This window comes from Bufo bufo, chromosome 10, assembly GCF_905171765.1.
Source record: "Bufo bufo chromosome 10, aBufBuf1.1, whole genome shotgun sequence".
NCBI classification, from domain to species: Eukaryota; Metazoa; Chordata; class Amphibia; order Anura; family Bufonidae; genus Bufo; species Bufo bufo.
The window spans coordinates 144,289,659-144,357,570 of NC_053398.1; the positions used below are offsets into that span (position 1 = coordinate 144,289,659).

At 49.5% G+C, this 67,912-nt stretch overlaps 2 protein-coding genes across 3 annotated transcripts; one reads left to right on the top strand and one right to left on the bottom strand.

The window, feature by feature from the left end:
• The first annotated feature begins 2,288 nt into the window (after positions 1 to 2,288).
• Positions 2,289 to 26,560, top strand: LOC120980675 (blastomere cadherin-like). Of its 2 annotated transcripts, none has more exons than XM_040409918.1 (11): positions 2,289 to 2,412; positions 2,532 to 2,640; positions 6,449 to 6,654; positions 9,579 to 9,683; positions 9,770 to 9,925; positions 10,011 to 10,155; positions 17,505 to 17,680; positions 19,365 to 19,466; positions 23,341 to 23,477; positions 25,525 to 25,660; positions 26,336 to 26,560. In XM_040409918.1, the coding sequence occupies exons 1-11, from the start codon at positions 2,377 to 2,379 to the stop codon at positions 26,423 to 26,425; spliced, it is 1,398 nt and encodes a 465-aa protein (XP_040265852.1). In that variant the 5' UTR covers positions 2,289 to 2,376; the 3' UTR covers positions 26,426 to 26,560. The 2 variants fall into 2 exon arrangements, with proteins under 2 accessions (XP_040265852.1, XP_040265851.1); XM_040409917.1 differs by having other exon boundaries at positions 2,301 to 2,418.
• A 129-nt stretch (positions 26,561 to 26,689) lies between these two features.
• On the bottom strand, positions 26,690 to 55,033 carry GAS8 (growth arrest specific 8). The gene is made up of 11 exons (XM_040409916.1): positions 54,795 to 55,033; positions 51,769 to 51,870; positions 51,131 to 51,328; positions 47,220 to 47,426; positions 43,928 to 43,982; positions 41,678 to 41,883; positions 35,394 to 35,561; positions 32,005 to 32,091; positions 27,995 to 28,204; positions 27,840 to 27,905; positions 26,690 to 27,175 (listed from the first exon to the last, which is right to left on the bottom strand). The coding sequence occupies exons 1-11, from the start codon at positions 54,795 to 54,797 to the stop codon at positions 27,026 to 27,028; spliced, it is 1,452 nt and encodes a 483-aa protein (XP_040265850.1). The 5' UTR covers positions 54,798 to 55,033; the 3' UTR covers positions 26,690 to 27,025.
• Positions 55,034 to 67,912: the final 12,879 nt, after the last annotated feature.

Below are 67,912 nucleotides of genomic sequence, written 5' to 3' on the forward strand. Positions count from 1 at the left end.
TCGCTGCACGTCATATCTGATCCGACGCATCCGATTCCTTGTGTCTCAGGTAGCACTATATCAAATGTACGATCTGGACTGTGATCCCGACCAGCAATGACCCCTAAACTCCATATTGTTTATTTTTTCCCCATAATTTGGTTGTGTTCAGTCCTTCTAAAAGCATAAAAAATCCGATCACCGCGGCCCCATCACTCACCGCCATCAAACACGCCGGCCAGCGATGCGATCTGCGGTGACAGTTGGCCGGGACGTTCCACTCTGCACACGACAAATGGTACAAGCCAGAAAGTAGAAGAGTCCACCACAGCCAATCATATTCTAGATCACGGTGGAGAGTGGGATCTGATTGGCTAACCTCCAGCTGCGGTGAAACCACGGCTCCCATTTATTTCAATGGAGCTGTGAGAATAGCCAAGCAAGTGTGCATCTTGGGAGTTGTAGTTTGACCACAGCTGGAGTTTAGCAATCACGGCGCTACAGTACCGCGTGACCCGCAAGTTCCCGTTGGCAGTATTGCGAAAAAACACAACTGGCCCCCCATCCTAATGGAGCCCCTTAATACTGACCCAAACAATCTGACCCCCCCCCCCCCCCACATTGTACCCAGGTCAGCAGTGCCCCATGGGTTGTGTATGTTATAGAAAGGTGGGGGGGGGGCACAATCGCCACGTTTGCAGCTGTCACCCCCTACAGGATACGGCCAGGGTGACAAGGCTACACCAGGGGGCAGCACATCCCCCCTCCCCCAAGTGCTCGCCATCATTTACTTAAAGGGGTTGTCCCAAGATTTAAACGCATTCCCTATCCCTGGTGTCTGGTCAGTGGGACCCCCGAGAATAGGGGTCCTGTATCCCCCCATATAAATGGAGCAGCAGGTGAAGCTTGGAAGCCACGTGCCGTATTTTACTATATCCAGCCATTGTCGTTCCATTCATATGGAGGGCAGTCAGACGCCTATCACCTATGCTCCGGCGCCATCTTGGGACAACCCCTTTAAAAAGTCACACCCGCCCTGGGCCAGTGTTGAATCCGGTGTAGACGGCCTTCTCTGGGTTTGTAGACACTTGAGCTCCTCATGAAGTAACCCTTCTGGAGGATCATTTCTTCGAGGTCTGTGTCGTGCTGTGATTATTCCTGCTACAATGTATCAGTGCAGGTAAAATGTATCCACCTGGAGACCAGACCATTCAGATCGCACAGGATTGTCTCAACTGTGGCAAACCTTCAGCTGTGGGAAGCGTTGGATCTGTTCGTCTTTCTTGGCCTCTGCATGTAAGCTATAACGTTCCCATTCACTGACTGCAATCAGAGATCTTGAAAATGGCGAGGAGTCGAAACATAAGGGGGAGATTTATCAAAACTGGTGCAAAGTATAACTCGAGCAATCAACACACTTCATTTTTTTTGGAGCTTCCTTGGAAAATGAAAGGATCCATCCGGTCGGCTGCTACGGGCAAATCATTTAATTTCCTTTTGCACCAGTTTTGATAAGGCCTCGTCCACATTTCCGTTATTCACTGACGCGCGCCGTCTGCATTTTCCACGGACAACACGCGTACCCATTGATTTGAGATATGCACTGCTTTGATCCCTTATGCAAACCAAACATGCCCATTAAAGTGTATGGATCCTAACCCATCTGTGTGGCGTCCGTGGTGCGTCCGTTTTTCACTGAAAACTAATAGGAGATGCTCTGGAAATGAATTTTCAGCTGAGCAACGTCCATTGACACAACGGACAAACGGACCAAACACGGATCCTTCACGAATGAAACAAAGACACTTTTTTCACAGACTTTAAAATAACACGGAAATGTGGATGAGGCCTAAATCTACCCCCAATATCCCCCCCCCCCCCCCCCCCCACACACACAATGTAGGTAGAAACGTTCCTGAACTTTTCATTCTTTAATGACTGGGAATGGATTTCGCTGCCAGGAATTCCGCACACGTTGTTTTTGCCCCAAAAAAATTGCCATTTTTTATTTTATTTTTTTCAGAAAAAATTGTGAATCTGGATGTTAACAAAATGAAGAACACACACTTTTTTTGGTATAATTTTGTAGCATTTTTAGCATTTTGTAGCAATAGGGTTTTTTTCCTAACCTTTTTCTATAGGGAATAAAAATGCCAAAAAAAAAACCCCCACACATCAGGATGTGCAAAGACAAAAACACCACTGGAAAAAAAATTGCATAAAAACCATAAAAAAGCCCCTAAAAGCAAAAACTGCTGTCTCAGCGGCACATCTGTAGAGGCTTAGACCGCTGGAGGGGACGGCGACCGCACCCTGAGGAGGAGGAGGGACGCACTGGACTTTCTCTCACTCCTTCCCAAAAACTGCAAAGAGCTCAGCCCGGAAAGCTCTGGAACAATGAGGCTCGCCTGCCTGGCACTGCTCGCACTCCTGGTGACGGTAAATGTGCGGGCATAGTCCGTCTCACACTGGTGTGCACTACTAGTTCCAGCATGCCTGCAACTCCAGCCCAGCATAGTTATAAATGACAGTTTTCTATCTCGATTTTGTAGGGGTCCCTGGTGGTCTCAGAGGAGCAGTGCAAACCCGGCTTCAGCGAGCAGCGCTACGCCTTCACTGTGACCCGTAAATTCCTGGAGAGAAACCGAATCATCGGCAAAGGTAAGAAATTCTGCAGCTCCATCACAGATTGTCTGAAAACGAGTCCCTCACCCTACAGGCACTGGCATATCACACCAGTGGTAGTGCCATTTAAAAGGGTGGCACAGGTTGGACAGCGCTTTGTTATATTCTGGGCACCCAGTAACCCCTGATCAGATGCCTTCCACAAGGTGGCGATAGTGAGACGGTTCTCTTTCCCTGGGGAATACCTCTTTGCATATTGTTTTCCCATGGAACAAGTCTCCATACCATGGGGCAATTCCAGTACTTCTCCATACAAGGCAGGTCTCTTTAAAGGGGTATTCCCATCACAGACAATGGGGGCATATCGCTAGGATATGCCCCCCTTGTCTGATAGGTGCGGGTCCCACCGCTGGGACCCGCACCTACAACGAGAACGAAGCGGGGACCACTGTGGGTGGATTACCTGGGGTCCGTCCACCACCAAGCGCTGCTCCCATAGAAGTGAACGGGAGCGCCCTGCGCATGCGCGGCCCATGCTCCCATTCATTTCTATAGGGCAGACGATATGCCCCCATTGTCTGAGATGGGAAAGCCCCTTTAAGCTCCTGATCAGCTTATAGCTGTGAGAAATGTCCCCTGCAGTAACACGGCGCTCTATTTTATTAATTTTTTTATTTTATTTAAAGGGGTATTCCCATCACATACAATGGGGGGCATATCGCTAGAATATGCCCCCCATTGTCTGATAGGTGCGGATTCCCACCTCTGGGACCTGCACCTACAAGGAGAATGGAGCCGGGGAGCGCTGTGGCTGGAAGACCCCGGGTTTCCCAGGGTCTGTACACCACCAAGCGCTAATCCCACCGCTCCGTTCTCGTTGTAGGTGCGGGTCCCATAGGCGGGAATCCGCACCTATCAGACAATGGGGGGCATATCCTAGCGATATGCCCCCATTGTACATGATGCTCCATCCCTTTAAATGCTATCTTTAAAGGATAGACTCCATTATGCTTAGTGCAGGGCCTCAGGTTCTTTGCACGACTCGGGTCCGGTGTCCGGTGTAATACTTGCCAGGTATCGGCTGGGTAATATGGCACAGCCACAACCATATGTGTGGAGCTGCGCCTCCTGGCGGTCGGAGGTCCTGGGAACTGGACTCCTTATTGGGGCTCATGCACACAAATGTATTTTTTGTCCGTGTCTGTTCTGTTTTTTTTTTTTTTTTTTTTCGCGGCCCGTATCCGGAACCATTCATTTCAATTTGACCGCAAAAAATAAATAAGGAAATGGCTCAGTGCTCATTCCATATCAGTATGTCCGTTCCGTAGCCCCGCAAAAAAAATATAACGTCCTATTCTTGTCCGTTTAGGCATTTGTTACAATGGATCCACCCAAAAAAACGGATGGCATATGGATGTCATCTGTTTTTTTTCCCGCGGATCCACAATTTGCGCACTGCTAAACAAATACAGTCATGTGCATGTAGCTTTATAGAAAAGGCCATTGTTACAATGGATCCGCAAAAAAACCTGGATGTAACACGGACATCACACGGATGTCATCTGTTTTTTCTTTCTTTGCGGATCTGTGTTTTGCAAACTGCAAAATAGATACGGTCGTGTGCATGAGCCCCAAAGGACCCAGAAATCCTGCAACTCAGGTGTCGCATATCTTCGGTGCGGAGATCCTCCGGGATCATAATCATACGCACAGTGTATGTCACTTGATATCGGCAGCTCTAGTTATAAACTTCCATTTAGTCCATCTTAGGCCCCTTTCACACGGGCGAGTATTCCACGCGGATGCGATGCGTGAGTTGAACGCATTGCACCTGCACTGAATCCGGACCCATTCATTTCTATGGGGCTGTGCACACGAGCGGTAATTTTCACGCATCACTTGTGCGTTGCGTGAAAATCGCAGCATGCTCCTCTTTGTGCGTTTTCCAAGCCATGCAGGCCCTATAGAAGTGAATGGGGCTGCGTGAAAATCGCAAGCAAGTGCGGATGCGGTGCGATTTTCACGCACGGTTGCTAGGAGACGATCGGGATGGGGACCCGATCATTATTATTTTCCCTTATAACATGGTTATAAGGAAAAATAATAGCATTCTGAATACAGAATGCATAGTACAATAGCGCTGGAGGGGTTAAAAAATAAATAAATCATAATTTAACTCACCTTATCCACTTGATCGAGGAGCCGGCATCTCTTCTGTCGTCTTCTTTGCTGTCTGCAGGAAAAGGACCTGTGGTGACATCACTCCGGTCATCACATGATCCATCACCATGGTAAACGATCATGTGACGTACCATGTGATGACCGGAGTGACGTCACCACAGGTCCTTTTCCTGCAGACAGCAAAGAAGACGACAGAAGAGATGCCGGCTCTGCGATCAAGTGGATCAAGGTGAGTTTAATTATTTTTTATTTATTTTTAACCCCTCCAGCGCTATTGTTCTATGCATTCTGTATTCAGACCATGTTATAAGGGAAAATAATACAATCTACAGAACACCGATCCCAAGCCCCAACTTCTGTGAAGAAGTTCGGGTTCGGGTTTGGGTACCAAACATGCCGATTTTTCTCACGCGCGTGCAAAACGCATTATAATGTTTTGCACTCGCGTGGAAAAATCGCGCCTGTTTCCGCAACGCACCCGCACCTTTTCCCGCAACGCCCGTGTGAAAGAGGCCTTAAAGGGGTAGTCCCATCTTGTAAAGTGCTGGTATATCACTAGGATGTCTGAGACCCCCGTGGATGTAGGACATGGTTTAGTGATGCATCCCCTTGTAACTTTTCCCTGCACAGCATCGCTCCCGACCACCGGACTTTAATGCAGTTCGCCTGCCGCGCCTCTGGGTGGTGGGGCACAGCTGTTACAGAAAAACTAGTGACGGCATCAGAGTTGGGGCCCCTTCGTTCTCTGTGTCCTCAAGGTTGGATCCTCAACAGCCTGAAAGTGATTGCATATCTTGCCCATCCCTTTTATAAGATGGGAATACCCCTTTAAGTGCAGCACATCTGGACTCCTCTGTAATAAATTCCAAAGAAACCTCAAAAGGAATTCAGTCTCACATTCCAGGCTTTTCTGGGGCTGGATAGAAAACATCTCAGGAAATGTTGAGGCGTGATAGTCTGCGGCGGCTGGCCCTGGGGCGGGAGTAATAACATGGGACAGTAAATCGGTTCCTAAAGACCCCTGGACGGTCAATTATAAATTGGGTTAACTGGACAGCAACTGGGAAGACTGGCTGCACACAGATGTCACCAGGACCGTGGCTCAACTGTTACGTGGCATCTTGCAGGTATCCCACACATTGGAGAATAGCAAGAGCGATGATGGGATGAGGTGATGTCATCATGTGCAGTCCATGGCCTGGGTACACCTCTGCGAGGGCCCGGTGGTCTCCATCTCTAGCGGTGTGGACTGTCATCATAGAAGGGTGATCCATCGGTCCGAAAATTCTTCTTATCCTTGAAGTCCCATTCACATGTTGTGGTTAGGCTCGGGCTAGATGGCGACTTTGCCCCCAGCACACGTTGCAATGAAAGTGAATGCGGTCACATGGCTGGAAATCTGCGGATCGCAACTAAACTCAATTCACTTTCATTAGTTGCGATGCAATCTTGGCCTTGCGCCATATATTGCGCCAGTCGCCATGTAGCCGGACCCTTAGTGCACCCTTGTCTGCTCTCTTTTCTGGGGCGAGATTTTGTAGTACAGAATGAATGTCGCAACGACGAAATGCGTGAATAGAGTCGGATCACAAAACTGAATTACGTGTTACGAAAAATAGTGGTAAATAAGACGTGACCGCCGTCTTTTCTCCTTCTGTTTCAGTGAGTTTTACATCCTGCTCCGCTAACAACCGGGCCCTCTACTCCCCTGATGACACCCGCTTCCGGGTGTTCCCTGATGGCAAAGTGACAGTGAAGCGGCAGCTCACCCTCCACGACGGATCCGTCAGTTTTGTGTTGAATGCATGGGATGCCAACGGAATGCGCCACTCTGTGCCCATATTTGTGTGGAATGAAAGAGAAGAACAGGTATTGTGAATTCTTACCAATCCCGTCCCATTAGATCTGGACTGTTATCATCCACTGACTGCAAACAGAGTTGTTGAAAACGATGAACTTAAACTCAAAACCATCTAATTTCTGTAAATCTGTACTTCGATGATCAGATATTATCAAGGGTTAGAGCTGTGTCTCTGTTAGGCTACATGCACACGACCGTATGCGTTTTGCGGTCCGCAAATTACAGATCCGCCCAAAAAACGGATGACGTTCCGTATGGCATCCGTTTTTTTTTTTGCGGATCCATTGTAGTAATGCCTATCCTTGTCCACAAACTAGAAAAAAATAGGACATGTTCTATTTTTTTTGCAGGGCAACGGAACGGACATACTGATGCGGACAGCACACGCGTTTTTTGCGGACCCATTGAAATGAATGGGTCCGCATCCTATCCGCAAAGAAAAAAAACGGAACGGGCACGGAAACAAACAATGTTTGTGTGCATGTAGCCAACAGAGGTCCAAATCCCTGTGCCTTTCACACAGCCATAGAGTAATAAGATTGTGCTGCCTGCGGCCACCAGTAGAGGGAGCTCCCTGCAGACAGAGCTATTATTGAGGTCAGTGCGCTCCGTATAGATATAGACGCACTGAGCGCTCCCTGCAGGCAGCTAGAATTTAATGTGTGCATGCTAGCGACCATTTATTTTCTAATAGGGTTTGCAAGATTTCTAGATTTATGGACTAGAATGAAAACAAAATGTATAACGTCCCTTTTTTTTTTTTTTTTTCTTTATCTTTTCCTTCTAAATTACTAGGCAGCGGATCGGATTTTTGGAAGGTCTTAAAGCGTCCTCCTCTTTCTTTTGTCATTGCTGCTCCTGTTTTATTTGGATGAATAAATAAATGTTCAGATACAGCAGAGTGTGACATTTCTTTATTTTTCCATCACTCCATGATCCGTGATCGGAGGCTGTAGTTGTGCATCAGCTAGAGATGAAAACAAACGTATAGTCTTTGTGGTCCACCGATCCGCAAAATACAAATGTGGTCCGTGTTTTGGACACATTGATTTAATCCGTGTACTTTCCGCATCCGTATGTCCGATACGCAAATTAATAGAACTTGGCCGCAAAATCCGGACTGAGGACCCATTGAAGTCAATGGGTCCACAAAAGATACAGATGGTATCCTTATTGTGTGGACCCCAGAAGACATGTGGTCGTGTGCGTGAGGCCTACGGCTCATGGCGGACAGGAATGTGCTTTCCTATAAAAAAGAAGGCCACTGCTAGGTATATGTTCTTTTACATAGATGCCCCAAGCCTCGGTTTAGAAGGCATCATGGTGATAGTTCTTAAAGGGAACCTGTCACCTGGATTTTGGGTATAGAGCTGGGTTGCTAGATGGCCGCTAGCACATCCGTAATATCCAGTCCCCATAGCTCTGTGTGCTTTTATTGTGTAAAAAAACCCGATTTGATACATATGCAAATTACCCTGAGATGAGTCCTGTACAGGACTCATCTCGGGGACAGGACTCATCTCGGGGACAGGACTCATCTCGGGGACAGGACTCATCTCGGGGACAGGACTCATCTCGGGGACAGGACTCATCTCGGGGACAGGACTCATCTCGGGGACAGGACTCATCTCGGGGACAGGACTCATCTCGGGGACAGGACTCATCTCGGGGACAGGACTCATCTCGGGGACAGGACTCATCTCGGGGACAGGACTCATCTCAGGTTAATTTGCATATGTATCAAATTGTTTTTTTTACACAATAAAAGCACACAGAGCTATGGGGACTGGGTATTGTGGATGTGCTAGCGGCCATCTAGAAACCCATGTCCTCAGCTCTATACCCAAAATCCAGGTGACAGGTTCCCTTTAAAGGGGTTGTCCGATTATGAGAGCTTTTTGTCTATCCAGTGTCTGATCGATGGGGGCCCAACCACTGGGACCCCTGCCAGTCATGAAAATGGGGGTCTGTGCTCCCCTCTTCAATTGGAGCAGCAGTTGTGCATGTGCTCTGCCGCCCCATTGAGCTCTATGGGAGATAGCTTGTACTTGGTTATCTCCAGCAGTCCCATAGAGCTCAGTGCAGCTGCGGACACACATGCATGTCTGCCGCCCCATTGAGCTCTATGGGAGATAGCTTGTACTTGGTTATCTCCAGCAGTCCCATAGAGCTCAGTGCAGCTGAGGACACACATGCATGTCTGCCGCCCCATATAAGTGGGATGCACAGGCCGCCGTTCTCGGAATCGGCAGAAGTCCCCCACTGACATCTTGTGGATAAGGGGATAAGTTGTCGTAATGGGACAACCCCATTAATTTGCAAGACTTCAATCTTAAACAGATGTTCCACTTGACAATATTTTAAGGAGGTTTCCTGACTCCTCCTCTGGATCGGTCATCAGTATCTGATTGGAGGGGGTCTGACATCCAGGAACCTCGCCAGTCAGCTTTCATCACGGCACTTTCAAAAATAACGTGCGTGTTTCATTCCACCAGATGCCACGTTTCCGTCCTCTCAATGGAACCTTTTTCAAGCAATAACAGCAATGGTGCATAATACATATATAAATACCACCCACATGGTGACGAGACAATTAAGATAATAAACTAATAAAGTGCAATAGTGCTCAAAACATTGTATGATACGTTCATGTAGCAAATAAACACTAATCTTACAATAATACAGTGAATTCATCCATAAATGACGTTATAAATATGTTAAAAATATCGAAAATATGTCAAAATAGATAAGGACACATAATAAAATGCAAACATTTGTGACATTCCATATGTGCTAGATTAAAAACATAATGAATGGAGGAGGAAGGGATCACACCTGGAGACGCTGTATACAATCCTACGGAATGTACGGAGAAAGCGATAGCGGGACATAATCAAATCACACAATTTCTCAGTGCGTTTGGTCTTTCCAGTCTGAACACGGCCACCACCACAGAAGACACAAGAGAGACTGGGTGATCCCTCCGATCAACATACCTGAAAACCAGAGGGGTCCATTTCCCAAAACTGTTATTCAGGTAGGGTGCAGAGACTTATCTACAGAAGGAATATATGGACGTGGCTGCGGCCGGGCCCTCCAGAGCCTCATTCTCTTCTATTGTAGATTAAATCTAGCAGAGCCGACGAGATGAAGGTATACTACAGCATCACAGGGCAGGGGGCCGACACTCCACCCGTGGGACTCTTCACCATAGAGAAATCCACCGGTTGGTTATACATCACCAAGCCCCTGGACAGAGAAGAGATACCGAGCTACAAGGTAAGTTCGCCGCCTGACCTAACCTGGAGACCTCCCTGTGACGTGGTCATGGCCTGCCATATCTGAGGAGTATCTGTATTTCCAGATTCTTTTTCATGCCGTATCGGCAAGTGGAGCGGCCGTGGAAAATCCGATAGAAATAATTATCACGGTCACGGATCAGAACGATAACCGCCCGTACTTTACCCAGCCAGTCTTTGAAGGCACAGTGGCTGAAGGTTCCAAGCCAGGTAAGTGATATCAATGTCTCCGCAATCTAAGACCCCAAAGGTAAGGCTAGGCGACCATTGTACCGCAGCCCAGTGGTGTAGCGTGGGTTGCCAGCACCCGGGGCTAGCCAAGTATTCCCCCCCCCCAACCTGTGGCCACACCTCTTTTTACAGATAATGTAGTAGATGTCACCTGCAGTCCTATGTAACACCACATATAACACAGTGATAACTCTCTGAGTACAGATGATATAGTAGATGTCACCTGCAGTCCTATGTAACACCACAGATAACACAGTGATAGCTCTCTGAGTACAGATAATGTAGTAGATGTCACCTGCAGTCCTGTGTAACACCACAGATAACACAGTGATAACTCTCTGAGTACAGATGATGTAGTAGATGTCACCTGCAGTCCTACGTAACACCACAGATAACACAGTGATAACTCTCTGAGTACAGATGATGTAGTAGATGTCACCTGCAGTCCTATGTAACACCACAGATAACACAGTGATAACTCTCTGAGTACAGATAATGTAGTAGATGTCACCTGCAGTCCTGTGTAACACCACATATAACACAGTGATAACTCTGATGTAGTAGATGGGTGTGAGGCCCCAGAATTCAGAACACGCACCCCCCCCCCCCCCCAACCCTACCGTGAAACAGATATGTGTGTAGTGTACGGGAACTGTAATACCCGTCACTACCAAAGTGTCACTTGGTGTGCTGTCGTCCCCCCTTACTTATGGGAAGTTGGTGCATGTCAGTTTTATAAAATGTCATGTAATGTGTGTATTTCCCTGTTACTGAAACTTGCATGTACAGGCCTACTAGGGGTGTCATTCCTACTTCTAGTCCATAGAGGGAGCTAGGGAGCCCTAGTTTATATAAGGCCCAGTCAGGGAAGTAGAAAGCAGACGGAGTCTAGTGTCTGTAATCTACAGTTGGAGATTAGACAATGTCTGAGACAAGTCCAGGCCTGAAGCCTGCTGTCCAGGAGAAGATTCCCTCCTGAATTCCCATATGCAGAAACAGGAATATCTTAGCTAAAGAGCCTGAGGAAGCTGAGAGGGACCGAGGCAAAGATCAGGAAAGCAAGAGGTACTAAGAAATAACAGAGGAGGCACTTTTATAAAGCTACAGCCAAGGATATAAAGCCAGAACTAGGTTATTGGGCCTTGGTGAAGATATGCTATATTCCAGGATCAGACAGAAATAGAGTGCAAGCTCCTGTACTGCAAGTCCTGTGTCTAACACTCTGTAATCACCTTGCTAAAACTGTAATTGCCTGCATCAACCGTATTGCAAGATCGACTGTATGCAAAGGAACTGCGATTCCACTAATGTCCCTGTATTGATGATGACTACTAAAGTTGGAGTTTGGATTTAATACCACGTGTTCCTCAATTTATTCCTGCTATCCGCAAACGGCGTGCCACCGTCTAATTGGCACTGGCGTCACGAACAATTTATACCATCACCTGCCCTTGCAGAGAGTCAGCCGTACCAGGTTAGTGTATATTGCACTACATCACCCAGAAACACCTATTACACACAACTTGAGTACGCTGCACCTCTCTTTTGGCGTCACGAACAGGATTCGCACGCTTTCCAGTGCAAGAAGCGTGAACTTTGTGCCTTATACCGTTGCCCTGTGACCAAAGTGACAATTTGCCTGTTTATTGCAAGTGGACTTTGTGGACTGAAAATCCTACCCAAAGTGTACTCAAAACCTCTAAAAAGCGCTGTGCAGTATTGCGCTATCCAGAGGAAGAAAATCGCCGCATTGGAGTGTGGTTTTGTGGACTTTTAACAATCCTGCTTGCTGTCAGTGAATAGACAGCGTTTATACCCAAAGATGGCTGCTGGGCTTGCTGAATTTACTGCTGCGTCACCTTCATCCCGAAAAGGCGGGAAAAATTGGCGCCTTTCTGAGGAAAAAGCGGGAAGAAGGTCAAGGTCAGGCACCACTGCTTATCTGGACATTTGCATGTCTGCCAGCATGGACACCGCCTTCCATATACTGGAATACCTGGGGGGCGGCTCCCCAGTGCAGTGGGAGGAGCTGGCTACTCTAATTGACGCGACCCTATCGCTCTCCTCAGAAGGATCGAGCATGTTGGATAGTGAGCAGAGTGTTGCTGCAGCGTCCGCACCTGAAATTGCAAAGATGACTGATATCGGTGTAGAGCCAGAAGAGGCTCCACCGGCCTACTCTCCGGGACCGGAGCAACCCGCCTGCCGCCCAAGGGAGAAAGAACCCGAGCCCTGCTATGGCTCGTGGAGGGACTTTTTCCAACCATCTTTCAAATGGTCCTCCCTAATGGCGGAGATCCGAGAGGCCGCTATAAAGCGGAATACAAAGACCAAAATCATCTATGTGGAACTAACTAAGACAATACATGAGAAGCATACGCACACCCAACCCCGCCTGGAAAGGAGAAAGGGAGTGGTGCTGTCATTTGACAAATCCCGTGGCTACGGGTTTATCCAGGACTATCTGACTGGCAGAGACCTCTATGTGAATCGAAGGTCTGTCAAAAGAGACTACCTCCCTTCGTACCAGCACAGCCTCCGCGAGGGAGAGGAAGTGGAGTTCACCCCTGCCGAGAGCCTGCGAGGCCCTTATGCGACTGCTGTGACCCGTCCCAAGCGAGCTCCTGAGGACTGGGAGGCAGAAGAAGGAGAAGACTACTCTGGCTGCGAGCGGGAACCTGAACGCTCTCCAGAGCCGGCCCATCACGCCTTCCAGGAGCGGAGCTCCTTCATTGGGCCAAACGTCTTCTGGCAGCCAACCGTGTTGGAGAAATGGGTGAGCCCCTATCCTTCCCCCGAGCTGCCTCGTCGGGAGAAGACCATATCTGAGCTGGAGCAGTTAAAAGGACTTAGTGCTACCTTTGAGAACATCCGGATGGGACGGAGACCAGACGCATCGCCTGAACCTGCAGAGGCCGAGTCCGCGCCATCGGTGACTGTACCTGCGCCGGCGGCGTCAGCAGAGGACAGCGACTCCGATCCAGAGAGCATCGGTGAGCAGATCGTCCGGCTGGAGGAGAAGTTGCGGGAGTTACGCAAGATACACACCGCCAGGATCCGGACACCGCCAGGGAAGGACGAGGTAAGGGTGCCTGTCACCACCTGTAGACCACCTTCTGTTGCCACCGCTCCGTCAGTGCCCCGGACCGGACCCGCGATTGCCGTAAACTGCTGCACCCAGAGCACCGGACCGCTTGCTGCGGCGGTGCCAAGCACGTTACACCCTGCAGTGATCATGTCAGGACCGGCAAGGTCCACCAGAGGGTTCACCCCTAGGCCTATGGGGCCAATACCTATTAGGGGCCCCTTTACCCTACAGCTGCCCCCTGACACTGTTATGTGGGCACACCCGCCTGTAGAAGAGTACTACAGACGATACCTGCCAGCGGAGCCAAGTGGTTATGATATGCCACTGTAATCAGCCTGCTAGGCCTTTGGTTTATTGCACCAAAGAAATCTGGTGTTTATCGTCCAGGACAGGAGTCCTACATTTCTGGTCCTTTGTTGCGGCTGCCAGTTTGTCCACGGCTCAGTGGTAGGTGTTGACCACTGAAATCACAAAGTCAGCAAGGCCACGTTTGTTTCCAGGATCTCCTGCCTGCTTTTGTACCCCACACCAAGTTGTGCCTGTTCCTTTAGTTGCACCTTTTACCCTTCACCCCCTTTTCAGGTTGATCAGGGGTTTTACAGCACTTGTCTTTGCTGTCCTTTTATTGTGCAACTTGATACTAAGGAACCGTGCCCGGAGACAGACTCAAAAGAACCTGAGCCTCTGAGATTTTTGCTCTTTTAAAAAGTAATGTGCCCAGAGATGGACTCCACCGCATGAGAGCCTCTGTGATTAATAAGAAATAACCTGGGTACGGACTCATGTTTGTTCTTTGAGCCTCCAAGAACTTTTATACTGTTTTATCCATTTTGCTGTTCTATCATGGACTTATTCATTGTCATGGACTATCCTGGTTATAATGTTACGCTGTGCCAGGTCAGCGCCCCCGTTCCATTCATTATCCTGAGAGAAGAGAACGACGACCCTTGTCACCACCCTTCATCTTTGCCAATTGGACCTGATATGAATGTAAATGTAGATGAATTACATGTATGTATGCCTGCATGTCTCTTTTTTCTGTTTCAGGTAGAGATTCCAGTTGGGCGACCCATGATGGAGTACGAGGTCGTACTCAGCTTAAAGCAGTGGGGTATGTAGTGTACGGGAACTGCAATACCCGTCACTACCAAAGTGTCACTTGGTGTGCTGTCGTCCCTCCTTAGTTATGGAGAAGTTGGTATATGTCAGTTTTATAAATTGTCATGTAATATAATGCTATGTGTTTCCCTGTTGCTGTGACACTTGCAAGTACAGGCCTGCTAGGGGTGTCATTCCAGCTTCTAGTCAATAGAGGGAGCTAGGGAGCCCTAGTTTATATAAGGCCCAGTCAGGGAAGTAGAAGGGGGACGGAGTCTAGTGTCTGTAATCTACAGTTGGAGATTAGACAATGTCTGAGACCAGTCCAGGCCTGAAGCCTGCTGTCCAGGAGAAGATTCCCTCCTGAATTCCCATATGCAGAAACAGGAATATCTTAGCTAAAGAGTCTAAGAAAGCTGAGAGGGACCGAGGCAAAGATCAGGAAAGCAAGAGGTACTAAGAATAACAGAGGAGGCACTTTTATAAAGCTACAACCAAGGATATAAAGCCAGAACTAGGTTATTGGGCCTTGGTGAAGATATGCTATATTCCAGGATCAGACAGAAATAGAGTGCAAGCTCCTGTACTGCAAGTCCTGTGTCTAACACTCTGTAATCACCTTGCTAAAACTGTAATTGCCTGCATCAACCGTATTGCAAGATCGACTGTATGCAAAGGAACTGCGATTCCATTAATGTCCCTGTATTGATGATGACTACTAAAGTTGGAGTTTGGTTTTAATACCACGCGTTCCTCAATTTATTCCTGCTATCCGCAAACGGCGTGCCACCGTCTAATTGGCACTGGCGTCACAAACAATTTATACCATCACCTGCCCTTGCAGAGAGTCAGCCGTACCAGGTTAGTGTATATTGCACTACATCACCCAGAAACACCTATTACACACAACTTGAGTACGCTGCATGTGGATGGACATTATTATATACGGTAGAATACAGCAGCACACGCCTCTTACATCCAGTGACGTCTCCCGTCATGTAGACTTTCCTCAATGTCTTCATTCGGAGATCAGACCGCCATGACACCTTCTCTCAGCCGCGTCTCTACATTCCTCACTTTACTCTCATGCTCCACCTCCTGGTGCCTCAACACTGTCATCCTGCTGCTACCCCAATACTGTGCTAGTACCATACAGATAGTCCCCCATAAAAACATGCTCCCAAACTGTCCTCAGTGGTAATGGCGTCCCCTACAGCAGGGGCCCTCGCCTCCAGTCCTCAGGGCCCACCTGACCGTCATGTTTTCAGGATTTCCTTAGTACTGAGCAGATGATACAAGTGTCAGTGCTTCAAGACTTACCTCAGATATCAGGGGCGGACTGGGAACTTAAAGTGGCCTTGGAAAAAATACTGAAAGTGGCCCTGTTTTGTAGTCGGGTCCAAATTGATGGAAGGCAGGGCCAGCAATGCCATATTGTGGCACATTATACCCCCCAACAGAGCCAAATACCACATCCATCACAAAATACTTCCCCAAGAACTTCCATTGGCCGGCCATGAGGAGGCCTCGGCCCACCGGGAAATTTCCATGTAAAGTCTATGGCCAATCCGCCCCTGACAGAAATTCATTCTGTGTCAGATTCTCAAATCATGACCAGCAGGTGGGCCCTGGGGACACTGCCCCACAGTACCTCCAATAGTATCCCTCATTAATATGTGCTCAATAATATTGCCCCCATTAGTAACAGGGCCCCTCTATAAGATACCCCTATAAGAGCATGCAGCAGTAATAAAGACCCGCTGCAGTGCCCCATGTAGTTACAATGACCCTCTGTTGTGCCACTAGATAAAAGACCCCCCCCCCTGCAGTGCCCAAATGTATAATGCCCTCTGTATTATTACAATATATAATGGCTGCCTGTGTATTATTATTGTGATAATTATGGCCCCCTCTGTAGAATAATTGTAATAATAATGGCCCCCATTCTTTCAATATATAATTGCCTCCTTTGTATAATGTCCCCCATAGTGCCCCCAGTCCATGGCCTGCCTATAAAAAAAAAAAAAATACTCACCTCTTCACTCCGTCATTGTTTGTGGCCTGTCTTGAAGCGTCCCGGCCCAGGCGGTCACAAACACATCACCGTGCCCTCGCGCGCCACGTCATCTCGCGAGACCCGGCGCAGGAGGTCATGATGAGGTAATCGCGATCTCCTGCGCCGCTCTACTGCTTCATAGGCTTCAGGTCACTATGGCCCACATTAAAATTCCTGCTGCCTGGCGCCCCCTGCAATTTTGCGCCCATCCTCCGTGTACTCGCTCTTCCTGGGCTTCCTGCATTTGATTCACAGGACCCTTCCTACCCTCATCCAGAATCAGTGGCTCGGCTATCTTCCCTTCTCATTTCCTGAGGTTTGAGTAGGCCTCACACTGCACAGGCCACATGCAGCCCCTCACTCCAGGCCCAGGCTCCCCCCCTCAGGGCACCATAAACTAAATACCATTTTTAGCTCTTGGAATAATATTAAAGCACATAAAATATATTTTCCTGAATAGTAAATGTTGGCCCTTTTTGCAGTGATCCTCTGGGGCACTGCACTAACAACATTTAGGTCCTGGACAACCCCTCTAAGTCATTGCTTATTGGCCTAAAGGGATTATCCAACTCCTATAATGCCGCCCAAAATGCCGGGGCCCCTTATACAGTTTATACTTGCCCCGCTCCCTGGCACCCGCGTCACTTCTGATGCCCGCACGGCCGCTGCTGCATCTCCCCGTTGCGCGGATCCAAACATCCGACAATGGGGGGGGTCAACCAATAGCGGGCCGCGACGGGAACGAGCCTCCCTAGCATTGTGGGTGACGTTAGGGAGGCTCGTCTAGGGAGATGCAGCGGCGGCCGTGCGGGCATCAAAAGTGACACGGTGAGTGGGGTAAGAATGACCAGTATGAGGGGCCCGGGGCATTTTGGGGGGGCATTATAACCCCTTTAACACACAATACTTCCCTACAGATCTATTTAGCTCACAAACTGGATCCAACTGTAACAAACTCTCAGCTGTAAGAGTGTAAAACGAGAACGCTTCCATTCACTGACAACAAGCAGAAGTTGAGCTTTGTTATGTAGAAAACCCCAGTAGACCAGGAGGTGTGCTGCCGCAGTGATTGTATTGCTGTTGAAGGTGCGTGCGTGATGACCGTGTCAGCGATTGATGCAGACGACACTGTGTACAGCGATAACGGGGTGATCCGATATTCCATTACTGCCCAGACACCCCAAGAGCCCGACAAGGAAATGTTTCGTATCGATCCCACAAGTGGAGCGATCAGCGTCGGCAAGAGTGGACTAAGCTATGAGGTGTGTGATACCTTCTCGCCCTAAATGACTTCTCCAGGCAGGACTCCTATATCTGCATTTAAAGGGATTGTCCCTTTGGAACAGTTTTAGGATTTTCGATAGCCAGACCCTCTTATTACCAGAAATCAGCCCATTACTAAAGGAAGACTATCCCTTTCCAAATTGCCCATAGAACATATGGGCAACGTTTGGGCCTCCCGCTATCAGCTAGGAAAGCTCTGGCCGACTTGATCCTTCCATAGAGTACATAGCAATATACATAAGGCCTCGTGCACAGGACCGTATCCGTTTTGTGGTCCGCAAATCGCAGGATAGAATGTGGATCCAGGGATTTATTCCAATTGCCAGATTTGGTGTCGGGAAGGAATTTGGGTGATATACTGGACTAGACGGACCCGTGTCTTTCAGCCTGATCACCTATATAATAGCAGCCTCACGCCCCATGCACAAGCCAGTATGTATTTTTAGTTTTTTTGCGGACCGGTTGACTTCAATCCTCATTTTGCAGCCATGAATAGGACATGTTCTATCCTTTTGCGGAATGGACATATACAGATACAGATCATCTGTGTGCCTTCCGCATCCGTACATCCGTCCCGCAAAAAGATAGCTGTCCTATACTTGGCCTTAACGTACAGATCACAGACCCCTTGAAGTCAATGGGTCCGCAAAAAAAAAGGGCCTACGATATAACCCAGGTGTAGGAATTGCCGAGTGATATGTTGCAGCCTAAAATGTCTTATTGCGTGTCTCGGTGCTCCTACCTGGATACCGCTGGACCCCAGGCTTTGGCTCCGAAGCAATAAATAGGGGGAATAATTGAGGTATAAAAGAATAACTTGAGTCCAGACCTTGAGATGAAGTTCTATGGCAGCTTTACTTTGCATAAACGTTCTCCAAAACGGTTTACAGGCTTTGTCTTGGTTCCAGCAGGTTTTAGCATGAAACTGGCAGGCAAACTCCACTCTGCTATATCTGTTTCTCTCTGACTCTGGCTGTATAACTCAGCTTCTTCTTTATGCCGCACTTCACTTTGTTGTCTGACTCTAGGGTATGCCAGGGAACTTTCCTCCTGGCTTCTGAGGCTTCAAGCTTTGGCCTCCATGGCCAGCAGAGCTTAGGGTGCTATGGCTGGTGTGGGCACGTCCAGTAGAGACATGCCCCTGCACACCCTTCCCCTTGCTGGGGGTAAACTAGACTGACTAGAACTTCTGCCCCACCCTTCCTGCAGGAAGTAGGACAAGCCCACTCCCCTACAGAGGGGGGTTAGAATGGAATGGTAAGTTCCATTCTCTCTAAGTACAGCTCTGCCACCTGCTGGTGAACCAGGCACATTACATGAACATAACAGTTGCAAACAGATTAGGAATGCACGGTGTGGACGACCTGGACAAAATACATAGGTGGCATTGGTGTTAGCCCAATAAAGAGAGTAGCAGGGTGCAGGAGTGGTAACATCACTCTGGGGTGTTACACATACGTCATGTGCATGAGGCTTTACAAGGTTTCCAGGACACCAGGGAACTTTTCTTCCAAGACACTTTATATTACTCTCCTTCCATGCTTTATTAATGGGGGGTAATCTAGATGCAGCAGCATGACTGGTTAGGTACGGTCTGAGGGGCAGGAATGATCACCGTTATTGTTCTCTTTTCTTGATCACGATGTTCTGTGTTCTTTCCAGCAAAGCAAAAAATATGTCCTGACTGTCAGTGCTACCGATCAAGATGGACGGGGATATAGTAGTACCGCCACAGCTGTCATCACTGTGCTGCAGGCCGACGGAGTGAGTCACATGTCGTGTATATGTCTTTTATGTCCTGGGGGCTATAGAAAATATTACATTGAGGCTTCATGGGTGACCCTGGGATCACTCCAGAATAATCCAAAACTATACGGTGACAGGGGCGGACTGGGAACTAAAAGTGATCCTGTGTTGTAGGTGGGTCCAAATTGACAGAAGGCAAAACAAGTAGGCGGGGCCAACAATACCGGAGTGCAGCACAAAATACCGCCCCTGCAGAACCAAATACCACAGTGCAGCACAATATACTGCCCCTGCAGAACCAGATACCACAGTGCAGCACAAAATACCGCCCCAGCAGAACCAAATACCACAGTGCAGCACAATATACCACCCCAGCAGAACTATATACCACAGTGCAGCACAATATACCGCCCCAGCAGAACCAGATACCACAGTGCAGCACAATATACCGCCCCAGCAGAACCAGATACCACAGTGCAGCACAAAATACTGCCCCAGCAGAACCAGATACCAAAGTGCAGCACAATATACCGCCCCAGCAGAACCAGTTACCACAGTGCAGCACAATATACTGCCCCTGCAAAACCAAATACCACAGTGCAGCACAAAATACCGCCCCTGCAAAACCAAATACCACAGTGCAGCACAATATACCGCCCCTGCAGAACCAAATACCAGAGTGCAGCACAATATACCACCCCTACAGAACCAGATACCACAGTGCAGCACAAAATACCGCCCCAGCAGAACCAAATACCACAGTGCAGCACAATATACTGCCCCAGCAGAACCAAATACCACAGTGCAGCACAATATACCGCCCCAGCAGAACCAAATACCACAGTGCAGCACAATATACCGCCCCAGCAGAACCAGATACCACAGTGCAGCACAATATACCGCCCCAGGAGAACCAAATACCACAGTGCAGCACAAAATACCGCCCCTGCAGAACCAAATACCACAGTGCAGCACAATATACTGCCCCAGCAGAACCAGATACCGCAGTGCAGCACAATATACTGCCCCAGCAGAACCAGATACCACAGTGCAGCACAATATACTGCCCCAGGAGAACCAAATACCACAGTGCAGCACAATATTCCGCCCCAGCAGAACCAGATACCACAGTGCAGCACAATATACCGCCCCAGGAGAACCAAATACCACAGTGCAGCACAAAATACCGCCCCTGCAGAACCAAATACCACAGTGCAGCACAATATACCGCCCCAGCAGAACCAGATACCACAGTGCAGCACAATATACCGCCCCAGCAGAACCAAATACCACAGTGCAGCACGAAATACTGCTCTATCTCCATACTGAAGACAGTGATGGGGTCGAGTTCAGGGGGGCACCTGCAGCTGCTGTATAAATTAATGCTGAGGCAGCGGCTGTGAGGAGGTCTTGAGCAGCTGCCTGGACACAGGCTCACCAGAAAATTACCCTGTAGGGTATATGGCCAATGCGACCTTGGGGCTGTCCACATAGGTGTGGCCCTAAACACAGCCGGCAGCTATTCCTTCCAATACTTGTCCATACACATGCATGCTCAGTGTGGCTAAGCATGCATGTGTTTTCAGCCGGGAGAGGGGACGCTTCCAGACGCTTCCGGTGGTGGCTTATCTCCTGCCAGAACAAAAAGATCGGGCGTTGAAATTCATCTTGGCTGATTCTTCTTTTTCTCTGTTGAGGGAGATTGTCACCCATCAGGCTTCTGACGTGAAGGAGGGCACATATTATTAGCGCACCACTAGCTATGGCGCCGGGGTTTATATAACCTGAAATGAGCATTTCTTGAAGGTTTTGTAGGCATTCCTGGACTGTACGGAGAGGGGTCTTAAAGTTTCTGGAATGGGGGTTCCAAAATTTAAAGATACATCATATTCCAGATTTAAATGCATTATATGGCGGGCAAATATAAATAGTTTCCAGGTATTTCAATTTTTTAATACTGGGGTACTGTGAAGCTGCCGTATGCAACCAATGTTCTTTAAAAAAGGGAAGGGCGCGAGGTCTCTACACTACACTGCTGTAACAATAGATGGTAATGATCCTGCCTACGATATGCCATCATGGCTGAGCAGCCTGACAGGAACGCTCACCAATGTGTAGAATATGGAAATGCTAGAGCGCAGTGTGTAGTGTGGTCCCGCACCCTCAGCCACCCAGTCCTGCTCACATCTAGGACAGGGTGCTGGGGGACATTTTAAATCATTCCCGGAGAACCCCTTTAAGGCCTCTTTCACGTGAGCGATACGGATTGGCTCAGGATGCGTTCAAGTTGAGTCAGTTTTGTCTGCAATTGCGTTCAGTGTTTTTTCGCGCGGGTGCAATCCGTTTTGATGTGTGAAAAAAAAACAAAGACTTACAAACCTCTCCTAGCAACCGTCAGTGAAAAACGCATCCAGGTTTACATCCGGATGCAATACGTTTTTCACTGAAACCCCATTCACTTCTATGGCCCCTTATACACGAGCGAGTTTCCCGCGCGGGTGCAATGCGTGACGTGAACGCACTGCACCCGCACTGAATCCTGACCCATTCATTTCAGTGGGTCTGTGTACTTGAGCGTTTTTTTTTTCACTCATCAGTTCTGTGTTGCGTGAAAAACGCTGCATGTTCTATATTCTGCGTTTTTCACGCAGCCCGGGCCCCATAGAAGTTAATGGGGCTTCAGTGAAAAACGCATTACATCCGGAAGCAAGTGCGGGTGCGATGTGTTTTTTCACTGTTAGTTGCTAAGAGATGTTGTTTGTAAACCTTCAGTTTTTTTTATCACGCGCGTGAAAAACGCATCAAAACGCATTGCACCCGCGTGGACAAAACTGAACAACTGAACTCAATCGCAGACAAAACGGACTGAACTTGCTTGCAAAATAGCGCGAGTTTGACTGAACGCATCCGGAGCTGATCCGTCACGCTCGTGTGAAAGAGGCCTATGGGGCCGGGGCTGCGTGAAAAACGCAGAATATAGAACAGGCTGCAATTCCCGCGCAACGCAGAAATGACGCATGAAAAAATCGCTCCTGTGCACAGACCCATTGAATGAATAGGTCAGGATTCAGTGCGTTCACTTCATGCATCGTACTCGCTCGTGTGAAAGGGGCCTGAACATTACCAGGGGATAAACTCGGTGCCTCTGGGGTCACTGATCTGTTCCCACAGCCAACAACAGGTCAGCAGGAAAAACACAGCGCAGGTTGGTAAAAGTTAACCAGGGCCCCCGGGGCACAGGGGCCGCACAGTACAAAGGTCCGGGCTCAGGACAGGACACGCTCTGCTATGAGCAGGTACCGGCTGCAGCTCATTCATCAGCACCTGCAGGGCTCGCCGGTAAGTGTCTGCGAATTGGCTAATACATCTCCTACTTCTGTGGGTGAGACTGGATCACACCCCTCCCCCCTGGGCCAGTGCATTTCGGCAGTTCAGGAAGTGCTGCGGCTGAGCTCCGAGGACACGTGTAGGTATAGAACCACAGCTGCTGGAGATAATGGGGGCTCGGGAGCCTCTCTGCAGAATATATTAGGTGTTTGTTAGAATAGTCATTCCCTAAAAAACACCTTGTATTAATGAGGCTGCCCCCCTTATCCGCAGGAGTCGTCCACATCTGCTCCCGGGCCTGCAGCACGGATCAGGGAATCGCACTAATCTGAGTGAGATACGGGAAAGGAAATAATCCGCCAAATCACAAGGAGCCAACCCGTCCCAATGTATAGATTAACCCTTTAGCTGTAAGAGCTTTACCCAATATCTGATTGGTAGGGGTCTGACCAGAGAATGGGGTAGGGGGCAAATCCGTCTCTTTCCAATAGAAAAAATGAGGAACTTGTTTAAAAATGTAATAATAATAATAATAATTCTATTTCTCCAATTGCTCATCTTGCAGGATATGTCGGGGGGCAGTAACCGCCTGCTGAGCACGCACGTCCTAAATACAGCGCAGGGGATTCCCGCGAAAGGCCTGACCATTACCTTGTCCAAGCTGGATGCCGGCCAAGCGCAATGGGTACAAGTGAGCAGAAGGTGGGTGCCCGCCCCGCACAGAGGTGCAGATTATAGATGGAGACCCTTGTAGGAGGCAGGACCGAGCACATGGTATGGATGAAAGCTAAGTCCAACCAAGGGATCGGTGGGGATGTGAATTTGAGGAAGGGGAGCGAGACCGAGATGTCTACCCATTTACATTAGCATTAAGGTTATTTAATTGTAAGAAGGTCCGCAAATTGCAGATCCGCAAAACACCGATACCGGCCGCGTGTCTTCTGCATACGGCCAGCCCTATGATAAAAACGCCTATTCTTATCCGCAAAGCACAGACAAGGATAGGACATGTTCTATCTATTTTGCGGAGCCGCGGAATGGAAGTGCGGATGTGGACAGCATCGTACGGTGTGCAGTCCGCATCTTTTGCGGCCCCGTTGAAATGAGTTTTGCGGAACGGATGCGGGCACAAATATATGGTCGTTAATCTAAGCCTTATTTAAACCCGTCCACTGTTCCTGCTGTGCCCACGTCCGGAGGGCACAGCTCTTACAGAATAGAAGCCTCTGGAGACTGAACTTTTTGCCCCTTTGTCTTTTGAGGGGATTTTACCTAGAACAGCTTTTTCACCATATTTTTTGTACGGGCGTTTATATATTTATATATTGGGATAATTATGTTCTTTCCGGAGATGCCTCTTCTCAAGACTAAATACATTTAAAGGGGTATTCCCATCTCACACAATGGGGTCATTTCGCTAGGATATGGCCCCATTGTCTGATAGGTGCGGGTCCCACATCTATCTCATAAACGCAGCCAAAAATGAAGCCGGCAAAGTGGTGGCCGGCGGTGCCAGGTCCGGCCACCACAAAGTGTTCCTATTGGCCCACCGAAAATGGCAAAGTGGTGCACGCTATTTTCAGGATGCCCATAGGAATGAATGGGAATGCACTGCTTCCATTCACTTCTACGGTGTCGGTGTAAATAGACGAGCCAGCACTCGGCTATTTTCGGCGGCCCCATAGAAATGAAAGGAGGGTGGCTCCACCACTTTGCCAGAGAGACAGGTGTGAGACCCGCACCTATCCTAGCGATATGTCCTCATTGTCTGAGATGGGAATACCCCTTCAATTCTTTTAATCTTTCTTCCTAATTAAGACCCTCCGGGCCCCTTATCAGTTTAGTCGCTCTCCTCTGTACTCTCTCCAGCTCCAGGGCGTCCTTTCTATGGACTGGTGCCCAGAAGTGGACTGCGTATTCCAGATGAGGCCGCACCAGCGCTTTGTAAAGTGGTAATATTACATCCCTGCCCCGCGAGTCCAGGCCTCGTCTAATGCAGGACAATATCCTGGTGGCCTTAGAGGCAGCTGATTGACATTGTGCTGTTATTTAATCTACAAGGACACCCAAATCCTTCTCTACAAGTGACTGTCCCAGTGTTACATCCCCTAGGAAAGGGATGGTGAACCTTTTAGAGACCGAGTGCCCAAACTGCAACCCAAAACCCACTTATTTATCACAAAGTGCCAACACGGCAATGTTACCTGAATACCAATAGAGTATCGTCCATGTACTTTATGATTTACCTATAATACCTGCCTACATTCAGTGCGCTGCCTGTGCGGCCCGGCTGAGGAATGGCAGGAAAAGTCTAAGACACTAGACTTTTTCCAAGGTGAGGGTCCCCGAAGAGAGGGCTCTGAGTGGCGCCTCTGGCACCCGTGCCACCACTGCCCTAGGACATATGAAGCACGGAGATTATTACTACCAAGATGCAGAACTTTACATTTATCCACATTGGACCTCATTTGCCAAGTTGATGCCCAATCACTCAGTGTCCACATCAGCTTGTAGTTTATGGACATCTTCCATAGACCGTACAGTACGACACAGCTTAGTGTCATCTGCAATACTATGCACAACCTGTGGACAGGGGTGGCGCTGTTTATTTTTTTTTTCCAAAGAAATCTGCCATGTTTTTCTACCCCTTTAATATATCCAGGTACTTGTTGATGTCTTTGGTAACGATATACGCTGTCATTTCATTCAATGTGTTCTGTGCATTGATAATTGAATCTTTCTACTTCAGCGTCACCAATGAGGACGGCCGCTGCCCCGGGCTCTTGCGAGGAGAACCTCTCACCGCCGGGACCTTCCAGTTACGTTTTGATACCAAGGACTACTGGAAACAAATGCAGCAGGACAGTTTCTACCCTTACGTGGAGGTACATGCTTCACCTATAATAGTGACCAGAAATCTTAAAGGGCTCCAACAGCCGGCACCCCCGCTGATCAGCTGTATGAGGAGACGAGGTGCGCCGTCTCCCTTCCTGTTTGCTGGTGATTTGCCATAGACATACAGCACGGGCACACTGCGAGCCCCGTCTCCTCATACAGCTGATCGATGGGGGTGCCAGGCATCGCACCCCCGCCCATCTGATATTGATAACCTATCCTTAAAGGCCCCGACAACCCCTTTAACTCACTGACAGCAGAGGGCCCTTTAAGAACAGCATAACGGCCCCTTGCTTTGGAGACAACATTACTTGCACCCATCTCTCTGTAATAGCCGATTCCTTTGGGACTGGTTATTGCGTTGACATTGGAAGTGGGCAGAGGTGTAACTTGAGACGACCGGGCACCAATGCAAAATATATAGAAGAGCCCCCACCTATCAGGGGCCACTTATAATGTGTGACAGTACCTGGGTGCCACCACTATGTCCCTGGAAACTGAAGTTTGGTAATTATTGACTTAGATTGTGATCTCCTCGGAGCATCCCTCCATGGGAAAACCCATCGTGTGTCTCCAGAACCTTGCACCATATCTGAGGGCCCCCTTACCCTCCTCTGGGGCCCGTATGATGCTGCTCTTATCTGTACATGTCTTATATTTTACAGGTCGTTTTCACCATCGCAGACCCAAAACAGAAGTACCACGTGCCGCTCCTGCTGACTCCATTCTCGTACACCACCTACAGGGGGAGCTAATGGTAGAAATGTGCCACTCCTTGTGTTATTCTGGCACGGTCTACATCCCCGATCTTGGATACGGCCGTCACCTACAGTCTTTATTATTTCATGGTGAGGGCGCACGTAGGGTCAAATAAAAAGATGAGACAAGGATCACTCTAACTTTTAGTTTGTATGTGTCTATGGGGCCATGGCAGAGGCTTATCTCCCTTAAGAACAAGAGGACCAGGCCTGTTGAAATCCAACATGCTTGATCCTTTCCCCCCCGCATCTGCCATTGGGGGTAAGTGAAGACCCTATTATACACCTAGGATGGTGGGTCGGTCCTGCTGAAAAGGATGGGTTCAGCCGACATTTATTCAAGGTTTATGGTCACCAAGTGCGTCATTTAATGCAAGTAGCCTCGACCCAAGGACATCGCTGAGGTCACCTTGCAGAAATAAAGACACAGCGTTGATTTTTTTTTGGTCATAGTTTATATAATATTAAGTCTTTAAAATGTTAGAAATTAGAGGTTTGGTTCAAAAAATAAATACTCTCTGCAGCCTCCATGTGCAAATGTTTATCGGTAAGGACGGCGCGGGTCGGATGCCTCCTCGCTCTTCCTGCCGTACAGCTTTAAGTGCTGGCTGCTACCAAGCCCGCTGGTCCTTGCCCAAAGCTCTGCCCAGGTACCAGGCTCTCCAGAGGTTTAAACCCCAGCTCTTCTACAGGGATTCCGAATGCCCTCATCTTAGCTTCGTATGTCCGGAGCAGGTCATTGTGCGCCTGAACGTGGGAAGAAATAAAAGTGTTCAGAGAATTGGAAGCGACATTTTAGAAATCGATGTACGGATATCATATTTATAGGGACGGACTAATTACATCATATGAAAATCCCACGCCCTGATTTCCACCATTCCCCCAGTAGCGTTGGCTGCACTCACAGGGCCAATTCTCCAGGCAGGAACATGATGCCCCCTGTTGCTCCCGCGGGTCGGCCCCTACTTACCATACTTCTAGGACCTGTCAAAGGCTACTTTCACACTAGCGTTAATATTTTTCGATATTGAGATCAGTCATAGGGTCTCAATACCGGGAAAAAACTGATACTGATGACATCTCCTGATAGGTCATCAATATAGCAATAATATAGAGAATGCCTATTCTTGTCCGTGGCTGCAGACAGGAATAGGACGTGCTCTATATTTTTTTGCAGGGCTGCGGAACGGAACTACAGATTCGGGCAGCACACTGCGTGCTGTCCGCATCTTTTGCAGCCCCTTTGAAATGAATGGGTCTGCACCCGTTCTGCAAAATCGCGGAACGGATGCGATCCATTTATACGGTCGTGTGAATGCACCCTAACCCTTATGATGAACCACCAAATCCGAGCTAGTGGATGCCATTGGGCTCACTAGAAAGCAGTACTCCCACTGCTATGAGTCCTCACCTTGCACACTCTGGCCAGTTCATACTGCAGGTCCTTAATGGCGTTATTCTTCGTGTCTAAGACGTCCTGTGTGGAACAAGAGAAAAGGATTGTTCCCTCGTACATAAGAAACGCCACATGAAAGGTCTGTTCTACACGGGTCAAGCGTCTCGTACCTCCAGCTTGCGAGTAACCGCGCTCAGAGAGACGGGATCCAGGTTCGATGCGGCCAACACCTCGTTGAGCTGCGCTTCCTTCTTCTCCAGAGTGTCTCCCAGGGCTTGTAGCTTCCTTTCCAGTAGCAAGTTTTTGAATCCGTTCTTCTGCTGAACTTCCTGAATTGCCGCCGTGAATTTGCCGTACAGTTCATCTCGCTCGCTCTGGATCTACGGAGGAAGGAGCGCACAAGGTACTAAAAACCAGGTAAGTTCTAATGCTCGTAAACCGCACCCTCCATCGACAATGAGATGCTCTACATCAGGGATCAGCTGATTTCAGAAACTACAACTCCCAGAATGCTCCATTCACTTCTATGAGGGTAATAACAGCCAAGCATGTTTGCCTGCTGGGAGTTGTAGTTTCCGACGGTTGCTGATCCCTGCTCAACGTTAACCTCCATTACCCAGCAGACCTAGTTGCCGGGATTCTCCGAGGAGCTCTCAATACCAGTTTATGCCACACTGAAGTAGCATTTTTAATGTCCACGTGGATTATGTGTGTTGTTAACTGCTTTCTGAAACTACAACCCCTAGCATGCTGCAGCAATGTGCAGCGTTTATGGAATGCACAAATGAACTAGTCAGGTCCCAAAGATGGCACCCAGCCCCATGCCGCAGGAACGTCTCCGTCACAGCAGTCTTCAGCTGTCAGGACATGAATCAATCAGGTCTGACGGGGGCCGCCGGACCACTATTAATAGATAAATATAGTAAAATGCACAAAATATGACAAAAAAACAAAACTAAAAAAAGCATAGCTTTTCAGAAACCACATGTATAATAAATATCCTATGTAACATGAAGGCGCTTTGCGTTCATACATGACGTTCTTGTCATGCAGAATGTACCATAGGGTCCATTCACACATCCGCAACTGTTGCGGATCCACAAAACACGGACACTGGCCACGTGTGTTCCACATTTTGCGGACCGCACATGGACGCCCTATGATAGAAATGCCTATTCTTGTCCATGATTGCGGACAAGAATAGGACATGTTCTATCATTTTTGCGGGGTCGCGGAACGGAACTACGGATCAGGACACCTCACAGTGTGCAGTCCGCATCTTTTGCGGCCCCATTGAAATGAATGGGTCCACACCCGTTCCGCAAAATTGCAGAATAAATGCAGACCCATTATTCGGATATGTGAATGGATCCTTACCCTAAAGGGCTCTTGCAGATGAACATGTGCTGCCTGAGCCTGTAGAGCAGCCTGCAAACAGCGGGACCCCAATATACGGCACAGGCCGTGTGCGCACTGTATCACGGATGTGGACCCATTCACTCAATCTGGAAGATACGGAGCGCTTCCATGGCATTTCGGTCTGTGCCTCTGCATCGCAAATGGATTGCGGACCCATTCAAGTTGCTGCATCCATCACTGCAGGCCACATGGATGGTGCCCGTGCGATTTTCAGTCCCCAAAGTACGCCACGGACGGCGCATGTTCATACAACAGCTTCTACATCTCCGTACCTGGATGATTTTCGGCTGTAGTCAGGGGAGGAGATGCACAGAAATTATTATAGAGTCTTTGAAATTAAAACTAATATGGGGCCTCTGTTCTCAGTGCTATAGTGAGCGACAATCACAGGATTCATTTTGGGGTTAAAAGTGATGAAAAATGAAAAAATTTGCCTTTTTCTGACATATTTCTCTATAAGGCCAAAAAAATCCCACTTTATCAACTTCAATGTTAAGTAATAAGAAAGCCCTAAATGTCTCATAAAAACAACATAAAAATTGAGGGTAAACTAAGAAATGATATATATAAAAAAAAAATAATCTGCAGCAACATGGATAAGAATTTATGAGAATTTATGACGTGACGCACGTCCTCACCTCGCCGGAAGGATCGATATACTAATAGCCAGGACTCCACAGCCGCAATCGCCACGACTTTAATGCTTCTTTTTATTGGAGCAGTTAAAAGGGTCGTCAGAGTTACGTATAAAACAATATATAGCAGTGAATATATAGGGTGTGACAATGAGAGTGACAAGGGGGGAGGGGGGGACTTCAATGAGAGTGACAAGGGGGGGACTTCAATGAGAGTGACAAGGGGGGGGGGCTTCAATGAGAGTGACAAGGGGGGGGCTTCAATGAGAGTGACAAGGGGGGGGGGCTTCAATGAGAGTGACAAGGGGGGGGCCTTCAATGAGAGTGACAAGGGGGGGGGGCTTCAATGAGAGTGACAAGGGGGGGGGCTGCAATGAGAGTGACAAGGGGGGGCTGCAATGAGAGTGACAAGGGGGGGCTGCAATGAGAGTGACAAGGGGGGGCTGCAATGAGAGTGACAAGGGGGGGGGCTGCAATGAGAGTGACGAGGGGGGGGGCTGCAATGAGAGTGACGAGGGGGGGGGCTGCAATGAGAGTGACAAGGGGGGGGCTGCAATGAGAGTGACAAGGGAGGGGGGGCTGCAATGAGAGTGACAAGGGGGGGCTGCAATGAGAGTGACAAGGGGGGGCTGCAATGAGAGTGACAAGGGAGGGGGGGCTGCAATGAGAGTGACAAGGGGGGGCTGCAATGAGAGTGACAAGGAGGGGGGCTGCAATGAGAGTGACAAGGAGGGGGGCTGCAATGAGAGTGACAAGGAGGGGGGCTGCAATGAGAGTGACAAGGAGGGGGGCTGCAATGAGAGTGACAAGGAGGGGGGCTGCAATGAGAGTGACAAGGGGGGGGCTGCAATGAGAGTGACAAGGGGGGGGCTGCAATGAGAGTGACAAGGGGGGGGCTGCAATGAGAGTGACAAGGGGGGGGCTGCAATGAGAGTGACAAGGAGGGGGGGCTGCAATGAGAGTGACAAGGAGGGGGGCTGCAATGAGAGTGACAAGGAGGGGGGCTGCAATGAGAGTGACAAGGAGGGGGGCTGCAATGAGAGTGACAAGGAGGGGGGCTGCAATGAGAGTGACAAGGAGGGGGGCTGCAATGAGAGTGACAAGGGGGGGCTGCAATGAGAGTGACAAGGGGGGGGCTGCAATGAGAGTGACAAGGAGGGGGGGCTGCAATGAGAGTGACAAGGAGGGGGGCTGCAATGAGAGTGACAAGGGGGGGCTGCAATGAGAGTGACAAGGGAGGGGCGGGCTGCAATGAGAGTGACAAGGGAAGGGGGGGTAAAATGAGAGTGACAAGGGAAGGGGGGGGTAAAATGAGAGTGACAAGGGAAGGGGGGGGTAAAATGAGAGTGACAAGGGAAGGGGGGGTAAAATGAGAGTGACAAGGGAGGGGAGGGTAAAATGAGAGTGACAAGGGAGGGGAGGGTAAAATGAGAGTGACAAGGGAGGGGAGGGTAAAATGAGAGTGACAAGGGAGGGGGGACTTCAATGAGAGTGACAAGGGGGGGGCTGCAATGAGAGTGACAAGGGGGGGGGGCTGCAATGAGAGTGACAAGGGGGGGGGCTGCAATGAGAGTGACAAGGGGGGGCTGCAATGAGAGTGACAAGGGGGGGCTGCAATGAGAGTGACAAGGGGGGGGGGCTGGAATGAGAGTGACAAGGGGGGGGGGCTGGAATGAGAGTGACAAGGGAGGGGGGGCTGGAATGAGAGTGACAAGGAGGGGGGGCTGGAATGAGAGTGACAAGGGGGGGGCTGGAATGAGAGTGACAAGGGGGGGGGGCTGGAATGAGAGTGACAAGGGGGGGGGCTGGAATGAGAGTGACAAGGGAGGGGGGCTGCAATGAGAGTGACAAGGAGGGGGGGCTGCAATGAGAGTGACAAGGAGGGGGGGCTGCAATGAGAGTGACAAGGAGGGGGGGCTGGAATGAGAGTGACAAGGGGGGGGCTGCAATGAGTGACAAGGGAGGGGCTGCAATGAGAGTGACAAGGGAGGGGGGGGGGTAAAATTTTTATCTTGCCTAGGGCAGCAAAAATCCTTGCACCGGCCCTGCCTCTGTTACTCCACAGTGATGGCAGAATTACAAATAGCAGTCCTTGGCTCAGGAGCTTGCGCTCTTCCAGTACTCACCTTTTCAAACCTCTGCACTAAGACTTCATGCTCCCATTTCAGCTCGTTTAGCTCCTTCTCGGTCGACTTCAGACGGGATTTTGTGCTCTGCAGGAAGACAATTATTGTAATCATTCATTCATGAGCGCTCACAGTACATGGCAGAGATGTGAGAGTGACGAGCGCTCACAGTACATGGCAGAGATGTGAGAGTGACGAGCGCTCACAGTACATGGCAGAGATGTGAGAGTGACGAGCGCTCACAGTACATGGCCGAGATGTGAGAGTGACGAGCGCTCACAGTACATGGCAGAGATGTGAGAGTGACGAGCGCTCACAGTACATGGCAGAGATGTGAGAGTGACGAGCGCTCACAGTACATGGCCGAGATGTGAGAGTGACGAGCGCTCACAGTACATGGCCGAGATGTGAGAGTGACGAGCGCTCACAGTACATGGCCGAGATGTGAGAGTGACGAGCGCTCACAGTACATGGCAGAGATGTGAGAGTGACGAGCGCTCAGTACATGGCAGAGATGTGAGAGTGACGAGCGCTCACAGTACATGGCAGAGATGCGAGAGTGACGAGCGCTCACAGTACATGGCAGAGATGCGAGAGTGACGAGCGCTCACAGTACATGGCAGAGATGTGAGAGTGACGAGCGCTCACAGTACATGGCCGAGATGTGAGAGTGACGAGCGCTCACAGTACATGGCCGAGATGTGAGAGTGACGAGCGCTCACAGTACATGGCCGAGATGTGAGAGTGACGAGCGCTCACAGTACATGGCCGAGATGTGAGAGTGACGAGCGCTCACAGTACATGGCCGAGATGTGAGAGTGACGAGCGCTCACAGTACATGGCCGAGATGTGAGAGTGACGAGCGCTCACAGTACATGGCCGAGATGTGAGAGTGACGAGCGCTCACAGTACATGGCCGAGATGTGAGAGTGACGAGCGCGGGATAGACAATGATTAGAGCGTGACCGCTGTTACCTGTCATAGTGACACATCAAGCGTTTTAATCAGTGGGGGTCCGGGTGCCAGGACCCCCACCAATTGCTATAGTGAGGAAGGAGCTAGCTGACCACAGGCTCATAGAGGTTTTATCAGCACATGCTTGAGTGATTCTCCCATCTGTGGGGTCTCAGCACCCAGACCCCCACCAATCAAAATTATGTCAGCAGGACACGTTGTGTGAACAGAGACTTAGGGTTGATTTATAAAAACGAGATCTTAAGCACCCAGCAAAGAGCTCCGCCACTTGCCATATTTAGGGTTTTCTCATAATTTCCGCCCACATAATATCGCCATATAGTACTATGTAGAAAATACTTCCATATACCACCCACATAATATCTTATGACGAACATTAATATGCAGCATCCAAATAATTTTTTCATAAAACCTTCACAAAGCCCACATAATCCAGCAATTCAGTTCCCAAATAATACCGCCCTATACCCCTGCTTAATATGTGTGGCTTTAGCTTGCTCCTGGGGTTCCCCCCTGAACAGTTGCCCAGTTTGCCACCCCTTAAATCCAGCCCTGGGGAACTACCTGCCGCCTGTTTAATCTGCACTGCTGTACCATGAACTGCTATGGACTACAATGGGATGAGAAGTAGCGTATTCTTCAGACTATAAGATGCACCCAGGATTTAGGAGGAGGAAAATAAGAGGAATTTTTTTTTTTTAATCAGACCTCAGATCAGACTCCGAATCCTCATTAGACCCCAAAATCAGATCTCAGATCAGACCCCTAAGCTCCATCAGCCTCAGATCAGACCTCCCCCCCCAGCCTCAGATCAGACCCACAAGTTCCACCAGCCTCAGATCAGAGCCTGCAAACCTCCATCAGCCTCAGATCAGACCTGGCAAACCTCCATCAGCCTCAGATCAGACCTGGCAAACCTCCATCAGCCTCCGATCAGAGCCCCCCAACCTCCATTAGCCTCCGATTAGAGCCCCCAACCTCCATTAGCCTCCGATCAGAGCCCCCAACCTCCATTAGCATCAGATCAGAGCCCCCCAGTCTCCATCAGCTGCAGATCAGACCCCAAAGTTCAACCAGCCTCAGATCAGAGCCTGCAAACCTCCATCAGCCTCAGATCAGACCTGGCAAACCTCCATCAGCCTCCGATCAGAGCCCCCCAACCTCCATTAGCCTCCGATCAGAGCCCCCCAACCTCCATTAGCCTCCGATAAGAGCCCCCCAACCTCCATTAGCCTCCGATAAGAGCCCCCCAGCCTCAGATCAGGCCCCCAACCTCCATCAGCCTCAGATCAGACCCCCAGCCTCCATCAGCCTCAGATCAGACCCCCCAGCCTCCATCAGCCTCTGATAAGACCCCCTTGCCTCGGATGGCACTGCAACTCTGCAGATCCAGGACTCACTGCTCCCTGGTCTTCTTCCGGACCGCGCAGCACTATGTGAACTGACATCGCACAGCATCAGGTCATAGTGCGCGCTTACATCCCGACGCTGTATGCAGAGCAGGGCCCAGAAGAAGACCAGGGAGGACGAGTACAGCCGCACAGCACTTCCTTCACCGCTCCCCGCGCCTCCTGCATAATAATAACTGCTTCCATGATGGAACAGGTCATTAGCATTCGGACTAGAAGACGCACTGCCATTTATCCCTCACTTTTGGGGGAGAAAAAGTGTGCGTCTTAGGCTACTTTCACACTAGTGTTTTTACTGGATCCGGCAGGGTTCAGCAAAAACGCTTCCGTTACTGATAATACAACCGTCTGCATCCGTTACGAACGGATCCGGTTGTATTATCTTTAACATAGCCAAGACGGATCCGTCATGAACTACATTGAAAGTCAATCGAGGACGGATCAGTTTTCTATTGTGTCAGAGAAAACGGATCCGTCCCCATTGACTTGCATTGGGGGTCATGCCGGATCCGTCTCGCTCCGCATCCCAGGACGGAAAAATACTCTCTGGTATGAGAACGCAACTAAACGGAACAGAATGCATTTTGGAGCGTTCCGTTCTGTCCCTATTGACAATGAATGGGGACAAAACGGTATTGACGAATCTCAATACCGTAATATAAAAACGCTAGTGTGAAAAATGCTGCCAAAATTGCATCCCACCAAAATGCACGTATAAACAGCCACCTCATCCTGGGAATTAACCCCGCTCTGCTGCGGCCCAAAAGAATGAATGTAACATAGAAAACTCCATTAGACGCCGACGTCCTAGGGAGCAGATAGATGGCCAGCGCTCAGCACGTGGTAACAGCGAGATCTCCTTCAAGGCAGACGCCCTATTGAGCCAATCACAATGAGGATATGGACATAAGAGCTGAGGGATTCCGGCGTGAAATGATGTCTTCCTAGTGAGAAAACCATGACCGCCGCACAGTCCCGCGGCCTTACACACAGGAGGAGACTTACTGCCAGAGACTTCTTGTCCTTTTCATAATTGGCTAGCTGTCTCTGGAGTTCAGCCACCTCTTCTCGAGCCTTCTGCAGGGGCTCCGTGAGACGACGGTTTTGTAGCTGGAGGTCCGCCATCTCTTTCTCCAACCGGTCTTCCTTTTTCCGCATCTCCTCCATCTGCTCCTGTAATGTGGGTCATATAAAGGGCTGTTACAATGGAGTCTCATCAGTTCATTACAATGCTAAATATCAGCCAGAAATGACTACGAATGTAAAAATCGGGTTAAGGCTGTGTTCACACCTGAGACAAATGGCATCTGATGGACACCACTGACTGTGACGGGTCCGTCGCGTTTCAGTCAGACACAGTGCGCACGAATCTGAGATGGACTCGAACTAGAGCATCTGATGCACATGTGAACACAGCCTTAGAGGACTGACCAGTCTACAGGTATCTCCGCCGTAAACCTGCCTGTGTGAGATCTGGATAAGGAGCCAGCAGACACCTCTTAGGGTCCATTCACACATCCGTATGTGTTTTGCGGTGCCACGGATCCGCAAAACACGGACACCGGCAATGCGAGTTCCGCATTTTGCAGACCGCATATCGCCGGCACTATAATAGAAAATGCCTAATCTTGTCCGCAATTGCGGACAAGAATAGGACATGTTCTATTTTTTTCGGGAACGGAATTGCGGACCCGGAAGTGCGGATCCGCATTTCTAGGTCCAGGCAGCACATCGTGTCGGCCCCATAGAAATGAATGGGTCCGCAATTCCGTTCCAAAAAATGCGGAACAGAATTGCGTACGTGTGAATGAAGCCTTAACTTGGCTATACATGAGATATTTGTCGGCCAAGTGCTGGATCTCTTGCGACCCACCCTGGTGCACATTCAGGCTTTGTTCGGCTGAGCATGCATGTGTTCTGAGAGGCGATAAAGCCGCTGCCAGACTCCTTTGGCCATGGCTTACCTCCCCGAGAAGAAAAGGGCTGGGCGAATTGAAATTCAACAGCCATGTGCTATTGGGGGTGGAGAACTGGGAGACCCCCATATACATTAGATTAGGGATGGCCAACCTGCGGCTCTCCGACTGTTGCAAAACTACAACTCCCAGCATGCCCACACTGCCTACAGCTATCAGCCTTCAGCAGGGCATGTTGGGAGTTGTACTCTTACAACAGCTGGAGAGCTGCAGGTTGGCCATCCCTGCATTAGATATAGGCCTCATGCACATGACAGTTGTTTTTTCGGATAGGATGGGGACCCATTCATTTCAATGGGTCAGCAAAAATATGCTGATAGTTCATCCGTTTGTGTTCCGCGTCCGTTGTCCGCGTTTCCCTTTAGCAAAAAAAAAAAAAATAGTGCATGTCCTACTTTTTTCACATTTGCGGACAAGGATAGTCATTTATTACAAAGGATCTTTGGAAAAAAACGGATCCTTAAAAAAAAACAGATGCCGCATCAGTTTTTTTGGGCGGACGCACAATTTGCAGACGCAAAAAACAACTGTTGTGTGCATGAGGCCATATACTGTACATCTAATGTGTATGGTCAGAGTAGTGGGATTTATCGTCTGCTCCTCTCATCAGCTGCGTAGCGGACACATCGCTAGCCCACGTGTATCCCAAGGTTCAGCTGATGGAAGCCGCACGTCTGTGTTGATACTGCTTTAAGGTGAACCTCTGAGGACATCCGAATGCAAATCCAAAATATCAGCACTAGTCCGTTAAAAGCTATGGACACCACTGGCGGCATTTTTTCTACCTAAATGCATTATTAGGGCGGGTTCACGTCACGTTTTATGCCTCAGTTTGACACAATATATATATTTTATTTATTTTTTCCCCTCACCCACGACAGCACCACGAGAGAGGCTTCGCCCCCATAGACAGGAAACCTGAAGTACAACACGGCGGAGGCTCTCCTCCCGCATCAGTATGGTTTCCTGTCTTTGGAGGGAAGCCTGGAGTATGGTAGAGCTTCTCCCTTGGGTGCCTTCCTTACCTGCGACTTCCATGTGGGCGGCATTCGGCAGCTTGCTTGGTGGCGTTGGTGCGCACTATAGGAAATTCTTTTTTTGCCCAGGGGAGGAGCAGACACTTCCGGAAGCCGAAGCGGCATAACAGGAAGTGAAGTACGTAGAGTGTGGAACGCATAAAGAACGGCGTGATCATTGATGGCGTCATGGGAGGCGCATACAATGCGCGCAGCCCGGAAGTGAGCTGCCGGCAGGTCTAGCAGGAATACAAACCGCAGGTGAGTGTCTCCTGGTGGGTTCCCTGAAGAAAACCCCATGATGGAGGAAGAAAGAAAAGATACTCCTGATGATCCTCCTGCCACTCCAGCGCTGGGACCTACTAAGGAAGGTGAGCGACCACTGGCCACCATATATTCTATACTAATGATATATATATGTTACAGGGCTTTGGCCAAGAGGAAAAATAAGGAGTGCGCTATATGCAGATCCCCTGTGTCTTCTGAGTATTCAAAGAAGCCAAGTCAGGGCTGCATTGACAGAACTGTAGCCGAAGAGTCACCGTCCTTGGTGAGGTCTGATGTTAGTTCTTCTATGGCCGCAAAAAAAGTGGCAAAAAGAAAACAGGTCTAAAAGGGTTCAACCGTTATTTTACGTTCTTCTGACTCAGAACAGAAACTGGATCTTCTTTCCCTTGAGAACCCTTATTCGAAGGCCTCATCTTATTCTTCAGGGAAAGATGAAAAGGAAATAGGAAGACCCCTTTTTCCGGTAAAAAAAATATATATTAAAAGAAAATACCGCTTTTCAGAAGACGACTGTGCTTCCTGGAATAAAGCACCCAAAACTGATGTAGCCATTTCTAAGGTAACTAAGAGATCGTGTCTTCCCTTTGAAGACATGGGTTCTCTTAGGGATGGTTTTTTGAAGGGTGCCTGGGAAGCCTCCACTTCTACCTTTAGACCCTCGGCTGCGTCCACCTGTACAGTCCATTCTTTAATTGTCTGGCTTTCTGAGTTAGGGGATTAGATTAAGCACTTCTTAGCGGATGCTTCTGCAGCTAGATCTTCTGCATTGGCTAACTCTGCGCGGCTGAAGGGCTGGAGTGGAGATCTGCTTTCTAAGAAGCGATTATGCGCTCATTCATGCGGGGGAGAATATCTTTTCGGTCCTGCACTAGACAAGCTTTTAGAGAAGGCTGCAGATAAAAAGAAAACATGTCCTGCTCAATCATTTGCTGCTAGAGGGAGATCTGACCGTTCCTTGGGAGAAAAGAAGAAGCCAGATCAACAATGACGCCAGATGCCATGTAGGAGGAAGATTAGCAAACTGTCTACCTGCATGGAAACAGACTTCAAGCAGTTCTTGGATTCTAGATACAATACACGAGGGTGTTCACGAAGCCGATATCAGAGATGGGGGCTCACATCAGAGAGAGGGACATTCTCTTTATCCCCTATCTAGACGATTTCTTGATAGTAGCAGAAACCAGAGAGTCCTGCAAGAAAGCAGCAGAAGTGGTGTCCCAGACCCTAGAAAAGATGGGATGGATCCTGAGCAGTCCCAGACCCTAGAAAAGATGGGATGGATCCTGAACAGGGAAAAATCCAGAGCAGAGCCTTCCCGGAGTCAGTGGTTCCTGGGCTTACTCCTGGATTCAAGAGTTCAAAAGTGCTTCCTGCCGGAGGAGAAGATTGGGAATTTAAAAGAAAGGATTCGAGACTTAACCAAGAACCCAAAGATATCCCTGAGAAAAGGTATGTCAATTCTGGGAAGTCTGACGTCTTGTATTCTGGCTGTTGTATGGGCCCAGTTACACTCCAGGGACCTGCAGTGGGACCTACTGACAGCTTGGAAAAGGGGGGAAAAGAACCCATAGACAAGAACATAGTGATTTCCATACAAACTTTAGAAAATCTGAGATGGTGGCTGATAAGGGACAATCTAATTCATTCCTTGGAGGAAGGAGGATCTCCTATGCTTAACAGACGCAAGCCCCTGGGGTTGGGGGGCCTCATATCCTGAATCAATCCGTCCAGGGCTTATGGATGGGGAGCCTAAAGTCAGCCTCCTCGAATATGGCGGTGAAGTTTGCAATCTTGGAAGTTCTTTGGTTACTGTCAGACAGCAAGACTGTAGTCTCTTATTTAAACAGACCGGGAGGGAGGGGGGGTACCAGAAGCGGGAGTCTGATGTTAATGGCGGGCGAGATTCTTCGTTTAGAGGAACAAAACTGCAAATCCATTTCTGCGGTTCACATCAAGGGGACAGAAAATATCCAGGCGTCAGTGGATTTCTCAGGGGGAGTGGAGTTTGAGCCAGGAGATTTTCAGGATGATTACAAACAGTTGGGGTCTCCCCTCGATAGATCTTTTTGCCTCAAGCCAGAACAAAAAGATGGAGAAGTTCTTTTCCCTGTCGCCAGAGGGATCCCCTGTAGTCTGGATGCTTTTCTCCACAGATGGGACTTCCCTTAGGCTTATGCCTTTCCTCCTTTTCCCTTAATCCCCAGGGTTCTGCAGAAGATAAAGGAAGATCAGGCGAGAATAATCCTAATAGCTCCATTTTGGCCCAGAAGGACGTGGTTCAGGAGGAGGTCTGTGACGGACCCTTGGGTCCTTCCAGAAGTCCACGACCTTCTATCTCAGGGTCCGGTGTTTCACCCACAGATAGGGAACCTCCATCTGGCAGGATGGAATTTGAAAGGATCCTGCTGATCAATAGGGGGTTTTCTTCTGATTTAGTCAACACTCTAGTTACGGTCTCTATCTATGCCAGAGTATGGAAGAAGTTTTTACGTTTTGCTGGTCTAGATTTTAGATGCATCCCTTCCCAAGCTCCGGTTTGCCAGATTTTAGAATTTCTCCAAAGAGGTTTGCAAATGGATTTGTCTCCTAGCACTTTGAAGGTACAGGTTTCTGCTATATCTGCCCTATTTAACGAAAATGTGTCTTTCGATCCATGGGTTTCTAGATTTTTTAGATCAATTTCCAGATCTTCTCTAAAATTTTCTCCCAGGGTAGCTCCTTGGGATCTGAATTTAGTTCTGAAGGCTTTAACGAAACCGCCCTTTGAGCCCATTGAAGACATTTCTATTAGGCATTTATCATTCAAGCTCTTACGTCAGCCCGAAGGATTAGTGAGCTTCAGTGTACTTCTATTAATCCTCCCTATACCAGCATCTTGGAGGCTAGGGTTATCATCCGTCCTGACCCAGCATTCCTTCCTAAGGTATCTTCTAGGTTTCACAGGTCCCAGGAGATTGTTCTTCCTACTTTTTATGGGACTTCAACTACAGAAGAGGAAGAGTCCTTTCATTGCCTGGACGTTAGAAGATGCTTACTGCAATATTTGTCCAAAACTAAAAAGACTGGAGGAAATCCTCCTCCATGTTTGTTGTCTTTCAGGGGAAGACTAAGGGCCATACCGCATCTAAGAATACTCTGGCCAGATGGTTTACGTCACCAGTATCTTTGGCTTTTTAAGCTTCAGGGAAGTCTCCTCCGGTAGGGCTTAGGGCCCATTCTACAAGGGCCATTTCTACCTCTTGGGCTGTCTCTATTGAGGATATCTGTAAGGCGGCGGTCTGGTGGGCAGAGTTCCTCTCATCCTTGGGAAGAGAGCCTCTGCCTTTTTGTACTTCTGGTTTCCTGTCTATGGGGGTGAAGCCTCTCTCGTGGTGCTGTCATGGGTTCAGGATTAATCCAATAGCCGGTAAGAGTAATCTTCATTAGTTTTATTTATTTTTTACAAAGTGAATGGATGCTACTGGATGGCACCAGTCTGAGGAATCCGTTTAACGTATACGTTTTTTTGTATATGTTAAACGGATGGGAAAAACGTGATATGAGCCCAGCCTTATTGGCTAAAAAGCTGCAGAAGCCAAATTGCACTTGGTTTCTGCAGTTTTTATGTTTTACAGTACGTAGCAAGAGCCGAAATCTGTCAGAGAACTCAGACCCTTTCTCTCCTCTCCTGAACGATCTTCTAAACGGATGGACGGCCATAAATCAACTTAGAAGATCGTTCAAGAGAAGAGAGAGATTATGGAGACGGAGCTAACGGATTTCAGTATTCTGCAGACGCTATGTACGGTGAAACACTAAACATGCAGAAGTCAAACGCTGCCAAAAATGGCCTTAGAATCCTGCAGCGGTGGTGTCGAGCAGGTTTCTGTCCCTTCCAGGCCATAAGTCTGCCTCTACCAGGTCACCATCCCGGCAGAGTGACCAGGTTTCTACTAAATACTGTAGAGACATTTTACTGAATTAATGGCAGTCTCCTGTCTCCCGCTGGAGGATTCCTTGCTTTACGTACCTTCAGTGAGTTGATAAGAGCCAGGTTATTGAGTGTGATGTCATTATAATAGTTCTTGATGTCACTGAAGGCCTTCTCGTGGTTCTTCATCAGAGTGTTGATCTGTCCGTTCTTCCGCTCCTCAACCTCGTGAATTTCTGTCTTTCTGCGGAGCTCTAGCTCATCTCGCAGCACACGCATCTTCTTGTCATATTTGGTTTCAATTTCTGCATGTGGGATTAGAGAGGTCACAGAGTTAAAAAGTGTTTTACTGGTTTAGAAACCGCATTTTCAATTTGTGAAATAGGGTATCCCCTCAGGGCCCTCATCTGTTAGCCAGAGTACAAAGAGCAGCTACAAGGAGCGTCTCTCAGTCTGGAGGACCTGATGTGTCACACAGCACAGCGTCGCAGGAAGAGTGCTGGAGCGGCGGCGTTCAGAACACGGGAGGCGAGGAGATTTGTTTGGTCTGATGAACATTGGGGGTCTGATCTGAGGTCTGAGTGGGGGTCTTATTAACATTGGGGGTCTGATCTGAGGTCTGAGTGGGGGTCTGATGAACATTGGGGGTCTGATCTGAGGTCTGAGTGGGGGTCTTATTAACATTGGGGGTCTGATCTGAGGTCTGAGTGGGGGTCTGATGAACATTGGGGGTCTGATCTGAGGTCTGAGTGGGGGTCTTATTAACATTGGGGGTCTGATCTGAGGTCTGAGTGGGGGTCTGATGAACATTGGGGGTCTGATCTGAGGTCTGAGTGGGGGTCTGATGAACATTGGGGGTCTGATCTGAGGTCTGAGTGGGGGTCTGATGAACATTGGGGGTCTGATCTGAGGTCTGAGTGGGGGTCTTATTAACATTGGGGGTCTGATCTGAGGTCTGAGTGGGGGTCTGATGAACATTGGGGGTCTGATCTGAGGTCTGAGTGGGGGTCTGATGAACATTGGGGGTCTGATCTGAGGTCTGAGTGGGGGTCTGATGAACATTGGGGGTCTGATCTGAGGTCTGAGTGGGGGTCTGATGAACATTGGGGGTCTGATCTGAGGTCTGAGTGGGGGTCTTATTAACATTGGGGGTCTGATCTGAGGTCTGAGTGGGGGTCTGATGAACATTGGGGGTCTGATCTGAGGTCTGAGTGGGGGTCTGATGAACATTGGGGGTCTGATCTGAGGTCTGAGTGGGGGTCTTATTAACATTGGGGGTCTGATCTGAGGTCTGAGTGGGGGTCTGATGAACATTGGGGGTCTGATCTGAGGTCTGAGTGGGGGTCTTATTAACATTGGGGGTCTGATCTGAGGTCTGAGTGGGGGTCTGATGAACATTGGGGGTCTGATCTGAGGTCTGAGTGGGGGTCTTATTAACATTGGGGGTCTGATCTGAGGTCTGAGTGGGGGTCTGATGAACATTGGGGGTCTGATCTGAGGTCTGAGTGGGGGTCTTATTAACATTGGGGGTCTGATCTGAGGTCTGAGTGGGGGTCTGATGAACATTGGGGGTCTGATCTGAGGTCTGAGTGGGGGTCTTATTAACATTGGGGGTCTGATCTGAGGTCTGAGTGGGGGTCTGATGAACATTGGGGGTCTGATCTGAGGTCTGAGTGGGGGTCTGATGAACATTGGGGGTCTGATCTGAGGTCTGAGTGGGGGTCTGATGAACATTGGGGGTCTGATCTGAGGTCTGAGTGGGGGTCTGATGAACATTGGGGGTCTGATCTGAGGTCTGAGTGGGGGTCTTATTAACATTGGGGGTCTGATCTGAGGTCTGAGTGGGGGTCTTATTAACATTGGGGGGTCTGAGTTCTAATTAGCACTGGGGGTCTGATCTGAGGTCTGATGAAAAAAAAAAAAATCTTATTTTCTTCCTCTAAAACATAGGTGCGTCTTATGGGCAGGTGTTTTTTTTTATAGGATGAAAAATGCAGTATGTATTTTATGCAGCAATTCTGGATGGTATCTGATGCACCACAAATAAGTGTCCATTCACACGTCCGCAGAATGGGTCCGCATCCTTTCCGCAATTTTGTGGAACGGGTGCGGACCCATTAATTTTCAACGGGGCCGGAAAAGATGCGGACAGCACACAGTGTGCTGCCCGCATCCGCACTTCCGTTCCGCCAAAAAAATAGAACATGTCCTATTCTTGTCCTCAGACATGGACAAGAAAAGGTATTTCTATTATAGTGCCGGCCATGTGCGGTCCGCAAAATGCGGACGACACACAAAGACAACATGGAGGCATGCAAGAGGGCCCATAGTTCAACAATCATAGCTGACCTTTTACTTGTCTCTCAAAATCATTTCTCAGCCGTGTGATCTCTTCATCTTGTTTCTAAGAAAAAAACATTTGTAGAAGCGGTCAGAAGAAAGGCAAACCAGTGTTTAACTTCTGCATTGCTATATGTCTTGTACAGACAAAGGTAGCTGAACCCAGATGTATCTAGCGGAGACCAATTACCTTTGGTCATGTGGTTAGAAGCAGATGCAGGTAAACACAGCCTCTACATCCTAATAACATCATGTCTAGCCTGAGGCTTCCAACAGTGAACACAGCCTATAAATCATTATCACTGTGGGTCTACCTTGATACTATCAGTACTGAACACAGTGTAGAATTGTAAATGGGGTAGGGAATAGCTGACCAGAGCCACTGTCTACAGCCCCAGTGCCTGAAAAGAGGATGCATAACTCCTATGCAAGCAGGAAGGATGTGGTACTGTATTTTTCGCCATATAAGGCTACTTTCACACTTGCGTTCGGTGCGGATCCATCTGGTATCTGCACAGACGGATCCGCACCTATAATGTAAACGCTTGCATCCGTTAAGAACGGATCCGTCTGCATAAACAGCTTTTTCAGATCTGAGTTTTCACATCGTGAAAACTCAGATCCGACAGTATATTATAACACAGAGGCGTTCCCATGGTGATGGGGACACTTCAAGTTAGAATATACTAAGAACTGTGTACATAACTGCCCCCTGCTGCCTGGCAGCACCCGATCTCTTACAGGGGGCTGTGATCTGCACAATTAACCCCTCAGGTGCCGCAATTGTGCGTATCATAGCCCCCTGTAAGAGATCAGGCACTGCCAGGCAGTAGGGGGCTAGACCCCCCTCCCTCCCCAGTATTAAATTCATTGGTGGCCAGTGCGGCCCCCCCTCCCTCCCAGTTTAATCGCTGGGGCTCCGATTGGTTACCATGGCAGCCAAGACGCTACTGCAGTCCTGGCTGCCATGGTTACTTAGCAATTTTAGAAGCATTATACTTACCTGCGCTGTCTGTGGCCGGCCGGTCGCTCCTCTTACTGGCAAGTGACAGGTCTGTGCTATAAGCAATGCGCCACACAGACCTTTCACTTACCAGTAGGAGGAGCGACCGGCCGGCCACAGACAGCGCAGGTAAGTATAATGCTTCTAAAATTGCTAAGTAACCATGGCAGCCAGGACTGCAGTAGCGTCTTGGCTGCCATGGTAACAGATCGGAGCCCCAGCGATTAAACTGGGACTCCGATCGGAACTCTCCGATGCCACCAATGAATTTAATACTGGGGACGGAGGGAGGGGGGGCCGCACTGGCCACCAATGAATTTAAATACTGGGGAGGGAGGGAGGGGGGGCCGCACTGGCCACCAATGAATTAAATACTGGGGAGGGAGGGGGGGCCGCACTGGCCACCAATGAATTTAATACTGGGGAGGGAGGGAGGGGGGCCGCACTGGCCACCAATGAATTAAATACTGGGGAGGGAGGGAGGGGGGCCGCACTGGCCACCAATGAATTAAATACTGGGGAGGGAGGGGGGCCGCACTGGCCACCAATGAATTTAATACTGGGGAGGGAAAACTCAGATCCGACAGTATATTATAACACAGAGGCGTTCCCATGGTGATGGGGACACTTCAAGTTAGAATATACTAAGAACTGTGTACATAACTGCCCCCTGCTGCCTGGCAGCACCTGATCTCTTACAGGGGGCTATGATACGCACAATTAACCTCTCAGGTGCGGCACCTGAGGGGTTAATTGTGCTGATCACAGCCCCCTGTAAGAGATCAGGTGCTGCCAGGCAGCAGGGGACGTTATGTCCACAGTTCTTAGTATATTCTAACTTGAAGCGTCCCCATCACCATGGGAACACCTCTGTGTATAATAGAATATACTGTCGGATCTGAGTTTCACGATCTAACGCAAATCCGATGGTATATTCTAACATAGAGGCGTTCCCATGGTGATGGGGACGCTTCAAGTTAAAATATACCATCGGATTGGAGAAAACTCCGATCCGATGGTATATTAATAGGGACTCCTGACTTTACATTGAAAGTGCGTTTGCAATTGCACCATATTGTGGCAACGTCAAACAGATCCGTCCCCATTGACTTGCATTGTAAGTCAGGACGGATCCGTTTGGCTCCGCACGGCCAGGCGGACACCCGAACGCTGCAAGCTGCGTTTTGATGTCCGCCTCCAGAGCGGAATGGAGGCGGAACGGAGCCAAACTGATGCATTCTGAGCGGATCCTTATCCATTCAGAATGCATTGGGAATGAACGGATCAGTTCGGGGCCGCTTGTGAGAGCCCTCAAACGGATCTCACAAGCGGAACCCCAAACGCAAGTGTTAAAGTAGCCTAAGACGACAAATATGTGGGGAAAATGTCAGTGCGTCTTATAGAGTGAATACTAATGAGGGCTTCCATTATGTAAGTGCTTATTAGTACAGTAAGACTAGGGAGCGATGAACACAGCACTCCCTGTGCTAGCTCTGTACTCACCGCTCCCTGGTCTTCTCCTACAGGCGCCACACACTGTGCTGTGACCTGCGAACAGTGTGAGGACGTAGCCGCACTCTGTGACCTCACACTGTGCAGCGTCAGGTCACAGCACAGCGCAGCAGGAAGAGCGCTGGATCTCAGGAGCGACGGAGACCAGACAATTTACCTTTAATCATTATCGCCGTGGGTCTACCTTGATATTGTCAGTACTGAACACAGTGTATAAATGTGAGTAATTTGCAGTCTCACCTGAGGTTTGCAATCGTGAATACAGCATATAAATCCTGATAATTGGCAGTCTAATGTGAAGTCTGTAATGGTGACTACAGCATATAAATCCTCGTAATTAGAAACCTAATCTGAGATTTTCAATGGTGAATACAGCCTACACATCCAAATAATTGGCAGTCTAATTTGGTATTTTCTATGGTGAATACAGCCTATAAATACTAATAACTAGGATCCAACCTGAGATTTTCTATGCTGAACACAGCCTATAAATAATGATAACTGACAGTTTAACTTGAGATTTCCAATGGTGAATTCAGCCTATAAATCCTAATAACTGGGATCCAGCCTGAGAATTTCAATGGTGAATACAGCCTATAATTCATAATAACTGGCAGTCTAAACTGAGATTTTCTATGCTGAACACAGCCTATAAATAATAATAACTGGCAGTCTAATTTGAGATTTCCAGCCTATAAACGCTAATACCTGTGAGTCTAACATGAGCTTTGAATACAGATTAATGACCTCGGCAGCCCATATTCACTGTTTCCCTTGTTTTCTTACCATCTTGAGGTTCTTCACCACCATCTCGTTGGCCAGCTCCTGCTCTTTGATCTCCACTTGCAGTCCCCGCATATCTTTGCGTAACAGACCCTCCTGTGTGTGATGGTCCTTCTGCGACAGCTTCATGGCGACGCTGCCCTCTGCTTTCAGCTCTGATATGTTGCTCTGGTGCTCGTATAGCAGATGTTTTACTTTCTGCTTGTATACCTGAACCAGGAGAAAGTCAGGGTCAAATCAGCTGCCATTTTCCTGCCCCTATAAACGGATCAGAACTAGTTGTGAATAGAAACAGTCAACAAGTTGTTTAGGTGTGCCCCTACAATGTAAACCTTTGGACAGTGCCCGGTGTACATAGCGGACTTACCAGAATGCAAATCACCAAAGCAAGCGATGTACAGACCTTGAGCTGGGAGATTGCAGAATTGTGATTTTAGCTCTGAAGTATACTACATACCCTTTAACGTACTGATAGCACTAGGCACCTTTTGAACAGAGTTTTGTTCATTATGAATATTGGCCTGAGGCAGAAGGAGATGATGATAAATGTCTGGCCGCCTCCGTGGGTCCAGAGTCAGACGCTGCCTCGGGGGAATCTCCAGGAAAATGCTGACTTGATGGAGAAGGACTCTCTGTCCCGGCACAGTCAGGGAAGCAGTGCGATCGCAATCGAATCTACTCTCCATAGTCCACACTCCAAACATCTACATGAACCTATCACAAGAACAGATCCCCTTGGACGAGATCCCTACAACTGGCAGAAGACATTAGGATTTGGTCAGCAAATCCCATAGGTTTCAACAAGATCTACTGCCAATCTATAGGGGCTGTTAGACAGTCCTGTCATGTCTGCCATCCGAAACTAGCCTGATACAGTGCGTGGCCCTTTAATTGACAAGAGTCTTTAAATCAGGGGTACATTTATAAGTGTATGCCCGGCTGTCATGGTCCATGTGAAAACCATTGTGGAGCTTTTATCTTTATAACTCTATGTTGTGTAGTTCCTCTATTATTCCTATTAGAATTTTATGAATAAATTGCCAGCAGTCTGTAACTAAAGGTCCAGACGGGTGTTACCAGCTGGGGGGTGTCCCTGCACAGTCTGACACTGGCAGCACTTGATTGGATAATGTCAGACTGTACAGGGACCCCCCCCAAATGGGAACAGACAGCCGGCAAGTAATTCATAAACCTATAGTAGGAATAGAGTAACGGCACCGCGCATTGAGTCATCAGAATAGACGCTCCAGAATTGTTATTACAAGGGGAAGGCAAGTAGTTACTAAAGCAGACATTTCAGGAGAGGTGACGGGCCCTTGAACCCGGACATATCCCCTTCTTCCCCCACTCAAACCCTCCGATATGAGCATCGGGAGTATTTCATGCTGCAATACTCCCCTTAACAGGGAATCGGCTTTTTCATTAGAACTGGCGATGTACTGGATCTCTGCTAGGCGGAGGCTTCTGCCTAGCAGTGTTCCTGGTCCATCATCGGCACTAATGGTCAGGCTTTAGCGCTTTACAGGCTAGGGCAGCGGCAAAGACCACCCATTAGCGTCGGTGACGTCACTAGGCTCACTGCTAGGCGGAAGCCTCCGCTCTGAATCCGGACAACTCCTTTAAGAAAAGGTACCGATTCTAGAAACCTGTGGTGAAAGCTATTTCCAAATGGGACGTAAAATGCAGCAGAAAAATTTGAGGACAAAATCTGGAAAACATGGATTAGTTGCAGATTTTGCTGAGACTCTGCCCAGTATGTTGCAGATATTTTACAATGTGTGAGACATATGATAAGATTTCATCCATGGCGCCTGAGTTTGGAGACCGAACACTAGAACGAGGAGAGGCAATCGCTCGCATAGCACTCTCCTCGCTGCAGGATAGGAAGAGAGATGGACTCAAAAGAAAGTCTATGGGATGGCGGAGCCTGCACGCACATGGAGAAGGCAGCATAGTCCGGAGCTCTCACTTGGCGCTTTGCCCGGCTTATTATTAGCTATCAGCATCCAAACATGGGGAAGATTGGCAGAGAAAGAAGCAAGGAGACCCCTGGAAGCCCAAAACCTTTGAGACAGCAGGCGGAGATGGAGAAATACCTGAAAAAGAAAGATCTCGCCGCAGCCGCTACGGCTTCCAAGATGGCGCTGGCAACTGAGGCGCCAGACTCTGAAGCAGAGGAGGATTCGTACACAGAGAGCATGGCTGGAGGTATGAAAGACTTATCTTAAGCAGACGATTGCACAAGCTATGCTACCTATAATGAGGGAGCTGAAGGACATTAGACCTCCGCCATCTTGGGGGCCGTGTGGACTCTCTAGAAGATCAGCATGCAGCAGCGCTCACCTTTGATAGCTCGGTGAGATCCAAATTCCTTGAACAGCAGCGCCAACTCAATGCCGCATTTAACCAGATAGAGGATCTGGAAAATCGCAATCGCAGGACATTTCTGAGGGGTATGCACCAGAGGCTCTTACCCAAGTGGCCACTACCATCTTCTCTACCATATTGGGCCAAGAGAGCTTTGTCCATAACTATTGAACGCATTCATAGAGCGCTCCACCCTAAACCTGGCCCTACGGAGCCTCCGGGGGACGTAATCTGCAAATTACTTAACTTTGCGGACACCTCTGTGATCCTGCGCCAAGCCCGGGAGAAGTTCTATTAGATTAACCCCCAGTACACATATATCAAGACCTCTCACCTACCACCCTGGCCAAAAGAAGAACCATGAGGCCTCTCCTGGAGCACACAACCTGACATATAGGTGGCTCTACCCTTTTGGGATAATAATCCTCAAAAATAATAATAAGCAAATTGCTATACGCACAGCAGAAGATCTACAAGCCGCATGGCATAAGCTAGAAATCCCTCCTGTTCAGGTTATCGAAAATCCCATTATGGATTCCGCTACCAAGGACCATAACGGAATTTGGAATCCATAACGGGATTCTTCGATAACCTGAACTTTGGACGCAGAACTTAAAAAACAGGTTCGCTCAACACTAATTAACATGTTTCTTTTCCTTCTTGATGCAATTTTATAGTTAAGTTAATTCTTATTTCATTCGTATGCGGGGATCCTCCGGGATGATGATGATGATGATGATGATGATGATGATGATGATGATGGGACGCACCTCTTTTCAGCGCTTTTTCCTGTTTCAACTGGTGACATGACGAAGCATGCGATTTACTCCTTTAATGTAAAGGGGTTTAATGTGCCACAAAAAAGGTCTCGGGTCTTTGCTCTGACTCGCAGGAGCGCTCCTTCAATACTCTTTCTACAAGAGACACATTTTAAAGCTCACAAAATGCGACTGGCAGCTATCTGTACCTTGATGTTATATTAAATAAAAAGAAATTTATGAAAAACAAAAGAAAGTCTATGGGAATGACTCGATTCCATCTCCTGCAGCGAGGAGAGAGTATGCCATGCAGGCACTTCTCTCTCCTCGTTCTAGCGATCGGTGGGAGATCCCAGCACTCAGACTCCCACCGATTAAAACCTTTGATATGTTTTCTAAAAACTCTTGATCTTTTAAAGCAGCCCTGTCAGCATGATTAACCCTATCAAACCAGACATACTGCCTGGTAGGGTTGATCATGCCGATTAAAATGATACCTTTCTTTTGTCTGCGTTTTCATTCATATGCAAATGAGAAAGGTGGAGCACCAGGAGGCGGGGCTGAATCCTTGGAGCACTGCAACACCCCCTGTGCCCTGCACACTCCCCCCTCCCCTTGATTGACAGGGCTACACATCAGCATGGTGAGGGCAGAGCTGTGTCCTAGCATCTACATACCACATACACTATGTTCAGTAGCCTTACCATAATGAGAAGAGTGGATTTCTAGGTTTAGAAAGTTGCTCTGACATAATGAGAGCTTCTTGAATTCCCCGGTCACACGTCATACCTTGATTTCCACCTGATGTCGCTCCTCTGCCTCCTCCATCTCGCGGTCCTTATTACGGAGTTCAGACTTCTTCTCTTCCAGCTGGCGGCGGGTGATCTCCCAGAAAGTGTGGATCTTGTCTCGCTCAAGCTGGAAGTAGTTTCTCTCCTCTCGTTCTCGGTCCAGCTCCTCCCGCAGACGCACAATGTGCTCCTCCAGCTAAGGAAAGACTCCATACAATCAGTACATCAAAGGGGGGTAAAAGTATATGTCTAAGGCCTCATGCACACAACCGTTGTGTGTTTGGCGGTCCGCAAATTGCGGATCCGCCAAACACGGATGGCGTCCGTGTGCGTTCCGCAATTTGCGGAACGGCACGACAGCCATTGATAGAACTGCCTATTCTTGTCCGCAAAAAGGACAAGACTAGGACAGGTTATATTTTTTTTGTGGACCACGGAACGGAGCAACGGATGCGGACGGCACACGGAGTGCTGTCCACATCTTTAACGGCCCCATTGAAGTGAATGAGTTTGCATCCGAGCCACAAAAACTGCGGTTTAGATGCGGACCAGAACTACGGTCGTGTGCATGTAGCCTAAGCAGAACAACTGCCCCCCAACCACCCCAAATCAAGAAATACCTGCCCCCTCTATTACCTGTTCCTTGCTCATTTCTTCCGTGGCCAATCCATCTACAAACCCGGGGCTCTTCTTCCCCTTGGCAGACTTTTTCTTCGGTGATGCTTTTTTTTTCGGTGGCTGAAAAACAGAGAGCAAGACGTCACCTGGAGCCCCATACTGCAGAGAGTCCAAGACGTCACCTGGAGCCCCATACTGCAGAGAGTCCAAGACGTCACCTGGAGCCCCATACTGCAGAGAGTCCAAGACGTCACCTGGAGCCCCATACTGCAGAGAGTCCAAGACGTCACCTGGAGCTCCATACTGCAGAGAGTCCAAGACGTCACCTGGAGCCGCATACTGCAGAGAGTCCAAGACGTCACCTGGAGCCCCATACTGCAGAGAGTCCAAGACGTCACCTGGAGCCCCATCCTGCAGAGAGAGCAAGACGTCACCTAGAGCCCCATACTGCAGAGAGTCCAAGACGTCACCTGGAGCCCCATCCTGCAGAGAGAGCAAGACGTCACCTGGAGCCCCATACTGCAGAGAGCCCAAGACGTCACCTGGAGCCCCATACTGCAGAGAGCGCAAGACGTCACCTAGAGCCCCATACTGCAGAGAGAGCAAGACGTCACCTGGAGCCCCATACTGCAGAGAGAGCAAGACGTCACCTGGAGCCCCATACTGCAGAGAGAGCAAGACGTCACCTGGAGCCCCATACTGCAGAGAGCCCAAGACGTCACCTGGAGCCCCATACTGCAGAGAGAGCAAGACGTCACCTGGAGCCCCATACTGCAGAGAGAGCAAGACGTCACCTGGAGCCCCATACTGCAGAGAGCGCAAGACGTCACCTGGAGCCCCATACTGCAGAGGGAGCAAGACGTCACCTGGAGCCCCATACTGCAGAGGGAGCAAGACGTCACCTGGAGCCCCATACTGCAGAGGGAGCAAGACGTCACCTGGAGCCCCATACTGCAGAGGGAGCAAGACGTCACCTGGAGCCCCATACTGCAGAGAGTCCAAGAAGTCACCTGGAGCCCCATACTGCAGAGGGAGCAAGACGTCACCTGGAGCCGCATACTGCAGAGGGAACAAGACGTCACCTGGAGCCCCATACTGCAGAGAGTCCAAGACGTCACCTGGAGCCCCATACTGGAGAGAGTCCAAGACGTCACCTGGAGCCCCATACTGCAGAGAGTGCAAGACGTCACCTGGAGCCCCATACTGCAGAGAGTGCAAGACGTCACCTGGAGCCCCATACTGCAGAGGGAGCAAGACGTCACCTGGAGCCCCATACTGCAGAGGGAGCAAGAAGTCACCTGGAGCCCCATATTGCAGAGGGAGCAAGACGTCACCTGGAGCCCCATACTGCAGAGAGTCCAAGACGTCACCTGGAGCCCCATACTGGAGAGAGTCCAAGACGTCACCTGGAGCCCCATACTGCAGAGAGTGCAAGACGTCACCTGGAGCCCCATACTGCAGAGAGTGCAAGACGTCACCTGGAGCCCCATACTGCAGAGGGAGCAAGACGTCACCTGGAGCCCCATACTGCAGAGGGAGCAAGAAGTCACCTGGAGCCCCATATTGCAGAGGGAGCAAGACGTCACCTGGAGCCCCATACTGCAGAGGGAGCAAGAAGTCACCTGGAGCCCCATACTGCAGAGGGAGCAAGAAGTCACCTAGAGCCCCATACCGCAGAGAGAGCAAGACGTCACCTGGAGCCCCCTGTATAAGGAGGGTCTGCAGGTCACGGCTGAGCCCCCTGTATAAGGAGGGTCTGCAGGTCACGGCTGAGCCCCCTGTATAAGGAGGGTCTGCAGGTCACGGCTGAGCCCCCTGTATAAGGAGGGTCTGCAGGTCACGGCTGAGCCCCCTGTATGAGGAGGGTCTGCAGGTCACGGCTGAGCCCCCTGTATGAGGAGAGTCTGCAGGTCACAGCTGAGCCCCCTGTATGAGGAGGGTCTGCAGTTCACGGCTGAGCCCCCTGTATGAGGAGAGTCTGCAGGTCACGGCTGAGCCCCCTGTATAAGGAGGGTCTGCAGGTCACGGCTGAGCCCCCTGTATGAGGAGAGTCTGCAGTTCACGGCTGAGCCCCCTGTATGAGGAGAGTCTGCAGGTCACGGCTGAGCCCCCTGTATGAGGAGGGTCTGCAGTTCACGGCTGAGCCCCCTGTATGAGGAGAGTCTGCAGGTCACGGCTGAGCCCCCTGTATAAGGAGGGTCTGCAGGTCACGGCTGAGCCCCCTGTATGAGGAGAGTCTGCAGGTCACGGCTGAGCCCCCTGTATGAGGAGGGTCTGCAGGTCACGACTGAGCCCCCTGTATAAGGAGGGTCTGCAGGTCACGGCTGAGCCCCCTGTATGAGGAGGGTCTGCAGGTCACGACTGAGCCCCCTGTATAAGGAGGGTCTGCAGGTCACGGCTGAGCCCCCTGTATAAGGAGGGTCTGCAGGTCACGGCTGAGCCCCCTGTATGAGGAGGGTCTGCAGGTCACGGCTGAGCCCCCTGTATGAGGAGGGTCTGCAGGTCACGACTGAGCCCCCTGTATAAGGAGGGTCTGCAGGTCACGGCTGAGCCCCCTGTATGAGGAGGGTCTGCAGGTCACGGCTGAGCCCCCTGTATGAGGAGGGTCTGCAGGTCACGGCTGAGCCCCCTGTATGAGGAGAGTCTGCAGTTCACGGCTGAGCCCCCTGTATGAGGAGAGTCTGCAGGTCACAGCTGAGCCCCCTGTATGAGGAGGGTCTGCAGGTCACGGCTGAGCCCCCTGTATGAGGAGGGTCTGCAGGTCACGACTGAGCCCCCTGTATAAGGAGGGTCTGCAGGTCACGGCTGAGCCCCCTGTATAAGGAGGGTCTGCAGGTCACGGCTGAGCCCCCTGTATGAGGAGGGTCTGCAGGTCACGGCTGAGCCCCCTGTATGAGGAGGGTCTGCAGGTCACGACTGAGCCCCCTGTATAAGGAGGGTCTGCAGGTCACGGCTGAGCCCCCTGTATGAGGAGGGTCTGCAGGTCACGGCTGAGCCCCCTGTATGAGGAGGGTCTGCAGGTCACGGCTGAGCCCCCTACTCACCATTCTGGTCCCTGCTTCTTTCCCTCGGATACACAGTAACACAGTCTCCTGGCAACAAAGCCTCGCGAGATTTCCCCGCAGCACGTCCGGTTTCTATAGAGACCGCGTACACAGTAACCAGGCCTGAGGGGGGGCCGGAGCTTGTAGTAGTCATACCGGTGTCTGCCTGTAGATGGCAGCACTGCGTTGAATCTATGGGGAGGCTCATGACTGGGAGCTGCTGCTTCATGTCATTGTGCTATAAATCTACTTCTCCTGAGAACATGGCGGCTCAAATCAGCCTCCAGTGTTCTAGCTGCAGCAGATATGAGCGCCCTCGGGCTTTTCCGTCTCACTGATGACAGATCTCACTAGGGGGGCCACCTTTCCCAACAAAAAATACTGGGGGCGTGGCTTCACAGCGGGTGTTAACTGTCATACTGTGGCTCCCACTAATAGTAATGCCCCCATTAGTGCCCCCCAGTCTTAATAATGCCCCCTTAGTGCCCCCCAGTAGGAATAATGCCCCCATTAGTGCCCCCAGTAACAGTAACACCCCCGTAAGAATAATGCCCCCATTAGTGCCCTCCAGTCTTAATAATGCCCCCATTAGTGGCCCCCGGTAAGAAAAATGCCCCCATTAGTGTCCCCAGTAAGAGTAATGCCCCCTTAATTGTCCCCCCAGTAGGAATAATGCCCCCATTAGTGCCCCCCAGTAAGAGTACTGCCCCCATTAGTGCCCCATGAATAATGCCCCAGTAGGAAAATTGCCCCTTTAGTGCCCCCAGTAAGAGTAATTTCCCCATTAAGAATAATGCTCCCCATTAGTGCCACAGTGAGAATAATGGCCCCATTAGTGAACCCAGTATTAATAATGCCCCCAGTAAGGATAATGCCCCAATTGGTGCCCCAGTATTAATAATGCCCCGATTGGTGCCCCCAGTATTAATAATGCCCCCAGTATTAATAATGCCCCCATTGGTGCCCCCAGTATTAATAATGCCCCCATTGGTGCCCCCAGTATTAATAATGCCCCCATTAGTGCCACAGTATTAATAATGCTCCCATTGGTGCCCCCAGTATTAATAATGCCCCATTGGTGCCCCCATTAGTGCCCCCAGTATTAATAATGCCCCCATTGGTGAACCCAGTATTAATAATGCCCCCATTAAGGATATTGCCCCAATTGGTGCCCCCAGTATTAATAATGCCCCCATTCGTGCCCCAGTATTAATAATGCCCCCATTAGTGCCCCAGTATTAATAATGCCCCCATTGGTGCCCCCAGTATTAATAATGCCCCATTGGTGCCCCCATTAGTGCCCCCAGTATTAATAATGCCCCCATTGGTGAACCCAGTATTAATAATGCCCCCAGTAAGGATAATGCCCCAATTGGTGCCCCCAGTATTAATAATGCCCCCATTAGTGCCCCCAGTATTAATATAGCCCCCATTGGTGCCCCCAGTATTAATAATGCCCCCATTAGTGCCCTCAGTATTAATAATGCCCCATTGGTGCCCCCATTAGTGCCCCCAGTATTAATAATGCCCCAATTGGTTCCCCCAGTATTAATAATGCCCCCAGTATTAATAATGCCCCCATTGGTGCCCCCAGTATTAATAATGCCCCCATTAGTGCCCCCAGTATTAATAATGCCCCCATTGGTGCCCCCAGTATTAATAATGCCCCATTGGTGCCCCCATTAGTGCCCCCAGTATTAATAGTGCCCCCAGTATTAATAATGCCCCCATTCGTGCCCCCAGTATTAATAATGCCCCCATTAGTGCCCCCAGTATTAATAATGCCCCCATTAGTGCCCCAGTATTAATAATGCCCCCATTAGTGCCACAGTATTAATAATGACCCATTGGTGCCCCCATTAGTGTCCCCAGTATTAATAATGCCCCCATTGGTGAACCCAGTATTAATAATGCCCCCATTAAGGATATTGCCCCAATTGGTGTCCCCAGTATTAATAATGCCCCCATTGGTGCCCCCAGTATTAATAATGCCCCCATTAGTGCCCCAGTATTAATAATGCCCCCATTGGTGCACCCAGTATTAATAATGCCCCCATTAGTGCCACAGTATTAATAATGCCCCCATTGGTGCCCCCAGTATTAATAATGCCCCATTGGTGCCCCCATTAGTGCCCCCAGTATTAATAATGCCCCCATTGGTGCCCCCAGTATTAATAATGCCCCCATTAGTGCCACAGTATGAATAATGCCCCCATTGGTGCCCCCAGTATTAATAATGCCCCATTGGTGCCCCCATTAGTGCCCCCAGTATTAATAATGCCCCCATTGGTGAACCCAGTATTAATAATGCCCCCATTAAGGATATTGCCCCAATTGGTGCCCCCAGTATTAATAATGCCCCCATTGGTGCCCCCAGTATTAATAATGCCCCCATTAGTGCCCCAGTATTAATAATCCCCCCATTGGTGCCCCCAGTATTAATAATGCCCCATTGGTGCCCCCAGTATTAATAATGCCCCCATTGGTGAACCCAGTATTAATAATGCCCCCAGTAAGGATAATGCCCCAATTGGTGCTCCCAGTATTAATAATGCCCCCATTAGTGCCCCCAGTATTAATATAGCCCCCATTGGTGCCCCCAGTATTAATAATGCCCCTATTAGTGCCCTCAGTATTAATAATGCCCCATTGGTGCCCCCAGTATTAATAATGCCCCCATTGGTTCCCCCAGTATTAATAATGCCCCCAGTATTAATAATGCCCCCATTGGTGCCCCCAGTATTAATAATGCCCCCATTAGTGCCCCCAGTATTAATAATGCCCCCATTGCTGCCCCCAGTATTAATAATGCCCCCATTAGTGCCCCCAGTATTAATAATGCCCCCATTGGTGCCCCCAGTATTAATAATGCCCCCATTGGTGCCCCCAGTATTAATAATGCCCCATTGGTGCCCCCAGTATTAATAATGCCCCCATTGGTGAACCCAGTATTATTAATGCCCCCAGTAAGGATAATGCCCCAATTGGTGCCCCCAGTATTAATAATGCCCCCATTAGTGCCCCCAGTATTAATATAGCCCCCATTGGTGCCCCCAGTATTAATAATCCCCCCATTAGTGCCCCCATTGGTGCCCCCAGTATTAATAATGCCCCCATTAGTGCCCCTATTAGTGCCCCCAGTATTAATAATGCCCCCAGTATTAATAATGCCCCCATTGGTGCCCCCAGTATTAATAATGCCCCCATTGGTGCCCCCAGTATTAATAATGCCCCCATTAGTGCCCCAGTATTAATAATGCCCCCATTGGTGCACCCAGTATTAATAATGCCCCCATTAGTGCCACAGTATTAATAATGCCCCCATTGGTGCCCCCAGTATTAATAATGCCCCATTGGTGCCCCCATTAGTGCCCCCAGTATTAATAATGCCCCCATTGGTGCCCCCAGTATTAATAATGCCCCCATTAGTGCCCCCAGTATTAATATAGCCCCCATTGGTGCCCCCAGTATTAATAATGCCCCATTGGTGCCCCCAGTATTAATAATGCCCCCATTGGTGCCCCCAGTATTAATAATGCCCCCATTGGTGCCCCCAGTATTAATAATGCCCCCATTGGTGCCCCCAGTATTAATAATGCCCGCATTGGTGCCCCCAGTATTAATAATGCCCCCATTGGTGCCCCCAGTATTAATAATGCCCCCATTAGTGCCACAGTATGAATAATGCCCCCATTGGTGCCCCCAGTATTAATAATGCCCCATTGGTGCCCCCATTAGTGCCCCCAGTATTAATAATGCCCCCATTGGTGAACCCAGTATTAATAATGCCCCCATTAAGGATATTGCCCCAATTGGTGCCCCCAGTATTAATAATGCCCCCATTGGTGCCCCCAGTATTAATAATGCCCCCATTAGTGCCCCAGTATTAATAATCCCCCCCATTGGTGCCCCCAGTATTAATAATGCCCCATTGGTGCCCCCATTAGTGCCCCCAGTATTAATAATGCCCCCATTGGTGAACCCAGTATTAATAATGCCCCCAGTAAGGATAATGCCCCAATTGGTGCCCCCAGTATTAATAATGCCCCCATTAGTGCCCCCAGTATTAATATAGCCCCCATTGGTGCCCCCAGTATTAATAATGCCCCTATTAGTGCCCTCAGTATTAATAATGCCCCATTGGTGCCCCCATTAGTGCCCCCAGTATTAATAATGCCCCCATTGGTTCCCCCAGTATTAATAATGCCCCCAGTATTAATAATGCCCCCATTGGTGCCCCCAGTATTAATAATGCCCCCATTAGTGCCCCCAGTATTAATAATGCCCCCATTGCTGCCCCCAGTATTAATAATGCCCCATTGGTGCCCCCATTAGTGCCCCCAGTATTAATAATGCCCCCATTAGTGCCCCCAGTATTAATAATGCCCCCATTGGTGCCCCCAGTATTAATAATGCCCCCATTGGTGCCCCCAGTATTAATAATGCCCCATTGGTGCCCCCAGTATTAATAATGCCCCCATTGGTGAACCCAGTATTATTAATGCCCCCAGTAAGGATAATGCCCCAATTGGTGCCCCCAGTATTAATAATGCCCCCATTAGTGCCCCCAGTATTAATATAGCCCCCATTGGTGCCCCCAGTATTAATAATCCCCCCATTAGTGCCCCCATTGGTGCCCCCAGTATTAATAATGCCCCCATTAGTGCCCCTATTAGTGCCCCCAGTATTAATAATGCCCCAGTATTAATAATGCCCCCATTGGTGCCCCCAGTATTAATAATGCCCCCATTGGTGCCCCAAGTATTAATAATGCCCCCATTAGTGCCCCAGTATTAATAATGCCCCCATTGGTGCCCCCAGTATTAATAATGCCCCCATTGGTGCCCCCAGTATTAATAATGCCCCCAGTATTAATAATGCCCCCATTAGTGCCCCCAGTATTAATAATGCCCCCATTGGTGCCCCCAGTATTAATAATGCCCCCATTAGTGCCCCCAGTATTAATATAGCCCCCATTGGTGCCCCCAGTATTAATAATGCCCCATTGGTGCCCCCAGTATTAATAATGCCCCCATTGGTGCCCCCAGTATTAATAATGCCCCCATTGGTGCCCCCAGTATTAATAATGCCCCCATTGGGGCCCCCAGTATTAATAATGCCCCCATTGGTGCCCCCAGTATTAATAATGCCCCCATTGGTGCCCCCAGTATTAATAATGCCCGCATTGGTGCCCCCAGTATTAATAATGCCCCATTGGTGCCCCCAGTATTAATAATGCCCGCATTGGTGCCCCCAGTATTAATAATGCCCCATTGGTGCCCCCAGTATTAATAATGCCCCCATTGGTGCCCCCTCCTCCATTTGCTTGTGCCCCGGTGGACAGGACCTGCGCTCCAGCGTGATGACGTCTCGCAGGTCCTGTCCTGCAGGGAGTGTTCACAGCGCCGAGAGCAGATGGAGTCCTGTGCCCTGGCTGCGGTCAGCAATCCCCCGATCCCAGGCTGTTTCATGTTCACCACTGCAGCCAATGACTGGCCTCAGCACTGCGTGTCCCCTAGCAGTGACATGCTGCCTGAGGTCACCGCTGAGTCATTGGTCGTAGCGGCGCGTGTGACGCCGTCTGTAGCACAAGCAGAAGTGAACAACCCGGGGACCGAGAGATCACTGACCGCAGCCAGGGCGCAGGAGCGGCGGGAATGAGAGAACCAACGGGGCCAGATCCCCTCAACGACACCTGAGGGGATCTGTCAGCAGTATCAGCCCCATTCAGGAGTCTAGGAGAGTAGGGTGACGCCCCCTGTGGTGGGAGCCGTTCTGGCAGCCATGTTGTTTTCCTTCGCCTCCCAGTGCTGGATGTAAAATCTAATCTGAGATCCCATTTTATGGGCATTTTTCGGACAGAGAACGAGTGACGGCCGATCATCCGCTTCCCCTGAAAGTGACACCAAAGATCCTCCAGGGCAGAGGGGATTCTGCCATATATCACTGCATAAGTCCTAGCGCCCCGACTTCCCCTTTAATGAATGCAGACACATAGCAGGATCTCTGGCTCCTGAACCTGGCAGGGCCCCAGCATTTGGGAAAATACGATTATTCCCCCTTTTCTACTTCTGTGGTTAGGTCTGGACTACGTTAGCTTCGTTTCTCCTCTATTAACCCTTTCATTAGCGATGAGAACCTTTCCTTTGTCTGCGTCTGTACGAAAAACTAAAGGGCTGCCAGCTGCCTGGGGGCCACATATTCATCCTGCAGCGTGCCGGCCCACAGGGGAGGTGGGAGTGGTGGCAATGAGGGTGGTTGTAGTCCTCATGGTGACTAATCCCTTATCCAGCACTCTTCCCAAACCGCGCATGCAGCGGATGGAGGGGCAAAAACCGTCTTGCCCTCTGGGCACAGCGTGGGTTTTAGGGGGGCCTCCTGCCCGGTGGTAGCTGGGGTGCCCTTGATGTCAAGTGAATGGGTAGAAGAGTGCAAGGCAGGGAAGCAGGAGTAGGGCCGGCGGATGGTGGAGGCAAGTTCTCCAGAAGGTTCAGTATAGGACAGCGATAGCTAACCTCCGGCACTCCAGCTATGGTGAAACCACAACTCCCAGCATGCTCTATTAATTTCTATGGAGCCAAGCAAGTGTGCATCTTGGGAGTTGTAGTTTTACCACAGCTGGAGTGCCGGAGGTTAGCCATCACAGGTATAGGAGATAGGCAGTAGGATGTGTCTTCTAAGTCACTAGATACCATGCAATCTTCCTAAATGACCGAAGGTGTCCAAGTCCTTGCTGCAGTTCCCAAACTGCCGGGTTCCGTAAGGAGTGTGGCGGGCGCCAGAAGCAATTAACCCTAACCATGTGCAGTAAAGTCCAAAGCTATAAGCGTGTGTTACCTTGCTGTCCTTAAGGTCCAAGCACTTCTCCTTATAGTCCTCAGCCCTCTGCAATAAGTCAGTGCTTCTTTCCTCAGCTGAGTTGGCTTTCTGGCAGCTTTTCCTCTCAGGGATGGCGTCTCCCTGGAAAAGAGGCCTTCAGCACACACCAAACAGGTCTTCACTCTAAAAAGACTTGCTTGGAACTCCCTACTACTCTAGCCGCTAGAGTACCGTACTGACCCACAGAAACAGAACATGTACGTAGATGCCGCTAGAGTACCGTACTGACCCACAGAAACAGAACATGTACGTAGATGCCGCTAGAGTACCGTACTGACCCACAGAAACAGAACATGTACGTAGATGCCGCTAGAGTACCGTACTGACCCACAGAAACAGAACATGTACGTAGATGCCGCTAGAGCACCGTACCGACCCACAGAAACAGAACATGTACGTAGATGCCGCTAGAGTACTGTACTGACCCACAGAAACAGAACATGTACGTAGATGCCGCTAGAGTACCGTACTGACCTACAGAAACAGAACATGTACGTAGATGCCGCTAGAGTACCGTACTGACCCACAGAAACAGAACATGTACGTAGATGCCGCTAGAGCACCGTACTGACCCACAGAAACAGAACATGTACGTAGATGCCGCTAGAGTACCGTACTGACCCACAGAAACAGAACATGTACGTAGATGCCGCTAGAGCACCGTACTGACCCACAGAAACAGAACATGTACGTAGATGCCGCTAGAGCACCGTACTGACCCACAGAAACAGAACATGTACGTAGATGCCGCTAGAGTACCATACTGACCCACAGAAACAGAACATGTACGTAGATGCCGCTAGAGCACCGCACTGACCCACAGAAACAGAACATGTACGTAGATGCCGCTAGAGTACTGTACTGACCAACAGAAACAGAACATGTACGTAGATGCCGCTAGAGTACCGTACTGACCCACAGAAACAGAACATGTACGTAGATGCCGCTAGAGTACCGTACTGACCCACAGAAACAGAACATGTACGTAGATGCCGCTAGAGCACCGTACTGACCCACAGAAACAGAACATGTACGTAGATGCCGCTAGAGTACCGTACTGACCCACAGAAACAGAACATGTACGTAGATGCCGCTAGAGTACCGTACTGACCCACAGAAACAGAACATGTACGTAGATGCCGCTAGAGCACCGTACTGACCCACAGAAACAGAACATGTACGTAGATGCCGCTAGAGTACCGTACTGACCCACAGAAACAGAACATGTACGTAGATGCTGCTAGAGCACCGTACTGACCCACAGAAACAGAACATGTACGTAGATGCCGCTAGAGTACCGTACTGACCCACAGAAACAGAACATGTACGTAGATGCCGCTAGAGCACCGTACTGACCCACAGAAACAGAACATGTACGTAGATGCCGCTAGAGCACCGTACTGACCCACAGAAACAGAACATGTACGTAGATGCCGCTAGAGTACCGTACTGACCCACAGAAACAGAACATGTACGTAGATGCCGCTAGAGTACCGTACTGACCCACAGAAACAGAACATGTACATAGATGCCGCTAGAGCACCGTACTGACCCACAGAAACAGAACATGTACGTAGATGCCGCTAGAGCACCGTACTGACCCACAGAAACAGAACATGTACGTAGATGCCGCTAGAGTACCGTACTGACCCACAGAAACAGAACATGTACGTAGATGCCGCTAGAGCACCGTACTGACCCACAGAAACAGAACATGTACGTAGATGCCGCTAGAGCACCGTACTGACCCACAGAAACAGAACATGTACGTAGATGCCGCTAGAGTACTGTACTGACCCACAGAAACAGAACATGTACGTAGATGCCGCTAGAGTACCGTACTGACCCACAGAAACAGAACATGTACGTAGATGCCGCTAGAGTACCGTACTGACCCACAGAAACAGAACATGTACGTAGATGCCGCTAGAGCACCGTACTGACCCACAGAAACAGAACATGTACGTAGATGCCGCTAGAGTACCGTACTGACCCACAGAAACAGAACATGTACGTAGATGCCGCTAGAGCACCGTACTGACCCACAGAAACAGAACATGTACGTAGATGCCGCTAGAGTACCGTACTGACCCACAGAAACAGAACATGTACGTAGATGCCGCTAGAGTACCGTACTGACCCACAGAAACAGAACATGTACGTAGATGCCGCTAGAGCACCGTACTGACCCACAGAAACAGAACATGTACGTAGATGCCGCTAGAGTACCGTACTGACCCACAGAAACAGAACATGTACGTAGATGCCGCTAGAGTACCGTACTGACCCACAGAAACAGAACATGTACGTAGATGCCGCTAGAGTACCGTACTGACCCACAGAAACAGAACATGTACGTAGATGCCGCTAGAGCACCGTACTGACCCACAGAAACAGAACATGTACGTAGATGCCGCTAGAGTACCGTACTGACCCACAGAAACAGAACATGTACGTAGATGCCGCTAGAGCACCGTACTGACCCACAGAAACAGAACATGTACGTAGATGCCGCTAGAGCACCGTACTGACCCACAGAAACAGAACATGTACGTAGATGCCGCTAGAGCACCGTACTGACCCACAGAAACAGAACACGTACGTAGATGCCGCTAGAGTACCGTACTGACCCACAGAAACAGAACATGTACGTAGATGCCGCTAGAGCACCGTACTGACCCACAGAAACAGAACATGTACGTAGATGCCGCTAGAGCACCGTACTGACCCACAGAAACAGAACATGTACGTAGATGCCGCTAGAGCACCGTACTGACCCACAGAAACAGAACATGTACGTAGATGCCGCTAGAGTACCGTACTGACCCACAGAAACAGAACATGTACGTAGATGCCGCTAGAGCACCGTACTGACCCACAGAAACAGAACATGTACGTAGATGCCGCTAGAGCACCGTACTGACCCACAGAAACAGAACATGTACGTAGATGCCGCTAGAGTACCGTACTGACCCACAGAAACAGAACATGTACGTAGATGCCGCTAGAGTACCGTACTGACCCACAGAAACAGAACATGTACGTAGATGCCGCTAGAGTACCGTACTGACCCACAGAAACAGAACATGTACGTAGATGCCGCTAGAGTACCGTACTGACCCACAGAAACAGAACATGTACGTAGATGCCGCTAGAGTACCGTACTGACCCACAGAAACAGAACATGTACGTAGATGCCGCTAGAGCACCGTACTGACCCACAGAAACAGAACATGTACGTAGATGCCGCTAGAGTACCGTACTGACCCACAGAAACAGAACATGTACGTAGATGCCGCTAGAGCACCGTACTGACCCACAGAAACAGAACATGTACGTAGATGCCGCTAGAGCACCGTACTGACCCACAGAAACAGAACATGTACGTAGATGCCGCTAGAGTACCGTACTGACCCACAGAAACAGAACATGTACGTAGATGCCGCTAGAGCACCGTACTGACCCACAGAAACAGAACATGTACGTAGATGCCGCTAGAGCACCGTACTGACCCACAGAAACAGAACATGTACGTAGATGCCGCTAGAGCACCGTACTGACCCACAGAAACAGAACATGTACGTAGATGCCGCTAGAGTACCGTACTGACCCACAGAAACAGAACATGTACGTAGATGCCGCTAGAGCACCGTACTGACCCACAGAAACAGAACATGTACGTAGATGCCGCTAGAGTACCGTACTGACCCACAGAAACAGAACATGTACGTAGATGCCGCTAGAGCACTGTACTGACCCACAGAAACAGAACATGTACGTAGATGCCGCTAGAGCACCGTACTGACCCACAGAAACAGAACATGTACGTAGATGCCGCTAGAGCACCGTACTGACCCACAGAAACAGAACATGTACGTAGATGCCGCTAGAGTACCGTACTGACCCACAGAAACAGAACATGTACGTAGATGCCGCTAGAGCACCGTACTGACCCACAGAAACAGAACATGTACGTAGATGCCGCTAGAGTACTGTACTGACCCACAGAAACAGAACATGTACGTAGATGCCGCTAGAGCACCGTACTGACCCACAGAAACAGAACATGTACGTAGATGCCGCTAGAGTACCGTACTGACCCACAGAAACAGAACATGTACGTAGATGCCGCTAGAGCACCGTACTGACCCACAGAAACAGAACATGTACGTAGATGCCGCTAGAGTACCGTACTGACCCACAGAAACAGAACATGTACGTAGATGCCGCTAGAGCACCGTACTGACCCACAGAAACAGAACATGTACGTAGATGCCGCTAGAGTACCGTACTGACCCACAGAAACAGAACATGTACGTAGATGCCGCTAGAGCACCGTACTGACCCACAGAAACAGAACATGTACGTAGATGCCGCTAGAGTACCGTACTGACCCACAGAAACAGAACATGTACGTAGATGCCGCTAGAGTACCGTACTGACCCACAGAAACAGAACATGTACGTAGATGCCGCTAGAGTACCGTACTGACCCACAGAAACAGAACATGTACGTAGATGCCGCTAGAGCACCGTACTGACCCACAGAAACAGAACATGTACGTAGATGCCGCTAGAGTACCGTACTGACCCACAGAAACAGAACATGTACGTAGATGCCGCTAGAGCACCGTACTGACCCACAGAAACAGAACATGTACGTAGATGCCGCTAGAGTACCGTACTGACCCACAGAAACAGAACATGTACGTAGATGCCGCTAGAGTACCGTACTGACCCACAGACACAGAAAATGTACGTAGATGCCGCTAGAGTACCGTACTGACCCACAGAAACAGAACATGTACCTAGATGCCGCTAGAGCACCGTACTGACCCACAGAAACAGAACATGTACGTAGATGCCGCTAGAGTACCGTACTGACCCACAGAAACAGAACATGTACGTAGATGCCGCTAGAGTACCGTACTGACCCACAGAAACAGAACATGTACGTAGATGCCGCTAGAGTACCGTACTGACCCACAGAAACAGAACATGTACGTAGATGCCGCTAGAGCACCGTACTGACCCACAGAAACAGAACATGTACGTAGATGCCGCTAGAGTACCGTACTGACCCACAGAAACAGAACATGTACGTAGATGCCGCTAGAGTACCGTACTGACCCACAGACACAGAAAATGTACGTAGATGCCGCTAGAGTACCGTACTGACCCACAGAAACAGAACATGTACCTAGATTCCCCTAGAGTACTGTACTGACCCACAGACACAGAACATGTACGTAGATGCCGCTAGAGTACCGTACTGACCCACAGAAACAGAACATGAATGCATACTGATTGTAATGCACCTTGGCACCGGTATCGGGGGTGTAGCACATGACCTTCACTGCCCAGCGGTAAAGGAGTTAAATGATGCCAGGCCTTGTAAAATCAGGAGATGACTGTGAAGATGAATTGTCACCTCTCCCAGTGCAGCCAACGCTTGTGACAACGTGTGATCAGACTCCTAATTCCGCCGCTTTCAGGACCCCCCCCCCCCCCCCCCCGGCCCCCCCAGCACATCCCACAATTATTCCTCCTTCTCACAGAGAAACATCTGCCCGGCTGTCAGATTGCTGGCATCACATTAGTATGGTTTACTGATCCCTTTTATATTGTCATCCTCCCAGTCTATAGGGGGCACATTTGTATGCCGTGGTCCTAGGCTGGCGGTGCCATGTTGGCATGCACTCGCCCCCAATACCCGCTCAGGCTCTTGGTTTATGTCATAGCGAGTTCCTTGTCTACTCCACCCCGGGCTTTAATATCTGCCCATTTCTCCAGACCGACACGGGCCCCCAAAGCTCGACGAGCACTGGCATCTGCCAGTCCTGAGCAGGATCAGATATTCTCCGTCTCTACGAACCATTGGCGAGTGCGGCCACGTATGCAGCAGGATTGCATGCGGGAAATCATCAGCATTCAGAGTAGCAGCAAAGCGAATTACGGTAGATTTTTAAAACGAGACTATAGGTTAGGGCACTTTCACACTTGCGTTAAACTTTTTCCGGTATTGAGTTCCGTCCTAGGGGCTCAATACCGGAAAAAAATTAGTTTTATCCTAATGCATTCTGAATGGAGAGCGATCCGTTCAGGATGCATCAGGACGTCTTCAGTTCAGTCACTGTACGGTTTTTGGACGGATCCGGCATTATTTTACATTGAAATGCATTAATGCTGGATCCGGCCCCAAGTGTTCCGGAAAAAACGGATCTGGTTTTGCGGTCTGCG

Coding starts and splice junctions, on each gene's coding strand:
- LOC120980675 (XM_040409917.1), top strand. CDS start 2,377: ATGAGGCTCGCCTGCCTGGCACTGCTCGCACTCCTGGTGACG. Junction 6,655..9,578: donor GGAATGAAAGAGAAGAACAG/GTATTGTGAATT, acceptor TGGTCTTTCCAG/TCTGAACACGGCCACCACCA. Junction 10,156..17,504: donor GGCTGAAGGTTCCAAGCCAG/GTAAGTGATATC, acceptor TTGCTGTTGAAG/GTGCGTGCGTGATGACCGTG.
- GAS8 (XM_040409916.1), bottom strand. Junction 43,983..47,219: donor TGGTGAAGAACCTCAAGATG/GTAAGAAAACAA, acceptor TTTTTTTCTTAG/AAACAAGATGAAGAGATCAC. Junction 32,092..35,393: donor AGGACAAGAAGTCTCTGGCA/GTAAGTCTCCTC, acceptor GTCTTCCTGCAG/AGCACAAAATCCCGTCTGAA.